The following is a 72,089-nucleotide window of genomic DNA, read 5'->3' on the forward strand; positions in this document are numbered from 1 at the left end:
AAAGATCTGAGTAATTGAAATTCTGTGTCTAATATTAAGAATCTTTTATATTTTATTCTGGACTTCCCTGGTGGCTCAGATGGTAAAGCGTCTGTCTATGATGTGGGAGACCCGGATTCAATCCCTGGGTTGGGAAGATCCTTTGGAGAAGGAAATGGCAATCCACTCCAGTACTATTGCCTGGAAAATCCCATGGACAGTCGGACATGACTGAGCAACTTCACATTCATATTTTATTCTATAGTTAAAAATACATGGTTACCATACTTACTTACATTTGTAAGTATTGTCACTAACCTGAAAGCTGCTTATTGCATAAGATCCTGTCATTGCTGTATCTGAGAAAATACTGAAAGAGGAATGAGAAAGACCAAAATTCAAAGTCAGATCATATCAAGCATTCTTAAAGTTTGACAGTCTTCAGTAGTATAGTTAGGTTATTATTTATTTATTTATTTATTTATTTTTCTTTCTAGCACCAACTTGTGGAATTACAACCCAGAGACAGAGATGACAGAGCACATCAACTACACTGAGTAGAAGTTGCTCTCTCTAGGTTATTATTTAAATAATAAAATAATAGGATCTTGAGGGCTTTAGAACCTTATTAAGAGGAAATATTCCTGAGGATTGAAGAATAAAGTCATCTTTGTGATGGTAATTTTTTTCTCTTCACCCTTTAGAAGCCATGAATGTGTCAGGAGTCAACACGGTGACTGAATTCATACTCCTGAGTTTTCCCTGCTCTAGAGAGGTTCAAGTCCTCCTCTTTGTGCTCTTCTCTGTGTCCTACATCCTGACACTGATGGGGAATGGGGCCATTGTCTTTGCAGTGAAGCTGGATCACAGACTCCACACTCCCATGTACACTCTGTTGGCCAACTTCTCATTCCTGGAGATGTGTTACATCAACACCACTGTTCCCAATATGTTAAGGAACTTCCTGTCTGAGACCAAAACCATCTCTTTCACTGCCTGCTTCCTCCAGTTCTACTTCTCCTTCTCCATGGGCACCACTGAGACCTTCTTACTACCCCTCATGGCTTTTGATCGATACTTGGCCATCTGCCGACCTCTCCACTATCCTACCATCATGAGCAGCTGTCTCTGCATGAACTTGGTGGGCCTCTGCTGGGTAACAGCCTTCCTCTGCTATCCAGTCCCTATCTATTTCATCACACAACTCCCCTTTTGTGGCCCCAATACCATTGACCATTTTGTCTGTGACCCTGGTCCCCTTCTGGCCCTGTCCTGCACCCCTGCCCCTGGAATTGAGCTTTCCTGTTCTATATTGAGCTCTCTTATTATCTTTATCACCTTCTTTTTCATTCTTGGGTCTTACACCCTGGTTCTCAGAGCAGTGTTGCGTGTCCCTTCAGCCTCTGGCAGACGTAAGGCCTTCTCCACCTGTGGTTCCCACTTGGTAGTCGTGTCATTATTTTATGGAACCCTCATGGTCATGTACATCAGCCCAACCTCTGGAAAGCCAGCTGGGATACAGAAGATTGTAACCTTGTTCTACTCCTCCTTGACTCCACTTGTAAATCCACTGATCTACAGTCTCCGGAACAAGGACATGAAGGCTGCATTGAGAAAAATTCAGAAGTGCACAAAAATTAGTCAAAGTGAGTGAGAGACCATGAGTGGATCAAGATCAGAATGATTATTTTTACTCATTTCTATTCCCCATTTAAAAATAGGTCTTTATTCATTTGTACCTAAAGATGCAGACTTAAAATGATCTATTGCTGCCTATTCAGTAATAAAATTAGTACACTAAACTAAATCAGACCTCGTTGCTAACTCAGATTTAGTGGATGGTAATTTGAATTAAATGTCCTGGATGTCTGGATATTAGACTCTTCTAACCTGGTCTCCAGGAAGCACTTGCACTTTCATTGGTGATGACCTACCTGGTTCCTGACCTCATGCATTTTTGACCTCTATTAAGTGTATCCATTCTTACACTTGATTTTTCTGACCTAAAGATGTCTGTTCTCTCTGTTCTACTCCTGACGAAGGGTAGCGCATTTACACCTTTTTATCCAGAAAGGTGGAAATAGAAAAACTGAGCCAAAATTTTTACTTAATTAAAATCCAAAAGATTAATAAAAGAGTAGATTTGGGAGCTTTTTAAAAGAATAGATTTGCAAGCCTTTTGCCAAATTTCTTAAATGAGAATCTTTAAAGTGGACCCTGGAAATCCTTATTTTAATGTTACTCAAGAAATTCTGGTACACCTAAATCATCACCAGTTCACAGACTAATCTTATAGAGCCACTATTTAAAATAAATACCTGATGGGGAAATAAAAATTGATGTTGGTTGGGAAAAGTGTAAAAAATTATGGTGCATACTACAGATGACTCAAACACTCATGACAGTAGCAGTAGAAGTTACTTTTCCTGCCTCTTCTTAAACCCTCCGTTTAAAAATAAGAAATAGAGCACATTTTCTTACCTTTTCTAACTGTGCAAGATAATTAATATACCTGGAAATAGGCTTACATTTAAAAAAGATTAGTATATAGTGGCTATCCAAATTGGGGTAGTTTCACGTGAAGGAAGATGTTGAGTGCACCATCCAAAAAAGGTAAAGGAAGACAGAGAGCAAAAGACAGTGATATTTAAGATGCTGAAACAAGACAGACGAAGAGGAAACTGATGACAGGTCCAGGTACTTTGACCTGACCATTTGGTCAAAAACGACTTGCGTGGCCGAGAAGGCGGCGAGGCGGACGGCGGCCCGAGGGTAGCACCCATATTTTGGCCTGCGGGACCGACGCCGCCGCTTGCGGAGCGAGCTGGATCTGTGGGACATGTGGATTTGGGATGTGAATTCACTTGAAAAGCCACTTCGGGGTTATGAAAGTGATTTCTGATGAAACTGGATTGGAATAATTTTCATGATCTTTGTATATTTATATACATAATATATTTTAAAATTTTGCCTTTGACTTAAAGTGCCATGAGAAAATATGCATACTACAAGATGGTCCTAGCCACCTTCTGGATTTGGGTACTCTTGGATATGTTCCTGCTGCTTTACTTCAGTGAATGCAACAAATGTGATGGAAAAAAAAAGAGAGAGAACTTCCTGCTGGGGATGTTCAAGAGCCCATACAAAAGCCTCATGAAGGCCCTGGAGCAATGGGGAAACCAGTTGTCATTCCTAAAGAGGATCAAGAAAAGATGAAAGAGATGTTTAAAGTCAGTCAGTTCAATTTAATGGCAAGTGAGATGATTGAACTCAACAGATCTTTACCAGATGTTAGGTTAGAAGGGTGTAAAACAAAGGTGTATCCACATAACCTTCCTACAACCAGTGTGGTGATTGTTTTCCGTAAATGAGGGTTGGAGCACACTTCTGCAAACTCTTTATAGTATCATTAATCACTTACCAAGACACATGCTAGAAGAAATTATTCTAGTAGATGATGCCAGTAAAAGAGACATTTTGAAAAGATCTCTAGAGAGCTATGTGAAAAAATTAAAAGTACCTGTTCACGTCATTCGAATGGAGCAACATTCTGGATTGATGAGAGCTAAGTTAAGAGGCGCTGCTGTGTCTCAAGGCAAAGTGATCACCTTTTTAGATGTGCACTGTGAGTGCACAGTGGGGTGTGGAGCCTCTCTTAGCCAGTATCAAACATGGCAGGAAGACAGTGGTCTGTCCTATCACAGATGTGATCAGTGATGATACTTTTGAGTACATGGCAGGTTCTGACATGACCTATGGTGGACTCAACTGGAAGCTCCACTTTTCTCTGGTATCCCATTCCCCAAAGAGAAATGGACAGAAGGAAAGGTGATCAGACTTCCTGTGAGAACACGTACAATAGCAGGGAGTCTTTTTTCTATAGACAGAGATTAGTTTCAGGAAATTGGAACATATGATGCTGGAATGGATATTTGGGGAGGACGAAACCTAGAAATTTCCTTTAGGATTTGGCAGTGAGGAAGAACTTTGGCGATTGTTACTTGCTCACATGTTGGACATGTGTTTTGGAAAGCTAAACCTTACACATTTCCAGGAAGAAGAGTATCAATAAAAATAAGAGACGACTTGCAGAAGTATGGATGGATGAATTCAAGAATTTCTTCTATATAATTTCCCCAGGTGTTACAAAGGTAGGTTATGGAGCTATATCATCAAGACTTGGTCTAAGGCACAAACTCGAATGCAGACCATTCACTTTGTACCTAGAGAATATTTATCCTGATTCTCAGATTTCACATCACTATTTCTCTTTGGGAGAGATACGAAATGTGGAAACAAATCAGAGCCTAGATAACATGGCTAGAAAAGAGATTGAAAAAGCTGGGATTTAAGTGTCATGGTATGGGAGGTAATCAGGTTTTCTCTTACACTGCCAACAAAGAAATTAGAACAGATGACCTTTGCTTGGATGTGTCCAAACTTAATGACCCAGTCACAATGCTCAAATGCCACCACCTAAAAGGCAACCAGCTTTGGGAGTATGACCCAGTGAAATTGACCTTGTAGCATCTGAATAGTAACCAGTGCCTGGATAAAGCCACAGATGAGGACAGCCTTGTGCCCAGCATCAGAGACTGCAATGGAAGCCGGTTCCAGCAGTGGCTTCTTTGAAATGTCACCCTTCCAGAAATATTCTGAGACCACATTTTCAAAAAAAAGGAAAACATAAGGATTGACTGGGCTACCTCAGCATACATTTCTGCCACATTCTTAAGTAGCAAAAAAAGGAGAAGTGCTTTCCTCCTACAGGATGTAAGGTTTTTCAGCCATTAAAACTTTAGACTGCCCTCACCTTCCCTAGCTCTGAAGGTCTTCCTGTCCAAGGACATGCAACTACATAGTATCGAGACTGTGCACACTGATGTTTACAAGATTGCAAGAGTGGTTCATCAAGAATCATCATAAAGAATACTCAGACTGAAACAGTCTATGCACTATGCTTTCCAGAGAGCTGCACCTTTTATGGTTTGCTTGCACATCAGTGATCTCTGTTGAATGTGCTGTCCTAATGAAGAGACGTCTAAGAATTTTTTTCTGATTAGAACTGGTAGCCGGTATATTAAATACTGATATAAAAATAAATGAAAAAGAACTGGAGCCAGATTCAGAAGCATGAAAACATTTTTAAGATTTAAGAAACAAACTGTATTAAACAGGATTTAATGGAAATTAAAACAGAACTATGAGAAGTACAATTTGTTATAGTATAGTATCAAATTTCTATATAGATTTCATATCTCAGTGGGGAAAAATAACTGATTCCCTCGACATTCATTCTGTTGTCATTGGAATTGTAGTTTTTAATTGCCTTCAAAAAATGGAGATTTAAAGTTGTGACTGATCTTACTGAACAAGTTCGATATCTCAGCTGTTCTTGGGTCAACCAGCTTACAGGCTTTCCTCTCACACACACAAATTTCTTATTAGAGTTTCAACTTCCTGACTTGATTCAACTGATTATGCTTTACACCCAAGATTCATACTACTGTATTACAGATTTGTTTTCACAGCAATAAATCTTCTGTTCTTTGTTTATGATTCCACTCAACAAAAGGCCTGCAGAAGTGATCTGTAATTTGGGTATTTGGAGATGGAATGTTTGATGGCTTTTTGGAAAACACTTTTCACTCCATGTGCAGATGTGCTTCATTGTCAAGTGCATATTTAGATTAGGTTCTTGAATTGTAATGCTGATCTGCTGCTTTTTTTTTTTTAACAAAATCCGACTGAATATGTAAAAAAAAAAAATCACTTGGCATCTGGGGTTGGTACATTTCATTCATTCATTTAAAGACAATTATTTACCTCCTTATGTGCACTGGGTTTGTATCAGTGTAGAAGATCAGGTCCCTGCCTTTGAGAAGCTTACATTCTTGTCAGAGAGACAGATAATAAGCAATTAAAGCTTAATAAGCACATTTGGATAGACAGAAACTTCTTTGACCTGCAAAGAGCATTTTCAAAAACCTAATAGCTAGCATTATATTAATACTTAGTGGTGAAATTGAAATCTTGTCCCATAAACTCAGAATCAAGGCAAAAATGTCTGTTCTTACCACTTCTATTCAACATTGTATTGGAAGTGTTAGTGCAATCACACAAAGAAAAGAAATAAATGGCATCTACATTGATAGAAGTACATTGTTTTTCATTGGCTATGAAATGATAATCTATATAGAAAATTCAATGAAATCTACAAAAAGGCTACTAGAATTAATAAGTGGGTGTAAACTATAAACTTCAGTGAAACAGAGTTAGGCAACCAGAAAGGAAACTTTCTTGCCCTGCCACTGTAGTAGAGGCCAGCAGTAAGATAACCTCCTCTTCTATCCTGGCAAGCACTCAGCCCGTGAAAAACCATGGATTCTGTTTTCTGTAGCCTTCTCCTTCCCTTGACCATGTAGGGAGCTGATGTGGGTCATCATGATTGCAGACACTGAATTGCAATTCTAGGCTGATCCTGAATAAACTCCTTTTTTTCCTGGAGAAATATCTGGCAGTCTATTTGTTTCAAGTGAACATGAATTTTGAAAGATTTTAAGATCAAAAACATCTTGTATTCTACATACAGGTACTAGTGACAAGCAGAGACTGATACATTAAAATGCCATTTACAGTAGCTTCAAAAATATTAAATAGAGATAACCTTGATAAAAGATATGAAAAAATAATAGCTATAAGAAATTAAGAATTTTGGAGTAGGAAATTGCAACCCACCCAAGTATTCTTACCTGGAAAATTCCATTTACAAAGGTAAACCTGATAAAAGATATGAAAGACCTATACAATGGAAACCAAAAACACAGCTGTGGGAAATGAAAGGCAAATAAATGTAAAAATATAACTTGTTCATGGGTTGGAAACCAGTATTGATGTGGAGAAAATGGAACCCTCCTACACTGTTGATGGGAATGTAAATTGGTACAACCACTATGGAGAACAGTATGGAGGTTCCTTAAAAAAACTAAAAATAGTACTACTATATGATTCAGCTTCCTTGGTGGCTCAGTAAAGAATCCGCCTGCAATGCAGGAGACTGGCTGCAATGCAGGAGACCCAAATTTGATCCTTGGATTGGAAAGATCCCTTGGAGAAGGAATTGGCAACTCACTTCAGTTTTCTTGCCTGGGAAATCCCATGGAGAGAGGGGCCTGGTAGGCTGCAGTCCATGGGGTTGCAAGAGTCAGACACAACTTAGAGACTAAACCACTACCACCATCGCCATATGATTCAGCAGTCTCACTCCTGGGAATATATCCAGAGAAAACCGTAAATCAGAAAGATACATGTAACCAATGCTCTATGCAGCACTATTTACAATAACCAAGACAGGGAAGTAACATAAATGTCCATCAAGAGAGGAATGGATAAAGAAGATGTGGTACATATACACAATGGAATGTTGCTGCTGCTGCTGCTGCTAAGTCGCTTTAGTCGTGTCCGACTCTGTGCGACCCCATAGATGGCGGCCCACCAGGCTCCCCCGTCCCTGGGATTCTCCAGGCAAGAACACTGGAGTGGGTTGCCATTTCCTTCTCCAATGCATGAAAGGGAAAAGTGAAAGTGAAGTCGCTCAGTCCGACTCTTCGAGACCCCCATGGTCTGCAGCCCACCAGGCTCCTCCATCCATGGGATTTTCCAAGCAAGAATACTGGAGTGGGGTGCCATTGCCTTTTCCACAATGGAATGTTACTTAGCCATAAATAAGAACAAAATAATGCCATTTACAGCAACATGGATAGATGTAGAGATTATTATACTAAGTGAAGTAAGTCAGACAGAGACATATCATATGATACCACTTATATATGGAATCTAAAAAATGGTACAAATGAACTTATTTACAAAACAGTAACAGACTTACAGACTTTGAAAACTTATGGTTACCAAAGGAGGAACATGGTAAGGGGGAAGGGATAAATTAGGAATTTTGGATTAGTGTGTACACACTGCTATATATAAAATAGGTAATCAACAAGGTCCTACTGTGTAGCACGGGGAACTCTACTCAGTATTCTATAATAACCTACATGGAAAACGAATCTGAAAAAGAATGGATATATGCATATGTATAACTGAATCACTTTGCTGTATACCTGAAACTAACACAGCATTGTAAATCAACTATACTCCAATATAAAATAAAAAATTTTAAAAATTGAGGTATAGAAATTATTCACAAAATTATATGTTTCAGGTGTAAAAGAGATTATCCTTCATTTAAAGTTATAAAATGTTGGCTATAATTCCCTGTGCTGTACAATATATCCTTGTAACTTATTTATCTACAGAGAAATTTGTACCCTTTATCTATAGAAATTTATACCCTACCACTGTCTTGCCCATCCCCTTTTCCCTCACCCCACTGATAACCACTACTGTAGTTTGGTCTATGTATTTATGAGTCTGTTTCTGTTATGTTCATTCATTTTTCTTTTATTTTTAGGCTTCACATATAAATGATAACATATAGTATTTGTCTTTCTCTGTCTTGACTTATTTAACTAAGCTAATATCCTCCAGATCCATACATGATGTTGAAAATGGCAAAATTTCATTTTCTTTATGGCTGGGTGGTATTTCACTGTGTGTGTGTATCACATCTTATTTATTCATTCATCTGTTGATGGGTGCTCATGTCTGCTTCCATATATTGGTTATTGTAAATAATGCTGCTTTGAACATTTGGGGTGCATGAATCTTTTAGAATGAGTATTTTTGCTTCCTTTAGATATAGCTGGAGTGAAATTTCTGGGACACAGTTTGACAGCTTCTTACAAAGTTAAGCACGCATGTCCCATTTGATAAAGCAATTTCACCCTTAGTTTTTTGCCCAAAATAAAAAATGGATATCCCCCCAAAAGACTTGTACACAAATGTTTCTATAAGTTTACTTCTAATGACCAATAATTGGAAACAATCCAATATCCATCAGTAGGTGAATGGATAAATTCCTCTCTGAGTTGAATCTCTCTTGGGACCTATTGGCTTCATGTACCTGTATGACTATATCTTTCCTAGGTTGGGAAGTTTTCAGCTACTATTTCTTGTTTATAAAATTTATTGATTTATTTTATTTTTGGCTGTGCTGAGTCTTCATTGCTGTACACGGGCTTTCTCTAGTTGTGGCAAGTGGGGCTACTCTGTAGTCGTGATGCCTGGGCTTCTCATTGTGATGGCCTCTCTTGTTGTGGAGTGTGGGCTTAGTTGCTCCACGGCGTTTGAAATCTTCCCTGCTGCTGCTGCTAAGTCACTTTAGTCGTGTCCGATTCTGTGCGACCCCATAGACGGCAACGCATCAGGCTCCCCCATCCCTGGGACTCTCCAGGCAAGAGTACTGGAGTGGGGTGGCTTTCCCTACTAGGGGTCAAACAGATTTCCCCTGCACTGCAAGGTGAATTCTTAACCACTAGACCACCATGAAAGCCCTAGTGTGTCTAATATTTGTCTCAATTGATATCCTTTGCCCTGGGCGGCAGTGATTGGTTAATTTGCCTTTTTGTGTTTTTGAGGAATATCCTCCATGTGGCTGTTTCTCTGAAAGAATTCTAAGTTAGGTGAAATGAAGGCAAACCCTCTGTTGAAATGTTTTAGGGAACCCCTAGATAGGTCAAAACAAACAGGAAACTTTTGAGAATGAGGTCCATTCTGTTTCCTCTGGAACCAGGAATCCCTTCTAGGAATATGGCCTGCTATCTTTAAAATGCTTCTGTGCTGAGGCTATCTGGGCAAAGGGGATGTGGTGAAGGTAAGCTAAAATGTCACAAGGTCCTCCTACCATATTTTGTTTGCCTTTTTTTTTTTTTTTAATGAGTATTTATTTGGTTGTTGCAAATTTTTGAATATTTTCTAGAATTTTAATAAAGCTGATTCTGATTATTTTTTGCCTGTATTTTCAGTTTCTCTGTAGAGGAATGGGTCTTTGGAGTTTCCTGCTCTATCATTTTTATTGAGAGATGAGTGGTAAAGCTAAAGAAAAGCAAAAAAATTAACACAAAAATTCTCTTTTCCCCTTTGTTGCACAGGGAGATTGATTTTGGTAACAGGCTCACAGGATGTTAATAAAATGTTGATAATATTTCATGTTTTTCTACTGTGAATAAAGAAATTCACAGATATTTCTGAATTTCATATTCTTTAAACTTATAAAATTCTTTATACATTATGTAGACGTTTATGTATGCATGACATGTCATATAATTTAAAAATGGATTTGTGATAGATTTATTATTGTCTCTAACAAGATCCTTCCTAGAACTGTTGTTATTTTTAAATATCTTGAACCTATGTGAGAACAAGGCAGTTTAAAAATGAATCTAGCAATAGGGGAAAAATTAATGTAACTTTAGCTCACCAGGCTCTTCTGTCCATGGAATTCAGGCAAGAATACTGGAGTGGGTTGCCATTTCGTTCTCCAGAGGATCTTCCCTACCTGGGGATTGAACCTGGGTCTCCCACATTGCAGGCAGATTCTTTACCATCTGAGCCTACTTTCCACTAGGAAAGCCCTACTGTTTACTCACAAAGAAGACAATATTAAGTTATGAGGCATATATGTTTGTATTCATTTGATTAGAAAGTTATAAAATTTTAAGAGAATTAAAAATATTTATATAATATAATCAGTTTAAAGAAATTAAAACCATTATATGTGTATGCATTTGCATGCTTACGTATGTTAGAAACTGACCAGTATTAAACTTGTTATTTGTAGGAAATGGGATTGTGAGAAAGAAGGATGGGAACATTTACCCTTAATTTTATACTTGTATGTATTGTTTGAAAAATTTATGACAAGTGTACATTATTTTGTAATAAAAGCACATATCAAAATGTAGTTTTAAAAACAGACAACTTCTTAAATATTAAAAATGTAAATAACCAGTTAGCTTTGTGACTAAAACATTTAAATCTAGTGAGGACTGATCAAGAACTAGTTCACTCATCCATTTCCAAAGTTTCTTTCACTACCTGCATACTAGTTAGTTAACATGCTGATGCTGGGGATAAAAATGAAAAATAGGGCTTATAGTCTAAGGAAAGAGACTCAAACACATAATAGACTTACCTCAAAGCGTCTGCAAGTACAATGAGGGAATATGACCTGGTGTATTCTAGATGCATTACAGAGGGACACATAGTTGAACCTGGGGATATTAGAAAGGTTTTTCTTGTGGAAGTGATGTGTGAGTTGAATCTTAATGAACGATATAAATACACATTCAACATCTAGTAAGTTACAACAGTAGGATACTTGTGACCTGTTGAGTTTTATACAAAACATTTCTGTTCCTTTTTCAGCTAATAAGTTCAGCTGAGTCATTAAAATATTGGGGCTCAATTAAGGTAGAACTGTGATGGTTATTTCAAGCTGTCTTTAGTAGCTTTCCAAGCACATTTTCTGATCCATTTTCCTAACTTTTTTTAGATCCCTCTACTGTGGTGTTGGAGAAGACTCTTGAGAGTCCCTTGGACTGCAAGGAGATCCACCCAGTCCATTCTAAAGGAGATCAGTCCTGAGTGTTCTTCGGAAGGAATGATGCTAAAGCTGAAACTCCAGTACTTTGGCCACCTCATGCGAAGAGTTGACTCACTGGAAAAGATTCTGATGCTGGGAGGGATTGGGGGCAGGAGGAAAAGGGGATGACAGAGGATGAGGTGGCTGGATGGCATCACCGACTCGATGGGTGTGGGTTTGGGTGAACTCCGGGAGTTGGTGATGGACAGGGAGGCCTGGTATGCTGTGATTCATGGGGTCGCAAAGAGTCGGACACGACTGAGCGACTGAACTGAACTGAACCCACCCTTGAGGCATAGTACTCTCCAGTTGCCCAGGAAGACTTTCAAAGAGATACATTTTGGTCTTCAGTTGAGAGTTTTATTCTATTTTTAAACTACAGCAATGTTTAAACATTTGTACTTGTAACTATTTAATGGGATGATTTGGACATTGGAAGGTATAAACATAAAGAAACTAGTTTTTCTGACCATGTCTACTGCAAATACTTTCTGATGTTGTTTGTTTCCACCTGTGGGTATTATCTGGGACAAATATGATAGTGTTTCTGATTACTTTTGGTATTAATACATGGATTTTTAAAATCCAGGTACAATCTGAAACCAAATTTTAATTTTTTTGTACAAATTAAAACTTATTCCTCAAGACAGTCTGACTCAGGCTTCTACTTCTTTTGATCTGCTTCTTTCCCCTCTACTCTTTCATCTCTCCCTTCCCACAAGTCTATACTGCCTCTGGTTACTTTAGGTTTGAGAGGGGAGAGAAGTATTGTTTTTTTTTTTTTTTTTTTTTACTGGTTTTGTTGTATTACAGGCTTGACAAAAGTTTGTGTGTTAATTTTTATTTCATGGATTTATTTATTTTTTTGGTGAGGAGGGGGAGCATCCTAAACTGCAGTTCCCCAATGTGGGCAATACTTCATTGACGGGCTACTTACTATTTCTTTCATTTCTGGATTCTAGTGACCCATTCCATATAGACTAACTTTGGGGATTGCCTTACTTCTCCAAGTAGTACTTTTGGGAAGGATCTCTTTCAAGCTGTTTCAAATTTGTTACCTTCTATTAGTTTCAACTAGGCCAAAAATTTCTGTATTTGTGATATTATTGGTGAGAATTCAGTTTCCTCCAGTTATAGCCCAGTTCTTTCTACTTTGCTCTCATAGCCAGCTCTTTTATAGTCTTTACATTTTTGTCCCCCAGGTGTGAACTAGGGACAAAACATGTGTCTCTTAAACTCCAGGGGACAAGGGCAAGCCCTCTGAGTGGATCTCTTGATGTAATTTTAATTTTCCTTAGAGGATTGCATACTGACAACTCACCAACAGTATTCTTACTAATAGTTTCAAACAAACTTCTAGCCCTCTCCTTGTATACTATTGATGAAGATGATGAACTAAAAATTGTAACACTGGCTTAATAATCTTTTAGTGTATTTGACAATGTTGTGTGGGTTTTGCCAAAAATTCAGGACAATGGACATCTTATGAGTTATGTGTCTTTAAAAAAATGTATATGGCTATGCCAGGTCTTAGCTGCGGCACATGGAATCTTTGTTGCCCGGTGCTGGATCTTTAGTTGTGCTTTGCAAGATCTAGTTCCCTGACCAGGGATCTAACCTGGGGCCCTTGCACTGGGAGCACAGAGTCTTAACCACAGGACCACCAGGGAAGTCCCTGTGTTATGTGTCCTTTAAACAAAGTGTTAGACAGTCATGTAAGCAAATAACCAATTTGACTTGTATCTTTTAAAGTTGTGTGGCCAGAGATTTCACATTGAAAAAGTTGAAATCTTCCTGGAAGCAAATATTAAGAATTTTTAAGAGTTATTTTTACCATATGGTCAGGTGGCAGTCTCTTCCTATGGAACCACATTTAGGAAACTAAAAGTGCATCAGAATATAATCAAATATGTGATGAATCTTGCTGTTCACAAAAGTACCATGATGACTATGAATAGAACCAAATCGGTTTGGATTGGAAGAAGAGGATTATTTTACCACTTGCAGGAAGAGAGTCATCGAGTTTCACAAAACCTTTTCATGAAGTTTGCATAATTCTCATTGCACAGAGGACCTGACGGAGGGCGAATTTCATGTCCCTATTGCGTAGGCTGTAGATGAGGGGATTTAAGACTGGTGTCACTACAGAGTATATCAGTGTGATGATTTTATGCATAGTAACTGAGTTGCCAGATGTGGGGCTCACGTACATCACCATAATGGTTCCATAGAACAGAGATACAACAACTAAGTGGGATCCACAGGTAGAGAAGGCCTTTCGCCGCCCAGCTGAGGAAGGAACCCGAAGCACAGCTCTGAGCACCAAGGTATAGGATCCAAGGATGTACAAAATGGTCAGAATGATGATAAGAGAGCTCACAGAATGGAATACATGCTCTATTATGGGTGAGCTGGCACAGGACAATGCCATCAGAGGGTCCACATCACACAGAAAGTGATCAATGATGTTGGGACCACAATAGGGTAGTTGAGAAATGAAGAGAATAGGAACTGAATGTCCTAAGAAACCAGTGAGCCAACAAAGAGACACTAGAATGGCACAGAGTTTCCCAGTCATGATGGTGGGATAGTGCAGTGGACGACAGATGGCAAGGTAGCGATCATAAGCCATGACACAGAGGAAGAAGCATTCAGTTGTGCCCAGGGAAAAGAAGAAGTAGAATTGAGTGAAGCAACCAGAGAAGGATATGGTTTTGGTTTTGGAAAGAAAATTGACCAGCATATTGGGGACTGTGCAGGTCACATACCAGATCTCTAGGAAGGAGAAGTTGGCCAGGAACACGTACATAGGGGTATGGAGTTGGTGGTGCCACCTCACAGCACAAATGATGGCTATGTTCCCAGTTAGAGTCAAGATGTAGATCAACAGAATCATTGAGAAGAAGATGATCTGCATTTTCCAGGGACCAGGAAAGCCCAACAAGACAAACTGTGTCACAGTAGATATCCCTGACTTATTCATGGTCTCCAGACTGTGGAGAGAAGACAGATAGACAACTCACTTTATTGCTAAGGCATTTGAAATTTTTCTTAGGGCAGGCAGTTTGATTCATTCAGGAAAATGTATCAAATATTCTAAAACATGTCTTGGGTAAATCTTGTCCTATTCTGAATAAGCCCTTTGGCCCTGACTCTTTGTAAATGTATAATTCTAGGCTGCTTGAACTTTTCTTTGCCAGTGGACCAAATCTGTTAAATGTCATCTTCTTTTCAAATAAAGAAATCTTGAAATAGAGATAAAAATTATCTGTCTTATGTCTTTCTTTTTTCAGTAAAAGCTTCATATATAAGGGCAATTAATGCCATTTAGTTCAAAATGAGAGGACACATATGCTATCATTTAAAAATAGATTGAATCTGACACTTCCTACAGATTTAAGTGACTTTAGCTCTGGCATTATTATTTCAGATTCTCTCTCTCTTTTTCTTGAACTATTTTCATTAGGAGATTTTCTATCATTTTTTCCCTATGATATCAGAAGAAAATAAAAAAGAATATTCAGATAATAAATTATTTATATATTTTGCGATCTCTTATTTAAAGACAGTTATATTGCACCACAGCTCATTTACAACTTGGTATTTAATCTTTTATTTTTTGCAGTGAAAGTCATTATTAATCACTCCATTATGATTAATTTCACATAATTTATCACAGGGCTTCCTTGGTTGCTCAGACAGTAAAAAGTCTGCCTGCAATGCAGGAGACCCAGGTTCGTTTCTTGGGTTGGGAAGATCCCCTGGAGAAAGGTATGGCAACCCACTCTAGTATTCTTGCCTGGAAAACCTCATGGACCAAGGAGCTTGGGTGGGCCATAGTCTATGAGGTCGCAAAGAGTTAGACATGACTGAGCCACTAACACTTAATTTATCTGGTTTCGTATACACTTAAAATATATGTCATTAAAGATGAATATTCTTTGGAAGGACTGATACTGGAGCTGAAACTCTGATACTCTGGCCACCTGATGTGAAGAACTGACTCATTTGAAAAAACCCTGATGCTGGGAAAGATTGAAGGCAGGAGGAGAAGGGGATGACAGAGAATGAGATGGTTGGATGACATTACCAACTCAATGGACATGAGTTTGAGTAAACTCCAGGAGATGGTGATGGATAGGGAGGCCTGGCATGCTGCAGTCCACGGGGTCGCAAAGAGTCAGACATACTGAACTGAAGGATGAATATAACATATGAGATGTATTGCAAAAAAAAAAAACAAAAAAAACAAACACTAAAATAACCAAGAGACTTCTAAAGCTCTTCTTATTGCTGTCATAAGTTCCCTTAAAATTCACTCTTTGAAAGATTGTATTTTAGTCTGTTTATTTATTTATGTACTTTGGCCACCTCATGCGAAGAGTTGACTCATTGGAAAAGACTCTGATGCTGGGAGGGATTGGGGGCAGGAGGAGAAGGGGACGACAGAGGATGAGATGGCTGGATGGCATCACTGACCCGATGGACGTGAGTTTGAGTGAACTCCGGGAGTTGGTGATGGACAGTGAGGCCTGGCATGCTGCGATGCATGGGGTTGCAAAGAGTTGGACACGACTGAGTGACTGAACTGAACTGAAAGATATTTATTTATTTGGCTGCACTGGGTCTTAGTTTGGCATGCAGGGTCTTTTGTTGCAGCATAAGAACTCTTAGCTGTGGCATGTGGGGGTCTAGTTCCCTGACCAGGGATTGAACCCAGGCCCCCTGGATTGGTAATTCAGAATCTCAGCCACTGGGCCACCATGGAAGTCCCACTTTATTTAAACAATATCTCTCAATTTTCAAAATAGCAGAAAACAATTGAATCAAAGATGTTTTTAAAAATAATTACTTACCAACATTCCAAAATTTGCCCTTATTTCCTTTAAAATACCATCATCAAAGAAGATATCTTTTTAAGAATCAAACACAACTCAGAATAAAATTCATAATGATGACTTTAACATAATGAAATCTCTAGACATCTTTTAACAAGATATCTTTAGCTTTTTTTTGACTAATAGGAAATTTTCCTTAAAAATGATTTTGGTAAAATGGTATATGAAAGTGAAAGTGAGGTGGTATATACAGAATATTTATAGTATTCATTTAACATAATCAAATAGAAAAAAATTCCTTCTATTCAGCGAGGTTATATATTTAATATATATGTCTTATTTAAAGATAAGCATATTTACAATGATATAGATGTTGCAGGCTCATTAAATTAGTAATGCATAAAGTGAACTATAATACTCATTAGAAGCAAACATAAGCTTCCCATTGAGCTGGTTGTGTCAGAACAGTTTGTAGTCCTGTGAACAAGAAACCAGGAAGAGAAGGAAATTCAAAGATGGAGGTAAATTCTTTTTAATTTTTTAAACTGGGATGATTATGAAGAGCTAAACTAACTTGCATTGATGCCCATTTTGGTGAGACATTTGAAAGGATGGCTCCCCACTACTGGAACCTGGTGCTTTTTAAGCTAGTGTCCACTCTTCTTAACAACACAAGAAAGTGGTGAAACAAAGAGTAGCCACTTACCTCTGAAACAGCAGCAACAGATGACTTGAATTCACAGTCTGAGTCACAGACTATGACTCAAAAGCTTCAAATATTTGAGCTACAGACCACGTTTTTGACATTAGGAAAAAAAAAAAAAACACCTTACAGAAAAACTATCACTCAACTGTAGTGAAGGCATTGTAAATTAATTTCACAGATAATTTCCAACATAATTATGAGAAGCAATACTTAATATATTCACCATTAAACCCTAGGTGAATCTCAGTCTTCATGTACACTGATTTGATTTTATTATTAGAAGAATTTCTTAGTGCTACTTTTCCTGAAGTTGCAGATGGGTGGACAAAGGTGGAGAAGCTAAGAGAGGACATCAAGAAAAGCCCTCCACTTCTCTTTTCTCTTGGGTTCAGCCCCAGTGGTTGGAGCCACTTTCATACTATTTTGTTCAAAGTATCTATTGAAGTGATACCATTGCTGATGACCCAGCCACTTCCTAAAAAAAGGGAAAGACACATGGATGACTTTGGTACCATTTAGTGAGCTTATTTTGGAGACTGTGAGTTCCATGGTGATCTAAATTCTCTGAGGTTTTTTTTTTTTTTTTTTGGTTCTTAAGCTGAAAGAGAAACCAATATTCTTTGATACCCAATCTCTTGAGTATATCACATGTATAGATGTATAGGAAAATAGGCCTACCTCTGGTGTGTAATAGCAGCAGTACCCAGCAGGGAAGATGTCTCCTAAATAGAATGCCGCTTTCCTAGGTCATCCTGGGGAGTCCATAGGCTCTCCTTCACTGGTCTTAATGTGGAAGCCCTGGGTGAGACCCTCATGAGTATCTTATTTCACTTCTCTTGCACCATGAGATTCTGGTGGTCTGCTTCCTACAGAGTATGTTGTAACTATGTGCTGATCTTCATGTGTGCATCATTTTGGCTGCTGTTGGGAATTCTCAGTTCTTTCTTTCTTAAATGTGATCCTATAACTTTTCATGTTTCCCCTATGGACCTTCTTACTTCTTGCCTGGAGGTTTCATTAATGTTTCCGATAGGTTGGCTCATAGGGATTATTAGAAATAAGGTGCTACATTGACTCTGGGGGGACACTGTAGTCTTCTTAAGTCTGTGTTTTTCAAGCAAGTATATGTGATTTTGTGCTGTGGGATACAAAAAGTGCCTCAATAATACCATCTGAGGAAGGGACAGTTTTACTCAGAGGAGATAATTTTGTATTACGCCAAATATATGTATATGCCATGAAACAAAAAGTATAATTTTTATGACGAAAATTTTAATTTAAAAGAAATATTGTCTCTATATGCCCCATGTTTTCTGACCACTGGTGCCAAACATGCTTTGGTGGTGGAAAGGTTTGATAAAAACTGCATTAGCATATTGCATCGTCTAGCATCAATAGGCCTATCTCCTTATTCTCCCTATGAACACCTAATTTCATTCCCAGTGTGGCCATAACTAAGGAGGTGTTCTCTCATTTTAAGTAGGTTAGCCTCTTAGTGTCTGACTTTCCTGTCACAGCATGGGGTTTGGGCACAAAAATGGAATTTGTTATCGGTATCAGTTCAGTTCAGTTCAGTTCAGTCTCTCAGTCGTGTCCGACTCTTTGCGACCCCATGAATCGCAGCACGCCAGGCCTCCCTGTCCATCACCAACTCCCGGAGTCCACTCAAACTCATGTCCACTGAGTCAGTGATGCCATCCAGCCATCTCATCCTCTGTCGTCCCCTTCTCCTCCTGCCCCCAATCCCTCCCAGCATCAAAGTCTTTTCCAAGGAGTCAACTCTTTACATCAGGTGGCCAAAGTACTGGAGTTTCAGCTTCAGCGTCATTCCCTCCAAAGAAATCCCAGGGCTGATCTCCTTCAGAATGGACTGGTTGGATCTCCTTGCAGTCCAAGGGACTCTCAAGAGCCTTCTCCAACACCACAGTTCAAAAGCATCAATTCTTCAGCGCTCAGCTTTCTTCACAGTCCAAATCTCACATCCGTACATGACCACAGGAAAAACTATAGCCTTGATTAGACGGACCTTTGTTGGCAAAGTAATGTCTCTGCTTTTGAATATGCTATCTAGGTTGGTCATAAATTTCCTTCCAAGGAGTAAGCGTCTTTTAATTTCATGGCTGCAATCACCATCTGCAGTGATTTTGGAGCCCAGAAAATAAAGTCTGACACTGTTTCCACTGTTTCCCCATCTATTTCCCATGAAGTGATGGGAACAGATGCCATGATCTCTGTTTTCTGAATGTTGAGCTTTAAGCCAACTTTTTCACTCTCCACTTTCACTTTCATCAAGAGGCTTTTTAGTTCCTCTTCACTTTCTGCCATAAGGGTGGTGTCATCTGCATATCTGAGGTTATTGATATTTCTCCCCGCAATCTTGATTTCCAGCTTGTGTTTCTTCCAGTCCAGCGTTTCTCATGATGTACTCTGCATAGAAGTTAAATAAGCAGGGTGAGAATATACAGCCTTGACTTACTCCTTTCCCTATTTGGAACCAGTCTGTTGTTCCATGTCCAGTTCTACCTGTTACTTCCTGACCTGCATATAGGTTTCTCAAGAGGCAGGTCAGGTGGTCTAGTATTCCCATCTCTTTCAGAATGTTCCACAGTTTATTGTGATCCACACAGACAAAGGCTTTGGCATAGTCAGTAAAGCAGAAATAGATGTTTTTCTGGAACTCTCTTGCTTTTTTGATGATCGAGTGGATGTTGGCAATTTGATCTCTGGTTCCTCTGCCTTTTCTAAATCCAGCTTGAACATCTGGAAGTTCACAGTTCATATATTGCTGAAGCCTGGCTTGGAGAATTTTGAGCATTACTTTACTAGCGTGTGAGATGAGTGCAATTGTGCAGTAGTTTGAGCATTCTTTGGCATTGTCTTTCTTTGGGATTGGAATGAAACTGACCTTTTCCAGTTCCGTGTCCACTGCTGAGTTTTCCAAATTTGCTGGCATATTGAGTGCAGCACTTTTACAGCATCATCTTTCAGGATTTGAAATAGCTCAACTGGAATTCCATCACCTCCACTAGCTTTGTTGGTAGTGATGCTTTCTAAGGCCCACTTGACTTCACATTCCAGGATGTCTGGCTCTAGGTCAGTGATCACACCATCGTGTTTATCTTGGTTGTGAAGGTCCTTTTTGTACAGTTCTTCTGTGTATTCTTGCCACCTCTTCTTAATATCTTCTGCTTCTTTTAGGTCCATACCATTTCTGTCCTTTATCGAGCCCATCTTTGCATGAAGTGTGCCCTTAGTATCTCTAATTTTCTTGAAGAGATCTCATCTTTCCCATTCTGTTGTTTTCCTCTAATTCTTTGCATTGATCGCTGAGGAAGGCTTTCTTACCTCTTCTTACTATTCTTTGGAACTCTGCATTCAGATGCTTATATCTTTCCTTTTCTCCTTTGCTTTTCGCTTTAATTTCCTCTAAATATTTTTCTTAGACTTTGTCTGATAGCCTTCTGAGAAGCACAAAAATATGTTTAAGGCATTGTTACTCCATACAATATGTGGTTATGGGATTGTCACAATGGATTTAGGAGGAAGCACTGTGAGTAAAAATGCACAATTGGGAGAAAGATTATTCAAGGCAAAATAAGAAGATTGATCATTGTGAAGTGCAGGGCCTTTGTGGATAAGCAGGAGAGAAGACTGAATGGAATATCTATTGAGTGAGCACTTGGAAGGCAGGAAGAAGAGTTTGTACTTTATCTGTAAGTGATAGAGGTATGAAGTATACTCTGTTTTTGGTGTGACGACAACCTCAAACAATGGATAATATCCATCACTATGTAGTTTATTTGGTGGCCTGTTGACCCATTTTCTTTAAGAATACTTATTTTCTGAATTTAGAGGATTGCACCCATTCTTGAAAGGCTCCCAGTATGCATTCATTTGATTCTTTCACCAGATAAGGTTAAACCAGCAAAGATACATCACACTTACATAAAAAAATATCTATCTATATAATAACACCATATAATTACTCAGTGATTTTGTACATGTTTAAAATGTTTATTCAGCATTTATCATTGAAGAGCTGAACTTGAACTGCTAAGGAACTGTGAAAAACAAGACTTTCCCTTTCTTGTGAGCCAAAATATGACTTATTGTAGCCATTCTCTATCATTGTTACTATAAATAGTTAAGGTCAGAAATGACTAATTCTGCTTCTTTTTTAAAGATGTCTCAGTTTTGATTAATTCTTAATCCCAGGACTTTCTTTAGGGCATCTTTCATGTCTTTGTTTCGGAGACTGTAGATAAGTGGATTTAAGAGCGGAGTCACTGCTGAGTATACCAAAGTGATGATTTTTTGCATTCCTGCTGGGTTTCCTGATGTTGGGCTCACATACATCACCATAAGGGTTCCATAGAACAAAGACACCACCATCAGGTGGGACCCGCATGTGGAGAAAGCTTTAGTTCTACCAGCATGAGAGGGAAAACGAAGCACAGCTCTGAGTACCAGGGTATAAGATCCCAAGATGGAAAGGAAGGGGCCAAAAATAATCACTGAGTTGAAGGTGTAGCAAATAAGCTCAGTGGAAGGAGCAGGGATGCAGGCCAGTGCAAACAATGGGCCTGGGTCACACACAAAGTGGTCGATGATGTTGGGTCCACAGAAGGGAAGTTGGGAGATAAGGACAATGGGGACTGGATAGCAGAGAAATCCACTCACCCAACAAACACAGACTAGGACCACACAGAACTTCCCAGTCATGATGGAGGGGTAATGCAGTGGGCAGCAGATGGCCAGGTACCGATCATAGGCCATAACTGATAGGAAGAAACACTCTGTTGTACCAAGTGAAAAAAAGAAATAGAATTGGATGAAGCAGCCAGTGAAGGAGATGGTCTTGGTGTCAGAGAGGATGTTGATCAGCATGCTTGGGACAGTGGAGGAAACATAGCAGATCTCTAGGAAGGCAAAGTTTCCCAAGAAGATGTACATGGGCGTGTGAAGCCGCCTGTCCCATTTCACTGCACAGACAACAGCCCCATTCCCCAGCAGCGTCAGGAGATAGACCACCAGGATTAATGAGAAGAAGAACATCTGCATCTCCCTTTCACCAGGGAAACCCAGAAGGACAAACTCAGTCACAAAATGCATTGTTGTGTTCTGGGATCCCAAAGCTGTTAGAGAAACTGAAGTTTACAGAGCAGTGAATAATCACGAACATTTGTAGATTTTGCTAACAAATAGCTTGGAAAGGTACAAAGGTTGGGGTTGCAAAGAGTTGGACACAACTGAGCAACTAACACTTTCATTTTTCACTTTCACTTTCAATATCCCTTTGAGCAGCAGGGAGGAGAATGCTTTATCCTTTTTTGTTTGTTTGTTTTAATAGATAAGAAAATGGAATATCAGAGATTTAACGAGTTTACGTGAATGTGCAAAACCAGTAACTTCTAGATACACTGGCCTATTTGGAGACTGGTTTGAAACAAATCCCACTTCATTTCAAATATTGCTATAACCCTGAGTCTTAGTAATGTTTCATCTTTTATGTTTAAATCATCATCCCTTGGATAGCCTACATACAAATATAAACTTTAGACAATCTTTTTTGCTTTGAAATAAAGTTGAGTATAGATCTGAAGCAAATAGCTGTAGAAGTCCAGTTAAAAAGCAGGTAAGAGTGGAAATGCAGGGTGGGAGTCTTAAGCCTGCTTGCTTTTGCTGTTCTCAGGGAGGTGCTGCAGATGCCCAGGATTCTACAAAATGGTTTGAAAACCATCTATCCATTTTTCTCTAGGTCACATTCTATTATGTGGCTTCTGGATTTGTTGAACAGTTCAGCCCAATCCCCTCCTAAGGAGCTGGTTCTCTCAAAGCACTATTTTTTGTTGGGGAAAAAAAAATCTCCTTTATTACTTGGGATTCCCCTTGTTGAAGCTACACAAAATAAGTCTAATCCCTCTTCCATTATGATGATGGTAGGGATGTAAATAACTGATGGCAGCTATCATGTCCTCTATACATGATTTCTTTTGGAAGCCATCATTTTCCTGGTATGTGTCCCTCAAGCTGCACTATTTCACATCATAACTGAGCTCTTGAGGTAACTTGCAGCTGAACATATCAATTTCTCTAGAATGTAAACCACATGACTTCATTTTTGCTAGGAATTAAGCCCTAAATTGGAGAAGGCAATGGCACCCCACTCCAGTACTCTTGCCTGGAAAATCCTATGGACGGAGGAGCCTGGTAGGCTGCAGTCCATGGGTTCACTAGGAGTCGGACACGACTGAGCGACTTCACTTTCACTTTTCACTTTCATGCATTGGAGAAGGAAATGGCAACCCACTCCAGTGTTCTTGCCTGGAGAATCCCAGGGACAGGGGAGCCTGGTGGGCTGCCATCTCTGGGGTCGCACAGAGTTGGACATGACTGAAGCGACTTAGCAGCAAGCCCTAAATACCATAACTTGTCTGCTCATTATCTTGCTTTTACCTAATTTAACTTAATAATGAATAGAGAGGTTACTTTAGGTTGTGCTAAGACCAGAAAGATGTTTCTCATATTGGCTGATTTAGGATTTGGGACAGGAATATAAACTTGGATAATTTGCTAAAAACCTTCCTAAAACTATTGGTATAGGTTCATTTCTATGTCCTAGAGTTTCCTGGTTAAAGATCAAATATTTGACTGGGTAAGCCACCATCAGTATTTTAAAATCCATAGTATATTAACTACAAAATAGGATAATTGGTTATATTATTAATGTCGTTGTTAAGATACTCACAAAGTTTCATCTTTTTGCAGTTTATACAATCTTCAGAGTGCAAAAGGCTTGACTCTCAGTAGTTCAGCAAACCTGGAGCAAACTCAGAGGATAAATGTTTTATTGCCAAGGTAGCTTTGGATACTTGTATTGATTAACAGTATTTTTAGAATGATTACAAAATTTGCCTCTATAAGCATGACTCATAAACATGAACATTTAATTTTTGTCCAAGCAGTTTAGTTCAATGGACTACAATTGTAATGACCATATGTATTAAAACTTATAGGAGAGTTATAATTTCCAATATGCTTTCCATAACTATACCTGTATTTGCTAGGCCACATGCTGTCATTTTGCTTGGAAAATACAGTTACTAGGCTTTCAGCAAAAAATGTTGAATAATGAATTTAAATTGTAACATGTTATTCATTTTACTTATTCATTTGTACATTTAATAAATGTTTATTTACTTTTTATTTTATTTCTAGCAGTGTGCAAATTCTGGAATAATGGTAAACATAGGAAATAAAACTCATCCCTTTCTGGAATTTATGGTTTATAAAAACTATCCATATTGTCACTTACATCTGTATAGTCACACTGTATGTGACTGGAACTTCCTTCAACTGTGTGTTTCACCATATACCCAACTATGTGCCGTGCACCTAAAAAAGACATCTATTCCAGTTAGAACTAAACTTAGATAAATCTACATAGTGAATGCAGTAGCATGATAAATTTTATTTGACATAGTGAGATATTTTTGGCTTTTTAAGACAGAAGGCAGTGACATGAGACATGAATTGATTAACTGTATTCATCTTCTGGAAAGTTCTTGGCACCAAGATGAGAAATATAATTTCAATTCATGGTTTTTGACCTGGAACCAAGCCTCATAAATCTTAACTCCCACTTGGTCATTTGACTTTATAATCTTTATGACCTTTTGATGTTTGTGCTGTAGTGAAATTTTAGTTACTGTGGAATATAGGATCAGAGAAACATGTATAAATGAGCTTCACAGGTCTCTGCATCCATTTCTACTGCCTCCACCTCCAAAGTATAACTATTATAAGCTCAAATGATGAATTTGTTTATTTATTTTGGCTGCCCTGTGTGGCACGTGGGACTTTAGTTCCCCTGATTAGGGATTGAACTTGTGCTCCCTGCAGTGGAAGTGCAGAGTCTTAACCACTGGACCGTCAGGGGGGTCTCTCAAATGATAAATGTAAGTCCACCTCGTACTACTCACCTCAAGTGATAAAACAGATGAACAGTCAGAGAGAAGAGGAGGAAAAAGGAACCTGGGCAGTTCTTTCTGTACGAACTAATAAGGAAGCCAGGTCCTCCTCTTTAACTCCAACCACTTGCTTAGGATTTAAGCTACCTTGCTCAGAGGAGAACACTTTAAAAATTATAATTGCAAGATTCTTCTTTCTTTAAATATTTATATTTTAAGGTTAACCTATAGATAAATCCAAAGGACAGAAGAGTCTGCTGGCCTACTTTTTTTTCAGTTTCTACTCATCACTTGTCACTGGCTGACAACTCTGAAAGAATAATAACAACCTGCTTTAATTGCTGTAGCTGGAGGTATTTGTCAATCAAAACTTCACTGACCAATATTAGAAAGAAAGTGATTCAAGACTCAGGCTGCATTCTAACTGAAGGATAGTTAATTCTCCCTCCAGAATATCCAAGACATTTGAGCACTATTTTCCTTAAGTGAGTTATATAGCGGGAATTCTGTGATACCAGAGTGAGCCCTTAATGTGAATATTTCACCCAAGACCTCCTTAGGAGTGTGTTGAGAGAAGAGAACTGCAGGCCTTAACACATTGTTCCTATAAAGAAAAAAGAGCTAACAGATTTACAGAAGAATAGTGTGCTCTTACAGCAGTGGGTGTACAGGAGGATGCAGGCAGACTTTCCTTACATACCTGATGATGTTTCTGTCTCCAAGAGGAGGATGTGAGAGAATTTAGAGCCACAAGATTGTCCTCATTACCCCATCTAAAAGCTCATTCATGGATGGATAAGAGCATTTGCGGCTCCAGAGACTTGTTTCCTTTAGTATTCTGAACAAGATGAAGTGTATTTTTCATGCCAGTGATTATTAAGTTTGCAAGTCTCTCTTGAATAGGATACATAGTTCCCTAGTGTGCTCCTTGGTAGGCACCTGGTTGCTTATGCATGTGTCTCTGTGCATCCATCTAATCCTCCCTATATTTGTTTGTATTTCCCCAGTGGTTTAACTAGTGAGATACAGAGGTCTGGATAAATATCCAAGAGAAGCCAGGAAAATTTTCTTCTTTGTGGCGATAACCTTCCTCTAAAGAACTGATCTGAGTATAGGAAGGGAGGTAGAGAGTGGGACAGGTTAATGAGAGAGGAGATAAAAAAAAGAGAAAGAGAAAGAAAGAATGTGTGTGCATTTAAGAGTGTGTGTATGTATGTTTGTGTCTGTGATCTTTTCTCCAAAGTACATCCATTTCATTCTTGGTATTTAACCTGTAAGGACTTAAGTTAAAAAAATTCTTTGTCTATACAAAGATACTTAAATTTGTTATATTTGACATACAAGAAAGAATCTCCCTTCTAAATTTTAAGGATAATTTGAACACATTTGTTTGAAAAAATCGAGTTTTTTGTAAAAGTGGATGTGCAATGCTATTCACTGAGATAATACAATATTAGTGAAAATGAAAATTTAGCACTGTAAATGGTTCAGAGACAGGAAGTATGATTTCTTTCATTGATACCAGGTTAAGGAGAACAAACAAGCAGAGGCAGAGAACCTGAGGGGAAGAATTCAATCATAGCAAGAACTCAAGTAGAGAACACTACTGAGTTTACGAGTGAGGATGTATAAGGCCAGAACAATGTCTAAAAATGTCCCTGTCCCAACAGTGTTAACATCAATCGAGAGCCTGTTAAAATACAAATTCTCAGGTCCCACCCCTGCCTAGTGAATCAGAAACTCTCAGTGTGGGGCCCAGAAACCCCCTTTTTGGACAAACCTTTATGTGATTCTGCTGCATGCTGAAGTTTGACAACCACTGTATAGATCATTAAAGGCTGGGTTCAGGATGGGTATGTTTGAAGGAGCTTCTAAGTTTGGGAAGGATTTCAGTAGGATCAGGAATTAGTTGAGTGTGGTTTGGAGAAAGGATTAAGAATGATATTTGTAGGGATAATTGACATCTGAAGCTGAGTTTTAGATAATGTTGTATGTAGAAAACCAGGCTTAGAATTTTAGGCATCTAGGAGATTTTTGAAAGAGACCTGGGATAAGCAGGGAAATGGTGTAAAAAAGATTATTCAGGCATCATGTGCAAGGGAGTGACCTGGGATTAAAAAGGGGCACTGGGTTTGAATAGAGTTGAACCTAAAGAGGAGGTGGTGGGCTAAGAGATAGAAAACTAGGACACAGAAAATCTAGGTCCTGGCCTGAGTGCTTTTACTTACTAGCTGTAAGAGCCTGTTGAGTTCATTTCTTCAAATATTAGATACATATCTTCTTTGTGTTCTCCATAGGGCTGACGTGAGAATGAAATAATAAGAAAATATTTTGCAAATATCTATATAATCATAATATGATTGTGATTGAAGAGCCTCAGGAGTGGATTCTTAACTCCATTATCTCTCCAGTTTGTTATGGAAATATCATTCCAGAATTAGAATTTCCTTTCTGAGGGTCTAGGAGGACTTTCCATTCTTCTTGGGCAAACCAGTTCCTTGACTTTTACTCCTCCCCAAATATATATCCCCAAGATCAGTTTGCAGATACAAGTTCCTTTTAAAAGAAATACAAAGTTTTATTTGACAACTAGAAATAAAGAATTTTAAAAATGCCCATGCCTCTATTTAGTCTGTTGTCAATGAAACAACCATGGTGATGACCCTTTTAAAATATAATGGGATTCTACTACTCCTCTACTCAAAACTCTGCTCAGAAAGGCTTTCCATCTCATTCAGAATTTAAAATTCTTACTATGGCTCACAAGGGCCTGTACAACTTGGCCCTCTGTATGCTCTCTTTGACTTCTCTGATATTTCCCTCTTAATCTCTCTATTCCAATCAAAACAATTTGTTGCTGCTGCTGCTGCTGCTGCTAAGTCGCTGGAACACAATCCTGCCTCAGGGTCTTATGGAGAACTTGCCTCCCTCTGCACGGAATGCTCTTCCCTCAGCTATGCACACAGCTCATTCCCTCATCTCCTTCAAGCTTTTGTTTAAATGGTACCTTCTCCCCCTGGCCTTCCCTGATGGTCCTATTTAAAATTTCAGCCTTTTCTCCCTCATTTCCTGTCTCCCTTTCCCTTTCTCCATATTGTTTATCACTTTCCAAAATAACTATATTTTTGCTTATTTTTTTATTGTCTGTCCCTCACTAGAAAATAAACTCCACACATAGAGTGTTTTGACCATTTTGGTCATAGTGTATTTCTAATGCCTCTGAGAGTATCTAGAATAAAGTAGATGCTCAATAAATTTTTGTTGAATTGTAAAAATTACTATTTTAAATGATGTTAAAACATAACTTATATAAGCATGAAACTTTTGGTCTGTCCCTAATCTAGAAGATTCTGGACCATGAGGAGCTAAGAGGACAGAAACTTTTTCTATTACTAAATCTTTTGGTTATGTATCCATTAGACATTTAAATTAGATTATTTATTCACTTTAAAGGATCTTGTACTGTCTTAAGAAATGCCTTCAGTACACTGATGATGATTCACCTAGGATAACTTTTCTTAGTCTAGCTTTACCTCCTTCCCCTAATAATCAAAACTAAAACAGTGTGTGGAATAGGACAAATATAATGCCCTCATATTACTATCTAAGAAGTTATTCATGTTGAAAATATTGTTACTATACTTAGGATGCCGTCTGAATCAGCTGTGGTTTAGCTCTGCCAGGTTAGTTGAGGAATGAAACATGGATGGAATCCACTAAAAACGTCTTCTTTACTGTGTGCACTGGAAAATTAACAGCAGTATATGAAATCTTTTTTAATTAATCTTTTATGCCTGGACAATGGTTTGCTTGTTCTCATGTAGATTAGTTTATGTTCATTCTATTTTCAGGACTTTCTTCAGTGCAGCCTTCATCTCCTTGTTTCTTAAGCTGTAAATCAGGGGGTTTAAGAAGGGAGTCACCACGGAATAGAACAAAGTTATAATCTTCTGACTTTCAGCTGGGTTATCAGCTGTAGGGCTCACATACATGGCCAAAAGAGCCCCGAAGAATAAGCACACCACTGTCAGATGTGATCCACAAGTAGAAAAGGCCTTCTGTCGGCCTGCTGCTGAAGGGACTTTAAACACAGTAATCAATAAAAGGGTATAGGAGCCAAGGATGTACAGAAGAGTTAGCACGATAATGAGGGAGCTGAGGACATACAAGACAATCTCAGTGACAGGAGCTGGGACACAGGACAGAGCCATCAGTGGGTCCATGTCACACACAAAGTGATCGATGGTATTGGGCCCACAGAAAGGCAACTGAGAGAGCTGCACGGTGGAGACAGAGTAACTAAGGAACCCAAATACCCAGCAAAGAGACAACAAAACAGAGCAGAGCTGTTGGGTCATGATGGTTGTGTAGTGCAATGGGCGGCAGATAGCAAGATACCGATCATATGCCATGATACAGAGCAAATATACCTCAGTTGTACCAAGGGAAGTAAAAAAATATAACTGGAGGAAACAGTCAACAAAAGAGATGGTTTTTGTTTCTGAGACGAAATGGATTAGCATACTGGGCACGGTGGAAGTAATGTACCAGATTTCAAGGAAAGCGAAATTCCCTAGGAGAATATACATTGGAGTGTGGAGCCTTTGGTCCCACCTCACAGCGCAAACAATGGTCCCATTTCCCACCACGGTAAATATATAGATTCCAAAGAACAGTGAAAAGAGGAAATACTGTAACTCTTGACAACCAGGGAAGCCTAGGAGGATAAACTCCGTCACGGTGCTTGCTGCTGAATTGTTCACGAATCCCAGGACTGCACAGAAGACAGAAAATACCAATATATAAGTTGCTTAGTTTCTTGAAAAACTTATAGGAAATCTATGCAAGGTATATATGTTGGCTGTTTTGCAATTAGTTTGGAATAACCCATGTATTAACTCCTATCTTATTTAAAAGCCACCAACAAACAAATTTCAATAAAATTGGGTTCATAACAATAGAATCGTTATATTACTTGGATTTTGTTTATCAAAGGATTAGGTTAAAAAAATCCTCTTTTCCCTTTGAAAATTTTGAAAACTCAGAAGCACTACCTTCTGTGAAAAGAAAAAGGTTATCAGTTTGTATTAGATTCATTTGTATTATTTTTTAGGGCCCAACATATGATATCATATAGTATTTGTCTTCCCTGTCTGGCTTATTTTACTAGGCATAATATTCTCTAGGTGCATTAACATTGGTGCAAGTGGCAATATTTCATTCTTTTTTTTTATGGCTGAGTTATATTCCATTCCATGTATGTATACAGGTAATATATGGGCTTCTCTGGTGGCTCAGGTAGTAAAGAATCTGCCTGAAATGCAGGAGACCTGGTTTCAATCCCTGGGTTGGGAAGATCTCCTGGAAAAGGGAATGGCTACACACTCCAGTATTCTTGCCTAGAGAATCCCATGGGTAGAGGAGTCTGGCAGGCTACAATCCATAGGATTGCAAAAGAGTTGAACATGACTGAGCAACTAACACACATGCACACATAGGTAACACACACACACATATCACATATATCACATATAGCTGTTGGTGGGTACTTGTATAAACTGTTTTTTTAACTTTATATATTTTGTATTTTTTCCATGTCCAAATTATAACTTTGGAACATTAGTTCAGTGGCTGCCTTGTTTTCTGTAGATTTTATCAACTCCTTAGTGATAGATTTTGAGTTTTAGTGTTTTATATTATAATAAATGCCCTAATTAATATTCTTGAGCATATTATCTTAGTATACTTGATCCATAAAGTGAGTTTATAATGATTCAACATTTAATAATTAAACTAATCAATGTATTGTGTCCTAGTTTTTGATGATGAAGATTTTTAGATATCCTTTGATGCTCATCATTTACTGAAGTCAACAAAGCAAAACCCTTTTACATATAAGAAAAATTCCTGCTTAATAGTTCCATAGCACGTTATTCACATCCATACTAGAGCATATGCCATAATGACTGAATAATGTGTTGTGTTTCCTCTAGACTGAAAACTTTTATAATTCGTGCTATGCTATGCTATGCTAAGTCATTTCAGTCGTGTCCGACTCTGTTCGACCCCATAGACGGCAGCCCACCAGGCTCCCCCGTCCCTGGGATTCTCCAGGCAAGAACACTGGAGTGGGCTGCCATTTCCTTCTCCAATGCATGAAAGTGAAAAGTGAAAGTGAAGTCGCTCAGTCGTGTCCGACTCTTAGTGATCCCATGGACTGCAGCCTACTAGGCTCCTCCGTCCATGGGATTTTCCAAGCAAGAGTACTGGAGTGGGGTGCCGTTACCTTCTCCGTTATAATTCATAAATGATGTTAAATTTATCTTTCTATTCTCAGTTGACTGAGTTTCTGGTGCTAGGTAGGCACTTGCTCAATGAATTAATGGTTGAATGAATTTTGAACTTGTCAATTCTGTCACTGAAAAGCTAACCTACTGAATTTATGAACATCACCATCACTGAGCCTCTAATCTGAACTCATTGGGCAGAGACTGTGACTGACCAAACCTAAGATCTAATCCCCACTGGCGTCATGTCCCTGTCATATGTGAGTGTCCATTCTAAATACAAGCCTCCCTAGTTACTTACCCTTTTCATACTCTTCATGGGGGTCTCAAGGCAAGAATACTGAAGTGGTTTGCCATTCTCCAGTGGACCACGTTTTGTCATGTATGTATGTAGTATGGATGTAGATGTAGTATGCATGTAGTACGTAATAGTCATGTATGGATGTGAGAGTTGGACTATAAAGAAAACTGAGGGCCGAAGAATTGATGCTTTTGAACTGTGGTGTTGGAGAAGACTCTTGAGAGTCCCTCAGACTGCAAGGAGATCCAACCAGTCCATCCTAAAGGAAATCAGTCCTGAATATTCATTAGAAGGACTGATGCTGAAGCTGAAACTCCAATCCTTTGGCCACCAGATGTGTAGAACTGACTCATTTGAAAAGACCCTGAATCTGGGAAAGATTGAAGGCAGGAGGAGAAGGGGATGACAGAGCATGAGATGGTTGGATGGCATCACCGACTCAATGGACATGAGTTTGAGTGAACTCCGAGAGTTGGTGATGGACAGGGAAGCCTGGCATGCAGCAGTCCATGGGGTCACAAAGAGTCAGACACAACTGAGTGACTGAACTGAACTGAACTGAGTTACTTACCCTCTTTTATATTTTCACGCCTATTTTCAACATTCTGTTCAGCATTTCTTCTTTTTTAATTAATTTTTCTTATTGGAGTCCAGTTGATCACTACTTCTCCTTATTCCATCTTTTCCTTTTCCCTTTAGTATTCAAATCTTGTGAAATGGAACTACTTACTCTCCATTCACTAATCCATTTAGCATTTGCTAAAGTCAGAAACTTGTCATTCAAACCACTTTCTAATTTTGTCAGTTCCTGTGTGCAATCAATCACCAACTCCTGTTGATTTTCCCTCCCAAATGTTTTTTAAATCTGTTCTGGGTATACAGGAGGTCAATGAGAAAGCAAAAAATGCTTTCTCTGTTTGGATGGACGAGTAGCAGAGTGAACAGCTACATATATAACCAAAAAGAAAAATGAGCCTCCTTAGGAAGGGCTAAGTATGACATTTTTGGAAAAAAATGGATCCTCACATGTGATGGTGAGGAAAAAAGAGAACATTTACTCTGCAGCCTATGTGGTGACATACCACAACTGGATCACGTTCACAACTGATTGACCGATTGACTAAATCCAATAATACTTAACTCAGTAGCCCTGTTGTATCACCATCAGTTCAGTTCAATCTCTTAGTTGTGTCCAACTCTTTGTGACCCCATGGACTGCAGCATGCCAGGGCTCCCTATCCATCATCAACTTCCAGAGTTTACTCAAACGCATATCCATTGAGTTGGTGATGCCATCCAACCACTGCATCCTCTGTCATCCCTTTCTCCTCCCACCTTCAATCTTTCCCAGCATCAGGGTCTTTTCAAATGAGTCATTTCTTCGTATCAGGTGGCCAAAATATTGGAGTTTCAGCTTTAATATCAGTCCTTCCAATGAACACTCAGGACTGATTTCCTTTAGGATAGACTGGTTGCATCCTAAGGGATGCAGGCCCTTGCAGTCCACGGGACTCTCAAGAGTCTTCTCCAACACCACAAAAGCATCAATTCTTCGGCCCTCAGCTTTCTTTATAGTCCAACTCTCACATCCATACATGACTACTGGAAAAACAATAGTCTTGACCAGACAGACCTTTGTTGGCAAAGTAATGTCTCTGCTTTTTAATATGCTGTCTAGGTTGGTCATATCATTCCTTCTTTAAGGAAAATAAATAAAGTAACCTTGATTTGTGTTCAAATAGCATAACATACTGTGTGTTCTTGGGCAAGTTAATACCTTTTTTTCAGAGCTCCTGTGAAAATGCTGCTGATTATATTCAATATATGCTAAGTATAGTTCCTGGAATATAATTGAACCTAAAAAAATTCATAGCCATTGTTGTTAATAATATAGTACTGTCAACAAACATGATTACAAAGTATAAACTTTTTAGCATAATTATTTAAAAACCTAATCACTAAATCTTAATCACTAAGATTAAAAAGTTACTCAGTTCCAACATATCACACAACAAAGCTATGGGCAACTCTCTTTGGTCACTCAGATTGATTTTACTGAGCTCCTTGTATATTCTGGCACTTAGAAACATACAGTTTGGTATGATATAAAGGAAGAAGACATAGAAACATTGTGATTCAAGAAACAGAAAATAAATAAAGGGAGTGTGTTACTTGTGATGTGCATGAGAGGAAGTGGGAATGTTACACTTAATTGGGGGCACAGTAGAAAATGAGTTACTGTGTGCTAAGTTGCTCAGTCATGTCCAACTCTTTGCAACCCCATGAGCTGTCACCTGCCAGGCTTCTCGGTCCATGGGGTTCTCCAGGCAAGAATACTGGAGTGGGTTGCTACGTCCTCCTTTAGGAGATCTTCCTGACCCAAGAATTTAACCCACATCTCTTATGTCTCCTGCATTTGCAGGCAGGTTCTCTACCACTGCGCCACCTGGAAAGCCCATGAATTGCTTAGTACAACTCTAAATAGTCTTCTCAGACCAAATTAAAGCTGACTAAATTTCTGAATAATGAAACATTTTTTATGAACCACTAAACAAAAAAGTTTCAGGGGAAAAAAAGTTTCAGGGATTGTTAAACTGAGGGAGATGAGTAGCTGGACACTAGAGTCAACATTTCATATAACAAGCTTATTATGTTACTAGTGACTGAAACTTCATATCCAGAAACATAAAGCCACAAAAGTTTGCAAAAGTACATTAATATTCAAATGTAATTCCACTGTAGTAGGATCAATTTGTAGGTGTCTTAGAAAAAATACAGTGATGCCAAGACAGGAAGAAAAGTTACTTACCCTTCATGATAAGACTAATTATGGACAAAGCTGGGAATAAATACTGAGTCTATATCTTCTCACTGATGCTTTTTCCTTTACATGGAATCAAAACCCAGAGGCCTGATCCTGAGCATCCTACAATATACAAAGTTAAATGCTGAAACTCCCTTCCTGAATTACTCAAAAGAAACGGTTATAGCAACAGGGCACTTCTGTTGGGCAATGTGATAGCCAATGAAAAGAATTACAGCCCTATAATCGGTCATGGAGACGTGGGCCTTAGGTGACATACTGATATTTTCATCAAGAGCTCCATAAGAGACCTCAGTCTACCCAAGGCAGCCAGATCTTTCACTTGCCTCACCCAGAAGAGACAATTCAACAGAGCTTTATATTTTGGTTACTTTTGCTATAGAGTGATTGAAAGAATGGGGTATAAACTTCATGAGGAGATTTCAATAAGGGAGGGTGCAGGTGAACGAAGGGAGGGGGAGTGTTGCTGAGACTCCCCAGTGAGCAATTAAAGTTTCTTTTTAGAGATTATTGTGAAGTCTTCAGAGTCCTCTTGGGCTGGTTTATGACTCCCCCGAGACTCCTTGGTGTAACATCCTTTTCTTATCCAAAATTTTCATATAGTTTAGGTTAATTTGGCTTCCAGAGTGAAGACAGGGATAATGTCTTAAAGGCAATGCTGAGCTGTCTGTGAAGATTTATAGAGAATTTCTTTTTGTTTTCAGGAAGCATTTGTTTCTCTATGAAATATAAAGAATATTCACAATGTATATTGTTTATATTCTATGAGAGTGTATTTTCTTCACACACTTTACAATTATAAATTTTTGTTTCCAGTCCTCAATTACCGACAGACGACTACTTTTCCATTTGTTCTGTCTGTTCTTTGTTCCTTTATTTCTCCTTTTTTGTTTCTTTTGGATTATTCAAGTACTTTTGTTATTTTATTCTACATTTTTTATGATTTTAAACTATTTTTATTGTTGTAAAATATATATAACATAAAAATGATCATCTTAACCACTTTAAGTGTAGAGTTCTGGACATTAATTACATTCATATTGTTATGCATCTATCACCAGCATTCATCTCCAGAACTTTTTCATTATCCCAAACTGAAATTCCAATGCCCATTAAATAATACCTTCCCATTTCACTTTCCCCTAGCCCCTGCAATCGACTATTAGAATTTTTATCTTTGAATTTTATTACTCTAGGAAACATGTAAGTAGAATCACACAAAATTTGTGCTCTGTGATTGGCTTATTTCACCTATCATATTGTCTTCAAGGTTTAGTCATGTTTTAGAACATGTCAGAATTTCCTCCCAAAGGTTGCATTGTTTGTGTATATAAAATTTTATTTATCTGTTCATATCTGAAGAATACTTTGGTTGCTTTCACCATTTCACTATTGTGAATATTGCTGCTGTGACTATGAGTGTAAAATATCTGCTTGATTCTTGCATTCAGTTCTTTTGTATATATACCCAGAAGTGGAATTGCTGAATTCATGGCTTTTAGGAACTGCTGTACTATTTTCCACAGACTGAAACATTTAATATTCCCACCAGCAATGTACATGTACTCCAATTTCTCCAGATTCTTGAAAGTTTTTGCTGTTTGCTTCTATAATAACCCAGAGATCAAATGGCCAACATCCACTGGATAAAAGAGATGGCAAGAATACACGGAAGAACTGTACAAAAAAGATCTTCACGACCCAGATAATCACAATGGTGTGATCACTGACCTAGAGCCAGACATCCTGGAATGTGAAGTCAAGTGGGCCTTAGAAAGCATCACTACGAACAAAGCTAGTGGAGGTGATAGAATTCCAGTGGAGCTATTCCAAATCCTGAAAGATGATGCTGTAAAAGTGCTGCACTCAATATGCCAGCAAATTTGGAAAACTCAGCAGTGGCCACAGGACTGGAAAAGGTCAGTTTTCTTTCCAATCCCAAAGAAAGGCAATGCCAAAGAATTCTCAAACTACTGCACAATTGCACTCATCTCACATTCTAGTAAAGTAATGCTCAAAATTCTCCAAGCCAGGCTTCAGCAATATGTGAACCGTGAACTTCCTGATGTTCAAGCTGGTTTTAGAAAAGGCAGAGGAACCAGAGATCAAATTGCCAACATCCGCTGGATCATGGAAAAAGCAAGAGAGTTCCAGAAAAACATCTATTTCTGCTTTATTGACTATGCCAAAGCCTTTGACAGTGTGGATCACAATAAACTGTGGAAAATTCTGAAAGAGATGGGAATACCAGACCACCTGATCTGCCTCTTGAGAAATTTGTATGCAGGTCAGGAAGCAATAGTTAGAACTGGACATGGACCAACACACTGGTTCCAAATAGGAAAAGGAGTACGTCAAGGCTGTATATTGTCACCCTGCTTATTTAACTTATATGCAGAGTACATCATGAGAAACGCTGGACTGGAAGAAACACAAGCTGGAATCAAGATTGTCGGGAGAAATATCAATAACCTCAGATATGCAGATGACACCACCCTTATGGCAGAAAGTGAAGAGGAACTCAAAAGCCTCTTGATGAAAGTGAAAGTGGAGAGTGAAAAAGTCGGCTTAAAGCTCAACATTCAGAAAACGAAGATCATGGTATCGGGTCCCATCACTTCATGGGAAATAGATGGGGAAACAGTGGAAACAGTGTCAGACTTTATTTTTCTGGGCTCCAAAATCACTGCAGACGGTGACTGCAGCCATGAAATTAAAAGACGCTTACTCCTTGGAAGGAAAGTTATGACCAACCTAGACAGCATATTCAAAAGCAGAGACATTATTTTGCCAACAAAGGTTCGTCTAGTCAAGGCTATGGTTTTTCCTGTGGTCATGTATGGATGTGAGAGTTGGACTGTGAAGAAGGCTGAGTGCCGAAGAATTGATGCTTTTGAACTGTGGTGTTGGAGAAGACTCTTGAGAGTCCCTTGGACTGCAAGGAGATCCAATCAGTCCATTCTGAAGGAGATCAGCCCTGGGATTTCTTTGGAAGGAATGATGCTAAAGTGAAACTCCAGTACTTTGGCCACCTCACGTAAAGAGTTGACTCATTGGAAAAGACTCTGATGCTGGGAGGGATTGGGGGCAAGAGGAGAAGGGGAGGACAGAGGATGAGATGGCTGGATCACATCACTGACTCGATGGATGTGAGTCTGAGTGAACTCTGGGAGTTGGTGATGGACAGGGCGGCCTGGCGTGCTGCAGTTCATGGGGTTGCAGAGAGTCAGACACAACTGAGTGACTGATCTGATCTGATTGGATAAAAAGCAAGAGAATTCCAGAAAAACATCTACTTCTGCTTCATTGATTATGCTAAAGCCTTTGTGTGGATTACAACAAACTGTGGAAAATTCTTAAAGAGATGGGAATACCAGACCACCTTACCTGCCTCCTGGGAAACCTGTATGCAGGTCAAGAAGCAACAGTTAGAACCAGCCATGGAACAATGGACTGGTTCCAAATTGGGAAAGGTGCACCTCAAGGCTGTATATTGTCAACCTGCTTATTTAACTTATATGCAGTACGTTATGGAAAATGCCAAGCTGGATGAAGTACAAGCTGGAATGAAGATTGCAAGGAGGACTATCAATAACCCCAGATATGCAGATGACACCACTCTTCTGAAAGAAAGTGAAGAACTCAAAAGTCTCTTGATGAAAGTGAAAGAGGAGACTGAAAAAGTTGGATTAAAACTCAACATTCAAAAAAATGAAGATCGTGGCATCTGGTCACATCATGTCATGGCAAATAGATGGGGAAACAATGGAAGCAGTGACAGACTTTATTTTCTTGAGCTCTGAAATCAATGTGGATGATGACTGCAGCCATGAAATTAAAAGACACTTGCTCCTGGGAAGAAAAGCAATAACAAACCTAGACAGCATATTAAAAACAAGAGACACTACTGTGTTGACAAAGGTCTGTATAGTCAAGGCTATGGTTTTTCCAGTAGTTATGTATGGATGTGAGAGTTGGACCATAACAAGGCTGAATACCAACGAATTGATGCTTTCAAGCTCAATTCTCAAGAAGACTCTTGAGAATCCCTTGGACAGCAAGGAGATCAAACCAGTTAATCCTAAAGGAAATAAATCCTGAATATTCACTGGAAGGACTGATGCTGAAGCTGAAGCTCCAATACTTTGGCTACCTGATGCGAAATGCAGACTCATTGGAAAAGACCCTGATGCTGGGAAAGATTGAAGGCAAGAGGAGAAGGGGATGACAGAGGATGAGATGGTTGGATGGCATCACTGACTCAATGGCCATCAGTTTGAACAAACTGCGAGATGGTGAAGGACAGAGAATCCTGGCATGCTGCAGTGCATAGGGTCACAAAGAGTTGGACATGACTGATCGACTGAACAACAGCAAAGAATATTCCTCTAGAGAGTGAAGACTGCCATCATATCTTGCCCACATAATGGGGTGTCACTCCTGGATCTTGCTTCAGACATGTACCTGCCCCAGCCATTAATCATTGATGTCTCTGTTGCTAAAAAAATATATCCTTTGTTTAAAGACAACTGTATTATTTTTTATTTAAAAAGCAAATCATGCAGTCATGTGGAAAAGAATTTAAAACATTCAGAATAAATCTCTTTTTCTGTCTTCTTCCTCAGACACCAAATTCTCCTTATTGAAGCAAGCCCTGTAACCAGTCTGGATCTCCTTCAGAAGATGGTCTATATTACAGGTATTTACACCCTGCAGCTCACTTTTTAAAAAATATTTATTTTTAATTGATTGATGATTTTTTTACAATATTGGTTTGATTTGGCATACATTAGCATGAATTAATCATAGGTGTACATATGTCTCCTCCCTCTTGAATCTCCCTCCCTCAGCTCACTTTTTTTTTTTACTCAATAATGTATCTTGAAGTAATTATGCAACATTACTTATAGAGCTACTTCATATTTTATGAAATTGAAGATATAGTATTCCACGGTATGACTAAACTACAGCTTATTTAATTCAGTTCAGTTCAGTCACTCAGTTGTGTCTGACTCTTTGTGACCCCATGAATCGCAGCACACCAGGCCTCCCTGTATATCACCAACTCCCAGAGTTCACTCAAACTCATGTGCATCGAGTCGATAATGCCATCCAGCCATCTCATCCTCTGTCGTCCCCTTCTCTTCCTGCCCCCAATCCCTCCCAGCATCAGAGTCTTTTCCAATGAGTCAACTTTTAGCATAAGGTGGCCAAAGTATTGGAGTTTCAGCTTCAACATCAGTCCTTCCAATGAACACCCAGGACTGATCTCCTTTAGGATGGACTAGTTGGATCTCCTTGCAGTCCAAGGGACTCTCAAGAGTCTTCTCCAACACCACAGTTCAAAAGCATCAACTCTTCGGTGCTCAGCTTTCTTCACAGTCCAATTCTCACATCCATACATGACCACTGGAAAAACCATAGCCTTGACTAGATGAACCTTTGTTGGCAAAGTAATGTCTCTGCTTTTTAATATGCTATCTTGGTTGGTCATAACTTTCCTTCCAAGGAGTAAGCGTTTTTTAATTTCATGGCTGTAGTCACCATCTGCAATGATTTTGGAGCTCCCAAAAATAAAGTCTGACACTGTTGCCCTAGGGATCTATTTCCCATGAAGTGATGGGACTAGATACTATGATCTTCGTTTTCTGAATGTTGAACTTTAAGCCAACTTTTCCACTTTCCACTTTCATCAAGCGGCTTTTTAGTTCCTCTTCACTTTCTGCCATAAGGGTGGGGTCTTCTGCATATCTGAGGTTATCGATATTTCTCCCGGCAATCTTGATTCCAGCTTGTGCTTCTTCCAGCCCAGCATTTCTCATGATGTACTCTGCATATAAGTTAAATAAGCAGGGTGACAATATACAGCCTTGACATACTCCTTTTCCTATTTGGAACCAGTCTGTTGTTCTGTGTCCAGTTGTAACTGCTGCTTCCTGACCTGTATACAGATTTCTCAAGAGGCAGGTCAGGTGGTCTGGTATTGCCATCTCTTTCAGAATTTTCCACAGTTTATTGTGATCCACACTGTCAAAGGCTTTGGCATAGTCAATAAAGCAGAAATAGATGTTTTTCTGGAAATCTCTTGCTTTTTTGATGATCCAGCAGATGTTGGCAATTTGATTTCTGGTTGCTCTGCCTCTTCTAAAAGCAGCTTGAACATCTGGAAGTTCACGCTTCACGTATTGCTGAAGCCTGGCTTGGAGAATTTTGAGCATTACTTTACTAGCGTGTGAGATGAGTACAATTGTGTGGTAGTCAGAGCATTCTTTGGCATTGCCTTTCTTTGGGATTGGAATGAAAACTTATGTAATTAGTTTTCCATTAATGGCAACTGACATTTTTCTCAACATTTTGCTATTACAACAATGATACAATGAACATTTTTACAATTTCATAATTTCCTATGTGTGTGAAAAAAGCCATAGGCTAAGCACCTTAGCAGCTGCATTGCTGGGCTCCAGGGCATAGGCCTTTTAAATTTTGACTGTCCTAAATACAGTGTAAAACTTATACTCCCACCAAGTGTGAGAGAACTCATTTCACATTCTCAACCATATAGTGTGTTATCAGACTTCCTGATCTTTGTCACTCCCCAGGTTAAACATGAGATACTGTCTAATTATATTCTCTCTTTATCTTTTTATGAATGAATTAGTGATATTTCTATATGTTTAAGAATCTTTTCTATATGTTACTTGTTTGTATCTTTTTTCTTATTTTCCTATTACAATGTTGTTCTGTTCTCTTACTGTTTATAGAGCTTTATATATATTAAGGAAACAATATATAAATGGCAAATCATTGAGATTATTGAAGGGGAAATAATTGAGAGGTTCTAAAGTTAAAAATATAGGATTGTTTACTGAACAGAAAAGGCAGATGAACAGCGTGGTGGATAGGACATTTTTATTTTTTCACCATTAAAATATTATCCTTAGAAAATCACTCCTGAAACCCAGTTCTCATTTTCTTCATCTGCAGAATCAGGTAGCTGAATTGATAAATATATACAGTAATAGGATAACTTTTCTTTCAGGATCTAGGAGGTACTTCAAGGAGAGCTAGTCCAAGTTACTAATAAAAATCCTGAGTAAACAATTTTACTGATCTATAATTCTTTTTCATTATAGGGGACTGGAATGCAAAAGTAGGATGAAGAAATACCTGGAGTAACAGGCAAATTTGGCCTTGGAGTACAGAGTGAAGCAGGGCAAAGTGTAATAAAGTCTTGCCAGGAGAACGTACTGGTCATAGCAAACACCCTTTTCCAACAACATAAGAGAAGACTACACATGGACATCACCAGATGGTCAACACCAAAATCAGGTTGATTATATTCTTTGCACTCAATAATGGAGAAGCTCTATACAGTCAGCAAAAACAAGACTGGGAGCTGACTGTGGCTCAGATCATGAATTCCGTATTGCCAAATTCAGACTGAAATTGAAGAAGGTACGGAAAACCACTAGACCATTCAGGTATGACCTAAATGACTATATGACCCTTATGACTATACAGTGGAACTGACAAATAGATTCAAGGGATTAGATCTTATAGACAGAGTGCCTGATGAACTATGGATGGACATTGTACAGGAAACAGGGATCAAGACCATCCCCATGGAAAAGAAATTGAAAAAGGCAAAATGGCTGCCTGAGGAGGCCTTACAAAGAGCTGTGAAAACAAGAGAAGCGAAAGGCAGAGGAGAAAAGGAAAGATATACTCATTTGAATGTAGAGTTCAAAGAATAGCAAGGAGAGATAACAAAGCCTTCCTCAGTGATCAATGCAAAGAAATAGAGGGAAACAACAGAATGGGAAAGACTAGAGATCTCTTCAACAAAATTAGAGATCCAAGGGAACATTTCATGCAAAGATGGGCACAATAAAGGACAGATATGGTATGGATCTAACAGAAGCAGAAGATATTAAGAAGAGGTGGTAAGAATACACAGAAGAACTGTACAAAAAAGATCTTCATGACCAAGATAATCACGATGGTGTGATCACTGACCTAGAGCCAGACATCCTGGAATGCGAAGTCAAGTGGGCCTTAGAAAGCATCACTACAAACAAAGCTAGTGGAGGTGATGGAATTCCAGTTGAGCTATTTCAAATCCTGAAAGATGATGCTGTGAAAGTGCTGCACTCAATATGCCAGCAAATTTGGAAAACTCAGCAGTGGCCACAGGACTGGAAAAGGTCAGTTTTCATTCCAATCCCAAAGAAAGGCAATGCCAAAGAATGCTCAAACTACTGCACAATTGCACTCATCTCACATGCTAGCAAAGTAATACTCAAAATTCTCCAAGCCAGGCTTCAACAGTACATGAACCATGAACTTCCAGATGTTCAAGCTGGATTTAGAAAAGGCAGAGGAACCAGAGATCAAATTGCCAACATCACTGGAAAATTGAAAAAGCAAGAGAGTTCCAGAGAAGCATCTATTTCTGCTTTATTGACTATGCCAAAGCCTTAGATATTCTTTAATATTTCAATTCTTTGATATTCTTTAATAATTCAATTCTTCAATATTCTTTATTGACTATGCCAAAGCCTTTAATATTCAAAGTCTGATATTCAGGGAATATCCGACCACCTGACCTGCCTCCTGAGAAATCTGTATGCAGGTCAGGAAGCAACATTTAGAATTGTACATGGAACAACAGACTGGTTCCAAATCGGGAAAGAAGTACGTCAAGGTTGTATATTGTCACCCTGCTCATTTAACTTATATGCAGAGTACATCATGAGAAACGCTGGGCTGGATGAAGCACAAGCTGGAATCAAGATCACCAGGAGATATATCAATAACCTCATATATTCAGATAACACTACCCTTATGGCAAAAAGCAAAGAAGAACTAAAGAGTCTCTTGATGAAAGTTAAAGAGGAGAGTGAAAAATTTGGCTTAAAACTCAACATTCAGAAAATGAAGATCATGGCATCTGGTCCCATCACTTCATGGAAAACAGATGGGGAAACAGTGGAAACAGTGTCAGACTTTATTTTTCTGGGCTCCAAAATCACTGCAGATGGTGACTGCAGCCATTAAATTACAAGATGCTTGCTCCTTGAAAGGAAAGTTATGACCAACCTAGACAGCATATTCAAAAGCAGAGACATTACTTTGCCAACAAAGGTCTGTCTAGTCAAAGGTATGGTTTTTCCAGTAGTCATGTATGAATGTGAGTGTTGGACTATAAAGAAGCTGGGAGCCGAAAAATTGATGCTTTTGAACTGTGGTGTTGGAGAAGACTCTTGAGAATCCCTTGGACTGCAAGGAGATCCAACCAATCCATCCTAAAGTAAATCAGTCCTGAATATTCATTAGAAGGACTGATGCTGAAGATGAAACTCCAATCCTTTGTGACCAGATGCAAAGAACTGACTCATTTGAAAAGATCCTGATACTGGGAAAGATTGAAGGCAGGAGGAGAAGGAGACGACAGAGGATGAGATGGTTGGATTGCATCAATGACTCAATGGACATGAGTTTGAGTAAGCTCTGAGAGTTGGTGATGGACAGGGAGGCCTGGTGTGCTGCAGTCCATGGGGTTGCAAAGTGTCGGACTCGACTGAGTGACTGAACTGAACTGACCTGAACAATTCTTGAGCACCTCTCCCTTAAAAGAATTAGGCCTAAATTTATCTCTGGGTTACTGGTTTTCCTTATTTTATTGAAATCAACCCTTCTCCTTGCCCACCTTGTTTGCAGGGTAGAACACTCAGGAATCTGGAGGTGCTTGCAGTGAAAAGAAAATCAGGCCTTTGCATGTTTATACCAGTCCCTGTATTCACTTGTCTCTGATTTGTGGGTTTTTGCATGATTATGCTACAAGATCATCTTCTGAAAGTGAGGGGAGAAGTGAGAAAGTATGGAACTTAGATGTAATAGAAAACAACTTTTGGTTATAGTCATGACTAATCGGCTTGGATTGAACTTACCCTTCTACTAAAAGTAACTACAAAATCTGGAGAAATTACATAAAACAAGCCTTTGAAGGCACTAGAGAGAAGTCCACAGACATCACTTCAGGGGAGGGAGGAATAAGAAGAGGAGCTCCACATTTACCTTGAGTGTTTCTCCCCCAGGATGATAATCACTGCGTTGGGGAGTAAGGGGACAGGGAGGTATCTGAGAAAGAACAGCGAGAAGGAAGAATTAAGTCTCAGCAGAAAGCAGTAGTTTCATTGAACTAAGAATATAAGGGATTTGGTGTTTGTGGCTGCCAGAGAAACTGGTGTTTGAGAAAAAATACTGGAGACAGGAGGACCACGGAGAAGTGAGGGTCAAAATGTGATGTAGTTTCCTTTCTAGGCATTTTTTGATTTCCCAGTCATTCATGTGCAAGATGAGATTTCAAGAAGTCTAGCAGACAGAAGAAACTGGGAGTTTAAAGAGCTCAGGAGAGGTCTTAGGAGTCATGGGTTTCAGAATATAGGAATAGAAAGTCAGGGCTCTCTAAGGTGGAGGTGTCCTGAAAACAGTTCAGGTGTGCGATTGAAATCTCAGGATGGTCATGTTCCTGACTAAGGATCACGTCCCAGAAATAAGAGCAAAGCTGTTTTAGACTATTTTTATTACACCTCAAAATAAATACTCCTTAAATGAGATCAAAGTGATCTGCTTTACTCTATCTTTTGGTAAAAGAAACCTTTCTTTACTACATTATTTAAAAAAATTTTAAAAATATAATGTTCAGCATTTGGTAAAAAATGAGGTATATAAGAAACAGGACAAAAAAAAAAAAAAAAGAAACAGGACAAATGAGCAAGAACCAAGAGAATAAATAAGCAACAGATACGTGTTCACAGGTGACTGAAATTTTAGTCAGTATTAGGATGAACGATTATCTGAAAAAAAAAAATTTTTTTTTAAACCTGAAAATGAGGTAAACACAATTTAAGTCTCTAATTGCTCAAGAACTCTTTTGATTAACATTTTGTATAGTCTAAGAAATTTCTGCAGGGCCTTTTTCATATCTTTGTTTCTAAGACTATATATTACGGGGTTAAGAAGTGGTGTCACAATAGAATAAAACAGAGTCACAATCTTCTGCATTCCACCTTCATGCTCAGATGTTGGACTCCCATACATTACAAGGACTGAGCCATAAAACAGTGAAACCACAGCCAGATGAGACCCACAGGTGGAGAAAGCCTTTTTTCGCCCAGCTGCTGAAGGGACTTTCAATACAGCTCTCAGGACCAGAGCATAAGACCCCATGATGAAGAGAAAAGGAATGATGAGGGGCACAGGACTTAAAGTGGAGAAGACAAGCTCTATCACAGGAGGTTTTTTGCAAGTGAGTGCTAGAAGAGGACCTGGGTCACACAGGAAATGGTCAATGATCCCAGATCCACAGAATGACATTTGGGAGATGATGATGATGGGAATCAAGAACCAGAGGAAACCAAGTACCCAGCAGCTGATTATAAGATTGGCACAGAGACGTCCAGTCATGAGAGTAGGGTAGTGTAGAGGCCAGCAGATGGCAAGGTATCGATCAAATGCCATAATAGCCAAGAAAAAGCATTCTGTAGAACCCAAGGAGAAGAAAAAGTAGAACTGGAGAAAGCACCCAGAGAAGGAGATGAGCTTGTTGTCAGAGAGGAAGTTGGCCAACATGTTGGGGACAGTGGAGGTGACATACCAGATCTCCAGGAAGGAGAAGTTGGCGAGCAGGATGTACATGGGGGTGTGGAGTCTCTGATCCCAGCGCACAGCACAGATGATAGAACCGTTGCCCATGAGTGTGAGGAGGTAGAGATCAGAGAAGAGCACAAAGAGGAGAATCTGCCCCTCCCTGGGGCAAGGGAAGCCCAGGAGGATGAAGCCAGTGATGGTGCTGGAGGTGTTGGGGGTGTTGGAGATTTTCATGGATCTGGGAGCTGTGAAAGGACCAGCAAATATCAAATGAGTTTGTATAGAGATATCAGGACCCAAATTTATATTTAAATCATCTTGGAAAAGTAAATAAGGATTGATATATTAATAGCTATTTTTTCCCTTGTAAACTGGGTTAACTATTCTCGTTCACATTTTCATCATGGATTCAAGAAAATATTTGATCAGAATTGGTAAACTCTTGAAGGAAAGCGTGGTAGAGGTATTTGAACATTAGACTTTGTTCTTAATAGAGAATCTGTCTGACTATCTATCTATCTACCTACTACCTAGCTACCTACCATCCTACAGCCTATCTAGTTTCTCAGAAAAATAGGGACAGAAAAGAATAATTCTGCTGCGAATAAAGGTCCTTTATGGTTTCTAAAAATGATTGTAAGTCCAGTACTAATTCAGAGGAAGGTAGCTTTTTTGATGTTCAATTAAAAACAATTGTTACTTATAATGCTTAGGTATTTTTGACCAAGGTTGTTCTGCTGGGGTTCCTGAAATTTCATTTAGGGGTAAGCATCTGTTTAATCTAATAAATGACCTTTCAGATTAAATATTTAAGAACTGTTTTTATTTATTTATTTGTGATGAAACATTTCAGTATAGTATTTCTTCCCTTTCCTTTACCCTCACATCTAATTCATCAGCAATTTCTGTTAGTCTGTCTCTAAAATAAGTCTCATGTCCATTCACCTCTCTCTAATTCAAGCCATCATCTTCTTTTCTTCACTGGACCACTGTGATACTGTCCTAACTGGGTTTCTTGTTTCTCATCCGTGTCTCTCTACAATTTGTGATCCATACCATGGCCAGAATGACTCAAAAAAAAAAAAAAATCAGATCACACAAATTTCAAATAGCTTCCCAATGTACTTAGGATCAAACAAATTTTCAAACTAGGGTCTTTGAATTGACCCTTATTCATATCTCCAACAGAGAAGGCAATGACACCCCACTCCAGTACTCTTGCCTGGAAAATCCCATGGACGGAGGAGCCTGGTAGGCTGCAGTCCATGGGGTCGCTAAGAGTCGGACATGACTTCACTTTCACTTTTCACTTTCATGCATTGGAGAAGGAAATGGCAACCCACTCCAGTATTCTTGCCTGGAGAATCCCAGGGACGGGGGAGCCTGGTGGGCTGCCGTCTATGGGGTCGCACAGAGTCGGACACGACTGAAGCGACTTAGCAGCAGCAGCAGCAGCAGCATATCTCCAAACTCTCCTCATGATTCTGTTAGTCAAATATACTTTTCCTGTGTCTCTCATGCACACGCATACACACAGAAACACACACTATGTAAGGGAAATGTACACACCCTATACTAACATAAACATTGCAAATATAAAACAGGTTTCAACAAACAGTGGGGTAGCAGGATGTATTCCATACCATGTGCTCTACTGATCCTACTGCAAACTGCATGTGTTTGGATTATAATACCTACGCTAGGCAGCATAACAGTAGAGAGGGACTCACTTTGTAATACTCTGCACCAGGGGTCAGCAAATATACATTAGTCTTCTATGGATTTTTATTATTATTATTTTTTTTATTTTCCACATAAACTTTATTTTTTATTTTTTTTTTTTACAATTTTTAAAGACTATTTTACTTTCTTATAGATAGGAATCTTTAAATTCACATATGATTTTGGATTTTTTGTTTGTTTGTTTTTCCCAGTGTGCTAATTTTATCTTTTGTTTTTTAAAATTTTATTTTATTTTTATGGGGAGGGAGGAGGGAGGAGGGTTCAGGAGGGGGAGCACATGTATACCTGTGATGGATTCATTTTGATGTTTGGCAAAACTAATACAATTACGTAAAGTTTAAAAATAAAATAAAATTAAAAAAAAATTATTTTATTTTATTTTTAAACTTTACAATATTGTATTAGTTTTGCCAAACATCGAAATGAATCTGCCACAGGTATACTTGTGCTCCCCATCCTGAACCCCCCTCCCTCCTCCCTCCCCACACCCTCCCTCTGGGTTGTCCCAGTGCACCAGCCCCAAGCATCCAGTATCGTGCATCGAACCTGGACTGGCGACTCATTTCATACATGATATTATACATGTTTCAATGCCATTCTCCCAAATCTCCCCACCCTCTCCCTCTCCCACAGAGTCCATAAGACTGATCTATACATCAGTGTCTCTTTTGCTGTCTTGTACACAGGGTTATTGTTATCATCTTTCTAAATTCCATGTATATGCGTTAGTATACTGTATTGGTGTTTTTCTTTCTGGCTTACTTCACTCTGTATAATAGGCTCCATTTAAATTAAAAAGTAAAAATTCTTAGCTCACTGGCTATACAAAAGCAGGCCATATTTGACCTGTTGCCATAATTTGCTGAGCCCTGGTCAATACATTTATAGAGACAGGAAAGCAAAGACATTCATTTTACTGTAGAACAATGGAAACTCTTTGGTCCATGGTGTGACCTTATCAGAAATGGAGGAGACCTCTAGAGGGCAGCTGGAATCAGCCTGTTCTACTCTCACAGATTTTTTTGGACCAGTTTAAGTATAAAAATTCAGTTTCCAAAGTCATCAGGATTGTCTTTCTCTTTCTGTTTCTTTACACACACACACACACACACACACACACACACACACACACGCATGCACTGCTTCCTTCCTCCACACAATACTTCAGTGATATAACATTGGCCTTCTTTCAGTTTCTAGAAGCAGCAGTACTTTCCTGACTAAGTGTCTTTCTTCTTGTTGGCCTTCATGGTCACTCTTGATTCCTACTGCTCAGCACACTATGAAGAAGAGGGTATGTACTTTGTAAACGTTTTTTTAAAGAAATGAACAATTGTGAACAATGTAGAGAATATAGACAGATACTGTAGAAATATTTACCAATTACTTCATTTGAGCTTCAGATAGCTTGTGAGATGAAATCTTAGGAAATGAATTATACAGGAACAGGCTCCAAGTGATCTGGGTAATGAGAGTGCTGGCCCAGACTTGAGATGAATCCTTTCAAAGAAGTAATGGAAGCTAATGTTCTGTGTGGAAGACCATGCCCCACCACAAGTGGCTTACTCTCTGTTTCTGGAGATAATTATGGTGCCCCAGGTGTGGCTGTTAAAATAGGAGAGGAGGAAGATGGGAGGAAATTCTAGGGTTCAGCCTCATAACAAAGTAGCTTGTTGGCTCTAGTGGAGTCTTCTATTGTCTATAAACTTTGTTTTCTTAATTTTTAAAATTTTTATTCTCTATTTTTAATTGAAGTGTAGTTGATTTACAGTGTTGTGCTAATTTCTGCTGTACAGCAAAGTCACTCAGTTATACACATATATACGTTCTCTTTAATATTCTTTTCCATTATGGTTTATCATAAACCACAATGGATATAGTTCCCTGTGCTACACAATAGGACCTTATTGTTTTTCCGTTGCTTGAAAAATTTGTTCCATTTTGTTTACCCATTCTAAATGTAATAGTTTGTATCTACTAACCCCAAACATCCTGCCCATGCCTCTCTCTCCCTCTTCCCCCTTGGCAACCACAACTCTGTTCTTTGTAGCTTTCTTTTCTTTATATGAGAAAGGAATAGTACTGTATGATTTTTAATTACTTTCATTATAGCATGCTTACTCCTATTCCAAGTATACTGCAAGGACACATGATATCAAGGCTGTGAGATCTATAAGATCTAGAAGTGATATTGTAGTTACATCTATCTCTTACATGAGAAAATCAGTTGGATAGATTTTCACTTCTACAAGAAGGGAAAAGATCCAGGCCAGTTCCCTCTCAGGGCAGTTTTACTTTGAGAGTCTGACAATATGCCCTAGAAAATAAGAAAGATGTGAAAAATGATTCTGTGTGTGCCATTATCATTTCATGCTCAACTTAACCAAATTGACTATGGATGAAAAAAATATTTCTAACAAGATTGTATTGTTTGTTACTTACCCTTAATTAATTTCCTCCTCTGTACAGAGTAGCTGTGGTTTCACCTAGCACAAAGGGGATTCTGGAGCTGTCCAGAGAGGCAGGAAGTGTCCCCTGAATTGGTTGTAGAAAGTGCTGTGGCAGAAAGAGTGGGGATATGCAAATAGTGGTGTCAGAGCTGTGTGATGTACACAGGATATTTGGACTGAGTCATTAACAAAGCCAAACAAGAAAAACTACATACTCACCTGCGTTATATCTTGGAAAGGTTGGGTTAAACTCAATCTTGAATAGTCAGGTCATCAGCTATACTATATAAAATGAAGGAAAGATGTTTCTCTGATATTTTACTTTTTCCTCAGGGCTAGTTTAAGAAGGCACAATGGGGTGGAAGCATTATTGGCCTGCTATTGCAATAGCACATCCATCTATTTCATTTAGTTTGGTCAGGAGATAGCACACCTGTCCCATGCAGTGCAGGAGACCTGAGTTTAATCCCTGGATTGGGAAGATACCCTGGAGAAAGGAGTGTGAGCCCACTCCAGTATTCTTGTCTGGAGAATCTCATGGACAGAGGAGCCTGACAGGGTACAATCCATAGGGTTGCAAAGAGTTAGATACAACTGAGTGCACATGTGCACACGCACACACACGCACACACACACACACACACACACACACACACACGATATACAAGACCTGGATGAACTTTTCGGCCAATCTGCTTCCCTAGTGGCTCAGAGGTTAAAGCATCTGACCGCAATGCGGGATACCTGGATTCGATCCCTGGGTCAGGAAGATCCCCTGGAGAAGGAAATGGCAACCCACTCCAGTATTCTTGCCTGGAGAATCCCATGGACAGAGGAGCTTGGTGGGCTACAGTCCACGGGGTCGCAGAGTCGGACATGACTGAGCGACTTCACTTTCACCTTCACCTTTTTTCAATATCATATATAACTAAAGCAAAGTAAAGGAACTCATATTTAGAGGGTAGTAGGATGGCGGAGCCTGGTGGGCTACAGTCCATGGGGTCGCGAAGAGTCGGACACGACTGAGCGACTTCACTTTCACTTTTCACTTTCATGCATTGGAGAAGAAAATGGCAACCCACTCCAGTGTTCTTGCCTGGAGAATCCCAGGGACGGGGGAGCCTGGTGGGCTGCCGTCTATGGGGTCGCACAGAGTCGGACACGACTGAAGCGACTTAGCAGCAGCAGCAGCAGCAGTTTTTCTTTTTAATATTTACTTTCCCCTCTAAGAAAATAGACAAAGAGGGCAATCCAGACCTGAAGTTTCTCTGAATGTCTGGTCTTTCTGGAGAGGAAGGTTGGTCGTCTCTACAGAAACCACCAAGAAGTGAAGCAGTAGAAATAAGGTGACAATCTTTCTGTATTTGCTGGAGGATGGAGAGATTCTAAGCAGAGGCTCCAGGGAATGAGGATCCATGAGGATCAATTTACCACTTTCAGAAGAAGATCTGTGTTAGGAGAATGTTCTTTACTAGTTATTCTCTTCCTCTGGGGCCTACCTTCTCTGGAGACTCTGATCCTTCTATTTTACCTTTGACTCCCAGTAGAGTGGAAAATTTTACTTTTTAAAGCCTCCCAATTCTCAGGGATGGCAAGAGATTTCATCCATGTGTAAGACAACTCGGATTGCCTATCGAGTGTTAAAGGAAAGTCTGTAAATATAACACAGTGTAGTGGCCATGATGTAAGAAACTGTTCCTGAGCCTCTAGTGAATGCTATCAATTATGAGTTTTGGAAACAGAGCCGCCTTTGATTTTCTAGAAAGAAGAGATAGGTGGGCTGAAGGTATGATGTGACCTCAGCCATAGAGGGCTGTGCAGCTAGTTGCCCCAGGAATCCGTCCCCTTCCAGGGCCTCCCTGGATGTTTTATAGATCTTTCCTTTCTCACTTTTGCTTGAGCCCTGTGAGTGTCAAGCAGATGTTTTGAGGTCCACTTGTCAGGTCTGAGAGAGGCCAGAGCAGAATATTCCTTAGCTCTACTCAGGGATTGCATCAGGGAGTTGGATCTAAGCTTCCTCATCTTGATGGAGGTACAGATGTCTTAGCATAATCCACTTCTTGCCCCTTTCTCTCCAATTTGTGAAAGATTTTCATGTCAAAGACTTATCAGGTCATTTCACTTCCTTGTTTGAATAGCTTTGTTGTTTCCCTCTGTCCACAACATGAGATTCAGAATTGCCAAATAAAAACTTTTGCACTGGAGCCTTAACCTATTGCTATTGTTACCACTCTTGTTGTTAAATTTTTATATTTTTACCTTTTCTCTAGTATTTCCTGTAGAAGTCCTTGTGCCAACAGTCACATCAAATTGCTTAGACACATAGTGGAAGCCCATATATTTTTGTTGGGTGAATAATCTTACCCTCTGAAAAGCAGGCAAGAACCCTCGGCATTGATGACTACTAGTGTGAGAGTTAATCCCTGTAAAGTGAGGATTCCAGGAGATTATTTATTAATGCAGAAATAGAGAGCTAATTCACTAAATGTTCTCTTTGCCTTATTTTTTTAAACCTTTCCTGTCATTTTCCTCCTCAGCTCAGTTTCTCACAAAATTATTTTTTAAATTTTTATTTTATATTGAAACATAGTTGGTTAATGATGTTGTTAGTTCAAGTATACAGCAAAGTGATTCAGTTATACAAATACATATATCTGTTCTTTTAAAAATTCTTTTCCCATATAGGTTATTACAGAATATTGAGTTTCCTGTGCTATACAGTAGGTCCTTGCTGGTTATCTATTTTAAATATAGCAGTGTGTACATGTTAATCCCAAACTCCCTGTCTATCCCTGCCTGCCACCCTTCTGCTCTGGTAATCATAAGTTCATTCTCTAGGTCTGTGAATCTATTTCTGTTTTGTAAATAAGTTCATTTGTATCATTTAAAATTTTTTTCACATATAAGCAATATCATGTGACATTTGTCTATCTCTGTAAGACTTACTTCACATACTATGATAATCTTAGATTTATCCTTGTTGCTTCAGATGGCATTGGTTCCTTCTTTTTAATGGCTAATATTCCATTGTATATGCATATCATGTCTACTTTATCCATTCATTTGTTGATAGACATTTAGGTTGCTTCCATGTCTTGGCTATTGTAAGCAGCACTTTAATGAACATTGGTGTACATGTATCCTTTTGAGCCATATTTTTCTCAGGATATATGCCCAGGAGTGGAATTACTGGATCATATCAAGATTGCCTGGAGAAATATCAATAACATCAGATATGCAAATGATGCCACCCTTATGGCAGAAAGAGAAGAGGAACTAAAAAGCCTCTTGATGAAAGTGAAAGAGGAGAGTGGAAAAGTTGGCTTAAATCTCAACATTCAGAAAACGAAGATCATGGCATCTGGTCCCATCACTTCATGGCAAATAGATGGGGAAACAGTGGAAATAGTGTTAGACTTTATTTTTTTGGGCTCCAAAATCACTGCAGATGGTTATTGCAGCCATGAAATTAAAAGACGGTTACTCCTTGGAAGGAAAGTTATGACCACCCTAGAGAACATATTCAAAAGCAGAGACATTACTTTGCCAACAAGGTCCATCTAGTGAAGGCTATGGTTTTTCCAGTGGTCATGTATGGATGTGAGAGTTGGACTGTGAAGAAAGCTGAGCATCAAAGAATTGATGCTTTTGAACTGTGGTGTTGGAGAAGACTCTAGAGAGTCCCTTGGACTGCAAGGAGATCCAATCACTCCACCCTAAAGGAGATCAGTCCTGGGTGTTCATTGGAAGGACTAATGTTGAAGCTGAAACTCCAATACTTTGGCCACCTCATGAGCAGAGTTGACTCAAAGGAAAAGACCCTGATGCGGGGAGGGATTGGGGGCAGGAGGAGAAGGGATGAGGATGAGATGGCTGGATGGCATCACTGACTCGATGGACATGAGTTTGGGTAAACTTTGGGAGTTGGTGATGGACAGGGAGGCCTGGCGTGCTGTGATTCATGGGGTTGGAAAGAGTTGGACACAACTGAGCGAATGAACTGAGCTGATGGTAGCTCTATTTTTAGTTTTTAAGGAACCTTTGTATTGTTCTCCATAATGGCTGTATCAATTTACATTCCACCAGCAGTGTAGGAGGGTTCGGTTTCCTCCGTACCTCCTTCAGCGTATATTGTTTTTGGATTTTTGGTGGTGGTGGCCTACTGACTGATATGAGGTAACATCTCATCATAGTTTTGATTTAAATTTCTCTAATAGCTAGCAATGTTGAGCATCTTTTCATGTGCTTCTTGGCCTTTTGTGTGTCTTTTTTGTATAGATATCTATCCATTTATGTCCTCTGCCCATTTTTTTATTGTTTTTTTTTTCATGATATTGAGCTGCATGAGCAGTTTTTAAATTTTGACGACTAATCCTTTGTTGTTGGCATCATTTGCAAATATTTTCTATTCTGTGAGATTTTTTTTTTTTTTTTTAGTTTGTTTATGGTTTCTGTTGCTGTGCAAAAGCTTTTGAGTTTAATTGGGTCCCATTAGTTTTTTTTTTGTTTGTTTTCATTCTCATTACTCTGGGAGATGGTGTGAAAAAGATATTTTGCATTTTATGTCAGAGTTCTGCCTATGTTTTCCTGTAAGAGTTTTATAGTATTTGGTCTTACATTTAGGTCTTTAATCCATTTGAATTTATTTTTCTGTATGTTGTTAAAGAATGTTCTAATTGCATTTTTTTTACATGTAGCTGTCCAGTTTCCTCAGCACCATTTATTGACGAGAATGTCTTTCCTTCACGATATAGTCATTTGTCCTTTGTCTTAGATTAATGACCATAGGTGTGTGGATTTATTTCTGAGCTTTCTATCCTGTTCCGTTGATCTATATTTCTATTTTTGTACCAGCACCATACTGTCTCGGTTACTGTAGCTTTGTACTCCGGTCTGAGGTCAAGAAGTCAGATTCTTCCAGCTCTGTTATTCTTTCTTAAGATTGCTTTGGGTACTCACAGTCTTTTGTGTTTCCATATAAATTTCAAGAATTTTCTTCCTGTATTAAATGTGAAAAAGCAGGATGGTTTATCAGTACAACATGGTTATTTACCCTTATGATTATGTGCCTGATTGGGAGCTCTGATGTGCTGCTGATGCCCAGCATCACAACAGAGTATCTTACCATGTATCACAAGCCTGGGAAAAGATCATAATTAAAAATTCAAAGTATGGTTTCTACTAAATGAATATTGCTTTCATGCAGTTGTAAAGTTGAAAAATCACAGGTCAAACTATCATTAAGTCATGGGCAGTCAATACTTAATATTGCAGCATTTGACAATAAAGCATAAAATTGGGGAAAAAAAAACAAAATAGAAAAAGACCTCCACATTACTACTCAAACATTGCCATTTAAAGTATTTTTATACTTTTTTTGTATTGTTTTCTGAAGACTGGATTTAACTTTTCTGCACATGTTGTATTTACAACATTATACTATACTAATTCACTAAGTTCTTATCAGCCATTTCCCATAAATACTTCCTAATTGTGGCTCAGCAGGAAAGAATCAGCCTGCCAATGCAGGAAAATTCCTTCTAGAAGGAAATGGCAACCCACTCCAGTATTTTTGCCTGGGAAATCCCATGGACAAGGAGCCTGGAGGGCTACAGCCCACGGGCTTGCAAAGAGTTGGACACAACTTAGCGACTAAACAACAACTATACTTATTCACTAAGTTCTTATCAGGCTTTTCCCATAAACTCTTCCTAATAGCTGAATATTATTCAGCTGTAGAGGCACAAGGGCAATTTTCCCCACTTCACTCAATAACATATATATATGTATATATATAAAACTCTGTTACAACAAATTAATAATGATGAAGAATGTAAGTTTTGGACTCAGAGAGACTTGGTTGAATCTCTGCTTTCTGAGTTGTTATTAGACTGCATTACTGGCAAATTGTTATCTGTTCTCTCCAGGCCTTAGTTTTCTATTCTGTAAAACAGGTGAAATAGCAATGGCTCATATAATGTTATAATGAAGGCTAAAAAAGATAGTGTATATAAAATGCTTAACTTGGAAGCTTACATATGAGAACCTAACATCAGGAGACCCTATAGCATAACAGTTTATAGTATGGTTTCTGGAGTCATAGTTCTTTAATTCAACCTGGTTCCAACACTCTTAACTGTTTGGTAAACTTACTTAATCAAGGCTTAGTTACCTCATTTATAAAAAGATACTGATGGTGTACTTGAGGCTGTACAATTCTTTTTTTTTTTTTTTTGGAGTTTAAAATTTTTTTTATTTTTTTATTTTGATAAAGGATGTACATGGGTGTACACGTGTGTGGGGAACACATGTACACCCGAGGCTGTACAATTCTTGAATGGCTAAAGTGGAAGTTCATTTCAGGCACATTGCGAGTTAGCTGAATTTAGTAGAAATGCAGACAATAATTTACTTGATTATCATGATACCTATATAAAGACTTTAATCTTAAATTTCATCAATGAAAACCTTCTCAGTAAGTATATGAAACTTGTTCTCAGTCATGTCTTTTATGGAATTAGTATTAACCAAAACTCATGAATAGTTCTTCCTATAGAAGCGTCCTGTGGAAGACTGGTTTTATTAATTATATATCTCTAGTCTACTGTAGAAAATGAACATATGCGGTATGCTTAATGTTGTTGTTTAGTCACTAAGTCATGTCTGACTACTTTGTGAGCCCATGGACTGTAGCTCACTAGACTCTTCTCTCCTTGGGATTTCCCAGGTAAGGTAATTGGAGTAGGTTGCCATTTCCTTCCCTAGGGAATCTTTCTGACCCAGGTATCAAACTTGGAGATAATTGCATACTATAAGCCTAAAAATAAAAGCACTTTGTATGGAAACCTATATAATAATGATTTGATTTTTGAAAGATAATGAAAAAATCCTTATATATAATTAAATACGTTTATATAATTAGGATCTTGGAGAATAGTATGAAGCACGCTTATTAGGTCGTTATCACTGTTGATCTAGTAGAGATGGGATGTGTGAAAACTAGATTGTGGGTGAAGTGATGGTAGTAGGGAGTGGGAAGGAAAAAAATAAAGGAGTCTGTCATAAAAACAGCATGTACAATATCCGATTGTATAAAACTTATATGAGTGTGTGTATGTGTATAAAATAATACATGAAAGATTGTTCACTTAAATATTAATGGTGTTTACCTGAGGGTGATGGGTTTAGATAACTTTTAATTTTAAATATTTTAATACTTTTTCTCTTGCTTGATAATTATAATAATAAGCATTTATTATATATTGAGAAAAGATCCAGCTACTTTTTTTCTGGTTCTGGCTATGAGAGCCAAGTCATTTTCTTTTTTTTTTCCCTTCACATCCCATTTTTAAAAGTTGATGTACTGTTGATTTATAATATTAGTTTCAGGTGTACAACATCATGATTGGGTATTTTTAATATAATATACTCCATGTAAAATTGTTATAAAATATTGGCTATACTCCTTGTGCTGTACAATGTATTCTTGTAGCTTATTTTATACATAGTAGTTTGTACCTATTAATACCCTACCCCTTCCCTCTCCTCACTGGTAACCACTAGTTTGTTCTCCAAATGCATGAATGTATTTCTGTTTTTTTGCATTCATTCAAAATATTCATTCATTTGTTTTAGTTTTAGGATTCCAGATATATATGATAATACTCAGTATTTGTCTTTCTCTGAGTTATTATGCATAATATCCTCCAGGTCCATCTATGTTGTTATAAATGACAAAATTTCATTCTATTTTTAGCTGAATAGTATTCTATTCTATACACACACACACACACACACACACACATCTTCTATCTTCTTTATTCATTCATCTGTACATCATAAACACTTAGGCTACTACCATATCATGGCTCATGTAAATATTGCTGCCAAGAACATTTGGGTGAATTTATGTTTTTGAATTAGTGTTTTCATTTTCTTCAGATAAACACCCAGGAGTAGAATCGCAAGATCATATGGTAGTTCAATTTTTAGTTTTTGAGACTCCCTCCATACTGTTTTCTATAGTGGCTGCATCAGTTTATACTCCTACCAACAGTGTGCAAATGTTCCCATGTCCTGGCCACCATTGATTATCTTTTGGATATTTATCTTTTGGAACCAGTCCGTTACATATCCAGTACTAACTGTTGCTTCTGGACCTGCATACGGGTTTTGCAGGAGGCAGGTCAGGTGGTCTGGTATTCCCATCTCTTTAAGAATTTTCCAGAGTTTGTTGCGATCCACACAGTCAAAGGCTTTGGCGTAGTCAATGAAGCAGAAGTAGGTGTTCTTCTGGAATTCTCTTGCTTTTTCTATGATCCAGTGTATGTTGTCAATTTGATCTCTAGTTCCTCTGCCTTTTCTAAGTCCAGCTTGAACATCTGAAAGTTCTTGATTCATGAACCTGTTGAAGCCTGGCTTGAAGAATTTTGAGCATTACTCTGCTAGCATGTGAAGTGAGTGCAGTTTTGCAGTAGTTTGAACAATGAGTGAAATGTGCAGTAGTTTTATAGTGTAATCTGTAAAAATACTGGATTTCTATGCTGTACATCTGAAACTGATATAAGATTGCAAATCAACTATATACCAATGAAAAAATGGCCTAAATCTGTTCTCTGTGGTTTTGCTTTTTCATATCTTACTGTAAGTAAACTCCCCTTCCCCTCCCCCCAACCCTCGCCTCTGCCCCAAGAATCTGGAGCTGCCTGCATTGAAAAAAAGCAGATCTACTTCCTAGATTTGCATTTGTACCAGTCCCTGTGTTCACTGTTCTTTGTTTTGTAGGTTTTTGCATATTTATGGTATAAGATCATCTTCTGAAACTGAGAATAGTAATGAGAATGTCTGGAATTTAACTATAAAAGACAAGAATCTCTGACTGTGGTCATGACTAAACAGCTTGCATTAAACTAATCATTCTACAAAAAATAACTATAAAACCTTGACAAAATACATAAGAAGAACATTCTAAGGCACTAGAAAGCAGTTAACACAGAAAAGACTTCATGGGATACAATTCCAAGAAGGGAGCAACAAGGAGATGAGTTCCACATTCATCTTGGGGGTTTTCCCCTGAGAAATAGCAATCAGTAGGGCAGGAAAATGTAGATAGGAAGGCATATGGGAAAGATTGGGGTGAAGGAATAATACTGTCTCAGCAAAAAGCAGTAGATTCTCCTCAGACTGAACTGAGGAAATAAAGGTTTGGTGCTATGGCCAGTAAGGCACTTGGGGTTTGAGAAACAAATTCTGGAAAAGGAGGACCACAGAGAAGGAAGATCAAAGGGTACTAGAATCTCCTTTCAAGGCATTTTTGATTTCTCAGCCAGCCATTTAGATACAAGATGAGATTTAAAAAAATCTAGCAGAAAGCAGAAATTGGGAGTCTAAAGAGCTGAGCAGATGTTTTAGGAGTCCTGATTTTTCAGGGTACAAAAATAGGAATTCAGGGATTGCTAAGGTGGAGGTATCCTAAAAACAGTCCAGGTTTGCAGCTGAGATCTCAGAAAGGTCATATTCCCGAGTAAGAGTCACATCCCAGAAATAAGAGCAAAAGTGGGTTAGGTTATTTTTACAACATGAATCCTTAAATGGGATCAAACTGATCTGTTTTTACTCTATCTGCTACTTGAGGGAAATTTAACCTTTGTTGCATTACTATATCCATTGTCTTTACAATGTCAAAAATATAATGTGCAGCATTCAATTAAAAATATCAAAAAGAATACATTTGAATCAGTTCTAATGAGGTGGATGAAACTGGAGCCTATTATACAGAGTGAAGTAAGCCAGAAGGAAAAACATAAATACAGTATACTAACGCATATATATGGAATTTAGAAAGATGGTAACAATAACCCGGTGTACGAGACAGCAAAAGAGACACTGATGTATAGAACAGTCTTATGGACTCTGTGGGAGAGGGAGAGGGTGGGAAGATTTGGGAGAATGGCAATGAAACATGTAAAATATCATGTAGGAAACGAGTTGCCAGTCCAGGTTCGATGCATGATGCTGGATGCTTGGGGCTGGTGCACTGGGACGGCCCAGAGGGATGGTATGGGGAGGGAGGAGGGAGGAGGGTTCGGGATGGGGAACACATGTATACCTGTGGCGGATTCATTTTGATATTTGGCAAAACTAATACAATTATGTAAAGTTTAAAAATAAAATAAAGTTAGAGAGAAAAAAAAATAATGATAAAAGTAGAAACAAATTGTACAGAAAACACGCAAAAAAAAAAAATATGGAAGCATATGAAGAAACAGGACAAATGATCAGGAACCAAGAGAAGAAAAAATCAACAGACAACATGCTCACAAGATACTGAAATTTTGGTCAATACTCTAATGAAAAATTTTCTGAATAATGTTTTTAAGCTGAAAATAAGTTAAATAGAATATTTATAAAAGTTTGCAAATTAGTAAATAAAAATTTGGGCTCTACTTGCTAAAGAGTCTTTTTGGTTAATAGTTTTATAGTCTCAGAAATTTCTTCAGGGCCTTTTTCATATCTTTGTTCCTAAGATTATTGGATTAAGAAGTGGGGTAACAACAGAATAAAACAGAGTCACAGTCATCTGCATTCTAGCACCATGCTCAGATGCTGGGCTCCCATACATGACCACTACTGAACCATAGAACAGTGAAACCACAGTCAGATGAGACCCGCAGGTGGAGAAAGCCTTCCTTCGTCCAGCTGCTGAAGGAACTTTCAATACAGCTTTTATGACCAAAGCATAGGACCCCATGATGAAGAGAAAAAGAATGATGAGGGGAATAGGACATAGAGTGGAGAAGACAAGCTCCATCACAGGAGCTTTTTTGCAGGTGAGTGCTAGAAGAGGACCTGGGTCACACAGGAAATGGTCAATGATCCCAGATCCACAGAAAGACATTTGGGAGATGATGATGATGGGAATCAAGAACCAGAGGAAACCAAGTACCCAGCAGCTGATTATAAGATTGGCACAGAGACATCCAGTCATGAGAGTAGGGTAGTGTAGAGGCCAGCAGATGGCAAGGTATCGATCAAATGCCATAATAGCCAAGAAAAAGCATTCTGTAGAACCCAAGGAGAAGAAAAAGTAGAACTGGAGAAAGCACCCAGAGAAGGAGATGAGCTTGTTGTCAGAGAGGAAGTTGGCCAACATGTTGGGGACAGTGGAGGTGACATACCAGATCTCCAGGAAGGAGAAGTTGGCGAGCAGGATGTACATGGGGGTGTGGAGTCTCTGATCCCAGAGCACAGCACAGATGATAGAACCGTTGCCCATGAGGGTCAGGAGGTAGACAGCAGAGAAGAGCACAAAGAGGAGAATCTGCCCCTCCCTGGGGCAAGGGAAGCCCAGGAGGATGAAGCCAGTGATGGTGCTGGAGGTGTTGGGGGTGTTGGAGATTTTCATGGATCTGGGAGCTGTGAAAGAACCAGCAAATATCAAATGAGTTTGTATAGAGACATGAAGACTCAGATTTATACTTAAATCATCTTGGGAAAGATATAAGGACTTGCATGCCTGAGTGCTAAGTCACTTTAGTCATGTCCAACTCTTTACAACCCTAGGAACTGTAGCCCACCAGGTTCCTCTGTCCACAGAATTCTCTAGGCAAGAATACTAGGATGGGTTGCCATGCTGTCCTCCAGGTGATCTTCCCAACCCAGGGATCGAACCCACATCTTTTATGTCTCCTGCATTGACCGGCAGGTTCTTTACCACTAATGCCACTTGGGAAGCCCATAAGGACTTATGTATCAATAATTTTTTTCTTGAAAGATGAAATATTGACCTGGGTTTCCTCTTTATTCTCATTTATATTTTCATCCTGGATTCCAGAAAATTTCTGGTCAGAATAGATAAACCCTTCTAGCAAAGTGTTGTAGTGGTATTTGAAGATTATATAGACTTGATAGAGAATATACATATAAGTGTATTACCTTTAGGGCTTCCCAGGTGGCGCTAGTGGTAAAGAACCCATCTGCCCATGCAGGAGACATAAGAGACAAAGGCTCAATCCTAGGGTCAGGAAGATCCCCTGGTGGAGGGCATGGCAATCCACTCCAGTATTCTTGCCTGGAGAATCTTCATGGATAGAGAAGCCTGGCAGGCTACAGTCCATAGGGTCACAAAGAGTCAGACACGACTGAAGTGACTTAGCATGCATGCATATAACTATTACATTTAATAGAGTCTATCTATCAATCTATCTACCAACCAACCTACTGGTCTATTGTCACAAAAATGGAATGAATTTATTCCACTTTTCAAAGAGGTGACATCATTGCATTTGTGCCCATGAACAGTATGAAAAGGCAAAATGATAGGATACTGAAAGAGAAACTCCCCAGGTCAGTAGGTGCCCAATATGCTACTGGAGATCAGTGGAGAAATAACTCCAGAAAGAATGGAGGGATGGAGCCAAAGCAAAAAGAATACCCAGCTGTGGATGTGACTGGTGATAGAAGCAAGGTTCAATGCAATAAAGAGCAATATGCATAGGAATCTGGTATGTCAGGTCCATGAATCAAGGCAAATTGGAAGTGGTCAAACAAGAGATGGCAAGAATGAATGTCGACATTCTAGGAATCAGCGAACTGAAATGGACTGGAATGGGTGAATTTAACTCAGATGACCATTATATCTACTACTGCGGGCAGGAATCCCTCAGAAGAAATGGAGTAGCCATCATAGTCAACAAAAGAGTCCGAAATGCAGTACTTGGATGCAATCTCAAAAATGACAGAATGATCTCTGTTCGTTTCCAAGGCAAACCATTCAATATCACAGTAATCCAAGTCTATGCCCCAACCAGTAACGCGGAAGAAGCTGAAGTTGAACGGTTCTATGAAGACCTACAAGACCTTTTAGAACCAACACACAAAAAAGATGTCCTTTTCATTATAGGAGACTGGAACGCAAAAGTAGGAAGTCAAGAAACACCTGAAGTAATGGGCAAATTTGGCCTTGGAATACGGAATGAAGCAGGGCAAAGACTAAGAGAGTTTTGCCAAGAAAATGCACTGGTCATAACAAACACCCTCTTCCAACAACACAAGAGAAGACTCTATACATGGACATCACCAGATGATCAACACCAAAATCAGATTGATTATATTCTTTGCAGCCAAAGATGGAGAAGCTCTATACAGTCAGCAAAAACAAGACCAGGAGCTGACTGTGGCTCAGACCATGAACTCCTTATTGCCAAATTCAGACTGAAATTGAAGAAAGTAGGAAAAACCACTAAACCATTCAGGTATGACCTAAATCAAATCCCTTATGATTATACAGTGGAAGTGAGAAATAGATTTAAGGGCCTAGATCTGATAGACAGAGTGCCTGATGAGCTATGGAATGAGGTTCGTGACATTATACAGGAGACAGGGATCAAGACCATCCCCATGGAAAAGAAATGCAAAAAAGCAAAATGGCTGTCTTGGGAGGCCTTACAAATAGCTGTGAAGAGAAGCGAAAAGCAAAGGAGAAAAGGAAAGATATAAGCATCTGAATGCAGAGTTCCAAAGAATAGCAAGAAGAGATAAGAAAGCCTTCTTCAGCGATCAATGCAAAGAAATAGAGGAGAACAACAGAATGGGAAAGACTAGAGATCTCTTCAAGAAAATCAGAGATACCAAAGGAGCATTTCATGCAAAGATAGGCTCGATAACGGACAGAAATGTTATGGACCTAACAGAAGCAGAAAATATTAAGAAGAGATGGCACAAATACACAGAAGAACTGTACAAAAAAGGTCTTCACAACCCAGATAATCATGATGGTGTGATCACTGACCTAGAGCCAGACATCCTGGAATGTGAAGTCAAGTGGGCCTTACAAAGCATCACTACGAACAAAGCTAGTGGAGGTGATGGAATTCCAGTTGAGCTATTCCAAATCCTGAAAGATGATGCTGTGAAAGTGCTGAACTCAATATGCCAGCAAATTTGGAAAACTCAGCAGTGGCCACAGGACTGGAAAAGGTCAGTTTCATTCCAATCCCAAAGAAAGGCAATGCCAAAGAATGCCCAAACTACCGCACAATTGCACTCATCTCACACGCTAGTAAAGTAATGCTTAAAATTCTCCAAGCCAGGCTTCAGCAATATGTGAACCATGAACTTCCTGATGTTCAAACTGGTTTTAGAAAAGGCAGAGGAACCAGAGATCAAATTGCCAACATCTGCTGGATCATGGAAAAAGCAAGAGAGTTCCAGAAAAACATCTATTTCTGCTTTATTGACTATGCCAAAGCCTTTGACTGTGTGGATCACAATAAACTGTGGAAAATTCTGAAAGAGATGGGAATACCAGACCACCTGACCTGCTTCTTGAGAAATTTGTATGCGGGTCAGGAAGCAACAGTTAGAACTGGACATGGAACAACAGACTGGTTCCAAATAGGAAAAGGAGTACGTCAAGGCTGTATATTCTCACCCTGCTTATTTAATTTATATGCAGAGTACATCATGAGAAACGCTGGACTGGAAGAAACACAAGCTGGAATCAAGATTGCTGGGAGAAATATCAATAACCTCAGATATGCAGATGACACCACCCTTATGGCAGAAAGTGAAGAGGAACTCAAAAGCCTCTTGATGAAGGTGAAAGTGGAGAGTGAAAAAGTTGGCTTAAAGCTCAACATTCAGAAAACGAAGATCATGGCATCCAGTCCCATCACTTCATGGGAAATAGATGGGGAAACAGTGGAAACAGTGTCAGACTTTATTTTTTGGGGCTCCAAAATCACTGCAGATGGTGATCGCAGCCATGAAATTAAAAGACGCTTACTCCTTGGAAGGAAAGTTAGGACCAACCTAGATAGCATATTGAAAAGCAGAGACATTACTTTTCCAACAAAGGTTCATCTAGTCAAGGCTATGGTTTTTCCTGTGGTCATATATGGATGTGAGTGTTGGACTGTGAAGAAAGCTGAGTGCCGAAGAATTGATGCTTTTGAACTGTGGTGTTGGAGAAGACTCTTGAGAGTCCCTTGGACTGCAAGGAGATCCAACCAGTCCATTCTGAAGGAGACCAGCCCTGGGATTTCTTTGGAAGGACTGATGCTAAAGCTGAAACTCCAGTACTTGGCCACCTCATGTGAAGAGTTGACTCATTGGAAAAGACTCTGATGCTGGGAGGGATTGGGGGCAAGAGGAGAAGAGGATGACAGAGGATGAGATGGCTGGATGGCATCACTGACTCGATGGACGTGAGTCTGAGTGAACTCTGGGAGTTGGTGATGGACAGGGAGGCCTGGCATGCTGCGATTCATGGGGTCGCAAAGAGTCAGACACGACTGAGCGACTGATCTGATCTGATCTGATGTTGCACATTTATACATTATCTTACAGGGTTCTGATTGATATCAAGATCAATGTGCAAGATTATTTAACAAAAGTATTCTCATTTAGAACAACAGAAAAAGACATGTTTCAGATATGCAAACTTCAAAAGCTACTCTGCCTTGAGATGCTCCAAGTAGTTACTGGACAGACCTATGTTGCCATGTAACATAAATTAATGGAACTTTTTTTTTTTAATGGAACTTTTTGAGTTACTTTTTCATGTGACTTTTGAAGCAGCCTTTATTTCAAACTAAATGATTTAAATTATTAATTTCATAATGTTTTACACTAATCATCTGTAATCATCAGATAACAACCATCAGATCAACTAGGGGAAATTAGCCTTGATTTCTATTGTGTTAAAAAGGCAATCCTAGTCATTCACAGTGGACAAGTGTGTAAGAATTATTAACAGAGCATGTAAAACAGGTCTATACTTACCTGGAACAGAGATATGAAAATTTCCAAGCTACAGTTATTGATATATTTCTATCCCAATGATATGAGCTATGAATATTACTGATAACAGGGAATTCTAAATATTTAAAGAGCAGTGGATTTGTAAGGATTCAAAACTAAAATTTTGCTTATCCTCCAGTAACTACTTGGAGCATCTCAAGGCAGAGTAGCTTTTAAAGTTTGCATATCTGCAACATGTCTTTTTCTGTTGTTCTAAGTGAGAATACTTTTGTTAAATAATCTTGCACATTGATCTTGAAATCAATCAGAACCCTGTAAGATAATGTATAAATGTGCAATATAAAGAAAATCTATGTTCCCTACCCCTTGTTCTATTGTAAATCCATATTTTGCATTTTGAAGTTTGACACAGGGACTCAGGAAGTCTAATAATTTCCTACCAGAAATATTCAATTTCTGAGAAACCTCCAGGATCAGGAGCAAAAGGTGGTGGCAGCAAGGTGTCATCCCTTCTCATGTAAAGGTGTGGCTGCTTACATGATGTGCTGGAGGAGGAATACAATTGTGTTGGTTGGAGGCAGGGGAACAAGGCTGTGACAGAGATTCTAATACAATACATATTCTTTAAAAACCCTTTCTGGGTCATTTTAAACAGGATTCCCTGATTCCTATCGTATGAGGGATGCTTGAGGCCAATAAAATTCTTGCAGATCTGCCAGATTGTCTTTTAGAGCATATAACTGGACTGGAATAAGATTTAATGGACTCTATTTGGTGAAGGGGAGAGTGTGTAGGTTCTGGTACCTATACCATGCAATTCCATTTACTATCTTTTTCTCTTTGGCTTTTAAAATCATTTTTCTAGGGGTCCAGTAAATTTCTGAGACCACACATTTATTTTTTTATAAAGGAGATTGAAGGAAGACAGCAGAAAAGTATAATAGCTGAGTGACTTTTAAGTCACTCTGTACCAGTTTCACTCATGATCAATGACAGTAATCATTTACCCTTCTTTTTTTTGCTTCTTACCCTGGCTTTTGTAGTGTATTTACAAAGTTATATTAGTCGCATGAGCCCATTGATTAGTATAGAATAAAATTAGGGACACAAAAGAATAATTCTGCTATGTGAAAAGGTTCTTACTGAGTTCTAAGTATTTTAGAATCTAAAGATAAATCTAGATTTGCCAGCCGGGATTAACCCTAACTTTGCCAGAATCCTTTGCTCCACATTAACACTGCAGGCTGATGCTCATTATGAAATGTCCTAACAAAGTCTGTGTCTGTGCAAAAAAAACCATGTCTATAATTCTTGTACCGATTCAGAGGAAAGTATTATGATCAATTAAAAACAATTGTTAAGTATTTTTGACCGAGTTTGTTTTGCTGGTGTTCCTGAAATTTCATTTTAGGAGTAAGCATCTGCTCAACAATCATATAATTGACCTCTTCAATTGAATGCTGAATAACTTTTTTGGTGACATTTATGTCAGTGTAGTTTTTCTCCATTATGTAACCCTCACATTGATTCCATCAGAAATTATTGTTAGTTTTTCTCGTGTCTAACACTCTCTTATTTAAGCTATCATCTTTCCTTCCCTGGATCACTGTGATACTGTTCTCACTGGCTCCTGCCTCTAGATAGTGTGTTATCCCTGTCATGGCCAGAGTGCTCTTTAAAAAAGAAAGTCAGATCAGTCCCTTTGCTTGTGCACATACTTCAGTTAGCTTCCCAAAGCACTGAAAATAAAATCTTCAAACCACACTATTAGATGACCCCTTGTAACATTTCCAACCTCATCTCATGACTGTATTAATCAATCATATACATACTGTATCTCTCAAACACATACATACACACACACAAAACATTCTGTTTTGCAAAGGACTCTGAAGTTTGAATTTAATATAACTCTGATGTGTTATATTAGCACAGTTTCTGACTAAGAGAAAGTTAGTCTTCTATTGATTTTTTAATTTAAATTCAAAATATAAGAATTCTTTTTTTTTTAATTTTATTTTATTTTTAAACTTTACAATATTGTATTGGTTTTGCCAAAATATCGAAATGAATCCGCCACAGGTATACACGTGTTCCCCATCCTGAACCCCCCTTCCTCCTCCCTCCCCATACCATCCCTCTGGGTCGTCCCAGTGCACCAGCCCCAAGCATCCAGTATCGTGCATCGAACCTGGACTGGCGACTCGTTTCATACATGATATTATACATGTTTCAATGCCATTCTCCCAAATCTTCCTCTTAGCTCACTGTCTATACAAGAATGGGCAGCAGGCCAGACCTGGACCACTGGCCATCATTTGCTGACTCCTGTTCCATGCATTTTTAAGGATAGGAAAGCAACGGTCATCACTAAACTGTGGAGCAATAGAAGCTCCTTGGTCCAGCAAGAATCTTACTAGATAGAAAGGGAGGAGACCACTAGAGGCAGCTAGAATCAGCCTAGTCTTCTCAGGTAGCACCTTTGGGCCAGCTTTAGCTTAATTAAAAAGATGAGCTTCCAAAGCCATTTGCCTCTTTCTCTCTCTGTCTCTACACACACACACACACACACACATACACACACACACACATACACTCATGCATGCACAGCTTCCCTCTTCCCCACAGTACTTCAGTAATATAACACTGGCCTTCTTTCAGTTTCTAGAAATAGCCAAGTACTTTTCTGACCCAGGGTCTTTGTTCTTGTTGTCCTCCATGGTCATTCGTAATTAGTTCTCAGCACAGTATGAAGAAGATAGTATACATTTGTAATTTTTTTTGAAAGAAATGATTGTCCTTACTGTTACCAACATAGAGAATATAAATAGATAATATGGAGATATCTACCAATTACTTTCTTTGAGCTTCAAAGAGCCAGTGAGATGAAGTTTTCGGAAATAAATTATATAAGAAACGGCTCCAAATGATCTGAGACTATGAGAGTATTGGCCCAGACATGAGAGGACTCCATTCAAAGGAAGTAATGGGAGCTAAGGTTCTGTGTGGAACAACATGTCCCACCCTAGTTGGCAAACTCTGTATTGCTAGAGATAATAATGGTCTCCAGCTGTAGATGTCAAAATAGGAGATAGGGAGGGTAGGATGGAAATTCCAGGTTTAGCATCATGACAGAGTTGCTTAGTGGCTCTAGTGGAGTCTTCTACTGTCTATAAACTTTGGTTTCTTTATGTGAAAAGGGAGTAGGGTTATATAATTTTTAATGACCTTTCATTATAACATGCTTACTCCTACTCCAAGTATACTACAAGTACACATGATATGAAGGTTTTATAGATCTTTTTTTTAAATTTTATTTTATTCTTAAACTTTAAAATATTGTATTAGTTTTGCCAAATATCGAAATGAATCTGCCACAGGTATACCCGCGTTCCCCATCCTGAACCCTCCTCCCTCCTCCCTCCCCTACCCTCCCTCTGGGTCGTCCCAGTGCACCAGCCCCAAGCATCCAGTACCGTGCATCGAACCTGGACTGGTGACTCGTTTCATACATGATATTATACATGTTTCAATGCTATTCTCCCAAATCTCCCCACCCTCTCCCTTTCCCACAGAGTCCATAAGACTGATCTATACATCGGTGTCTCTTTTGCTGTCTCGTACACAGGGTACTAGAGGTGATACTTTATTTACATTTATGTCTCAGATGAGAAAATCCATTAGTTTGTCACGTTTACACGAGGCAAAAATATCCAGGTGATTCCCTCTAGGGCAATTCTACCTTGAGAGTCTGACAAAGCTGCCTTAGAAAATAAGAAAAGTGTGAAAAAATGATTCTTTGTGTTTCCTCACCATTTCATGCTCAACATAACTATAAATTGTCACTGGGTGAAAAAAGATATTTTGAATAAAACATATCATTTGTTACTCACCTTTTATTACTTCACTCCTTTGTACAGAAGAGCTGTGGTGTTCATCTGACACAAGGGGAAGCTGGAGCTGTCCAGAGAGGCAGGACAGTTCCCCTGAATTAGCTGCAGAAAGCTCTGTGGCAGAGGGAGTGGGAATATGCATACAGTGGTGTCAAAGTTGTGTTGTGTATGCAGGATGTTTCGACTGAGTTTATTAACAAAGCCAAGCAAGATAAACTACTCCCTGACCTCCATGCTATCTTGGAAAGGTTGGGTTAAACCCAATCTAGATTCGCCAGATTCTCAGATGTAATATATAAGATGAAGGAAAGATATTTCTCTGAAATTTTGCTTTTCCCCCAGGGCTAGGCCACAAAGGCACAATGGGGTAGAAACATCATGTCCTGCTCTCACAATAGCACAGCCATCTGCTTCATTTGGTTTGGTCAGGAGATGTCACAGCTGTCCCATTTCTGCAGTGCTTTTGAAAACAAGAAAAACTCTCATTTCTGAGAAGTGGTAGGCAGTTACAGCATAATAGAAGAGCAAAGGATTTGGAGTAAGGAGTTGAGGGTATGATATACAACATACAAACTATTTCTAGTTCTTCCAACTGTAAAATGGGTACAGCAGCTCTTTCACCAAAGTACTGAGGACTCTGGATGATAAAACATGTGGAACCTTGGCTAGGGCCTGACACACTGCAATGCGTAGGAATTTTAGCTGTGTAATGTACAGGTGAAGCGAAGTAAAAGGAAGCCTTACTTAGAGGATAGTAGTTTTCTCATTCTTTTATATTTATTTCTCCTTTCTTGAACAAGAGGACTATCCAGACCTGAAGTTTCTCCTAGTGTCTGGTCTTCCTGGAGAGGAGAGTTGGTCTTCTCTACAGAAACCATCAAGGGGTGAAGGAGTAGAAATTGGGTGAAGATCTTTCTGTGGCTTGCTGAAGGATGCGAAAATTATAAGCAGAGACTCCAAGAGTGAGAATTCATGAGGATCTATTTGCCATTTCCAGAAGGATCTCTGTGTTAGGAGACTGTTCTTACTAGTTATTCCCTTCCTCTGGGACCTGTCTTCTCAGGAGACTGTGGTCCTTCTACCTTTGTCTCCCAGTAGAGTAGAAAATATTACTTTTTCCAGCCCCAAACTTGTCAGTGATGGCATGAGAATTCATCAGTCTTTTGCCAATATGAGCCAACTCAGAGTGCTGTTCAAGGGGAAGTCTATTAAAAAAACAGTGTGGTGGCTGTTATGTGGATGATGTTCCTGGGCCTCTAGTGAGTGCTGTCAATTATGGGTTTGGGGAACAAAGTCTTCTCTGATTCTCCTGAAGGAAGAGATGGGTTGGAGGTATGATGTGACCTCAGCCATAGAGGGCTGTGCAGTTACTCCAGGAATCAATCCCCTTCCAGGACCTCCCTGTTTGTTTTATAGATCTACCCTTTCTCATTTGTGGTTGAGCCCTGTAAGTCTCAAGCAGGTGTCTCAAGCAGGTGTCTTGATGGTTAACTCAGGTCCAAGAGAAGCCAGAGCAGAACATTCCTTAGCTCTACTGAGGGTTGCATCAGGGTGTTGGATCTAAGGCTTCCTCATCTTGACAGAGGTACAGGTGTTTTAGCACAACCCATTTCTTGTCCCTCTGTCCCATTTGTGAAGGAGTTTCAGGTCAATGACTTATCAGGTGGTTTACCTTCCTTGTTTGAACTGCTTGTTTCCCTCTGTTTACAACATGAGATTTGAAATTGGCAAACAAGGACCATTGCAATTCAGCTGTAACTATTGTTACTCTTGTTGTTAAAGTTAATATATATATATTTTTATAACTTTTTATTATATTGAAGTATAACCGATTAAAAATGTTGTGATAGTTTCAGACGAGTAGCAAGGGAATCAAGCTATCCATATACCCGTATCCATTCTTCTCCAAAGTCCCTTCCTATCCAGGCTGCCACATAATATTGAGCAGAGTTCCCTGTGCTAAACAGTAGGTCCATATTTTATATTTTTCATTTTTTCCCCACTATTTCTTGCAGAAGTCCTTGTGTCACAGTTGGATTAGATTGCTTAGACACACAGTGGAATATCATATATTTCGGTGGGGTGAATAATTTTACCCTCTGAAAAGCAGACAAGAACACTGTGAATTGACTACCAATGGGAGAG

General features: G+C 38.9%; 6 protein-coding genes and 1 pseudogene across 6 annotated transcripts; 2 read left to right on the forward strand and 5 right to left on the reverse strand.

Moving 5' to 3' along the window:
• Nucleotides 1-685: 685 nt before the first annotated feature.
• Nucleotides 686-1,633, forward strand: LOC109564488 (olfactory receptor 11H6-like). The gene has a single exon (XM_019967921.2). It carries the CDS (start codon nt 689-691, stop codon nt 1,631-1,633), a length of 945 nt encoding a protein of 314 aa, XP_019823480.2. The 5' UTR covers nt 686-688.
• A 1,311-nt stretch (nt 1,634-2,944) lies between these two features.
• Nucleotides 2,945-4,638, forward strand: LOC139185139 (polypeptide N-acetylgalactosaminyltransferase 1 pseudogene; annotated as a pseudogene).
• An 8,918-nt stretch (nt 4,639-13,556) lies between these two features.
• LOC109564276 (olfactory receptor 11H7) lies at nt 13,557-14,507 on the reverse strand. The gene has a single exon (XM_019967770.2). It carries the CDS (start codon nt 14,499-14,501, stop codon nt 13,557-13,559), a length of 945 nt encoding a protein of 314 aa, XP_019823329.2. The 5' UTR covers nt 14,502-14,507.
• Nucleotides 14,508-21,250: 6,743 nt separating this feature from the next.
• Nucleotides 21,251-22,244, reverse strand: LOC109564489 (olfactory receptor 11H6-like). The gene is given in 2 exon segments (XM_019967922.2): nt 21,251-22,225; nt 22,227-22,244. Coding segments are annotated over 2 exon segments (993 nt in total).
• A 6,624-nt stretch (nt 22,245-28,868) lies between these two features.
• On the reverse strand, nt 28,869-34,436 carry LOC109564277 (olfactory receptor 11H4-like). The gene is made up of 2 exons (XM_019967771.2): nt 34,430-34,436; nt 28,869-29,806 (listed from the first exon to the last, which is right to left on the reverse strand). The coding sequence occupies exons 1-2, from the start codon at nt 34,434-34,436 to the stop codon at nt 28,869-28,871; spliced, it is 945 nt and encodes a 314-aa protein (XP_019823330.2).
• Nucleotides 34,437-45,352: 10,916 nt separating this feature from the next.
• Nucleotides 45,353-46,345, reverse strand: LOC109564492 (olfactory receptor 11G2-like). Its single transcript, XM_019967924.2, has one exon. It carries the CDS (start codon nt 46,328-46,330, stop codon nt 45,353-45,355), a length of 978 nt encoding a protein of 325 aa, XP_019823483.2. The 5' UTR covers nt 46,331-46,345.
• Nucleotides 46,346-60,796: 14,451 nt separating this feature from the next.
• LOC109564490 (olfactory receptor 11G2-like) lies at nt 60,797-64,092 on the reverse strand. The gene is made up of 2 exons (XM_019967923.2): nt 64,079-64,092; nt 60,797-61,661 (listed from the first exon to the last, which is right to left on the reverse strand). The coding sequence occupies exons 1-2, from the start codon at nt 64,090-64,092 to the stop codon at nt 60,797-60,799; spliced, it is 879 nt and encodes a 292-aa protein (XP_019823482.2).
• Nucleotides 64,093-72,089: the final 7,997 nt, after the last annotated feature.

This window comes from Bos indicus, chromosome 10, assembly GCF_029378745.1.
Source record: "Bos indicus isolate NIAB-ARS_2022 breed Sahiwal x Tharparkar chromosome 10, NIAB-ARS_B.indTharparkar_mat_pri_1.0, whole genome shotgun sequence".
NCBI classification, from domain to species: Eukaryota; Metazoa; Chordata; class Mammalia; order Artiodactyla; family Bovidae; genus Bos; species Bos indicus.

Bases quoted from the DNA above. Each gene is read 5' to 3' on its own strand.
- LOC109564488 (XM_019967921.2), top strand. From the start codon at position 689: ATGAATGTGTCAGGAGTCAACACGGTGACTGAATTCATACTCCTGAGT.
- LOC109564276 (XM_019967770.2), bottom strand. From the start codon at position 14,501: ATGAATAAGTCAGGGATATCTACTGTGACACAGTTTGTCTTGTTGGGC.
- LOC109564492 (XM_019967924.2), bottom strand. From the start codon at position 46,330: ATGAAAATCTCCAACACCCCCAACACCTCCAGCACCATCACTGGCTTC.